Source organism: Hibiscus syriacus, unplaced genomic scaffold, assembly GCF_006381635.1.
Source record: "Hibiscus syriacus cultivar Baekdansim isolate YM2019G1 unplaced genomic scaffold, ASM638163v2 tig00111954_pilon, whole genome shotgun sequence".
NCBI lineage: Eukaryota > Viridiplantae > Streptophyta > Magnoliopsida > Malvales > Malvaceae > Hibiscus > Hibiscus syriacus.
Window position 1 is genome coordinate 463,716 of NW_024063221.1, and position 72,089 is coordinate 535,804.

General features: G+C 33.6%; 2 protein-coding genes and 2 pseudogenes across 3 annotated transcripts; 2 read left to right on the top strand and 2 right to left on the bottom strand.

Moving 5' to 3' along the window:
- The first annotated feature begins 7,359 nt into the window (after positions 1–7,359).
- On the top strand, positions 7,360–10,283 carry LOC120173544 (annotated as a pseudogene).
- Positions 10,284–36,554: 26,271 nt separating this feature from the next.
- Positions 36,555–37,947, top strand: LOC120173473 (probable inactive receptor kinase At2g26730). The gene is made up of 2 exons (XM_039180631.1): positions 36,555–37,020; positions 37,273–37,947. The coding sequence occupies exons 1-2, from the start codon at positions 36,570–36,572 to the stop codon at positions 37,830–37,832; spliced, it is 1,011 nt and encodes a 336-aa protein (XP_039036562.1). The 5' UTR covers positions 36,555–36,569; the 3' UTR covers positions 37,833–37,947.
- A 282-nt stretch (positions 37,948–38,229) lies between these two features.
- Positions 38,230–40,917, bottom strand: LOC120173528. 2 transcript variants are annotated; one of them, XM_039180664.1, is made up of 2 exons: positions 39,183–40,917; positions 38,230–39,102 (listed from the first exon to the last, which is right to left on the bottom strand). In XM_039180664.1, the coding sequence occupies exons 1-2, from the start codon at positions 39,348–39,350 to the stop codon at positions 38,425–38,427; spliced, it is 846 nt and encodes a 281-aa protein (XP_039036595.1). In that variant the 5' UTR covers positions 39,351–40,917; the 3' UTR covers positions 38,230–38,424. Both variants share the same exon structure in this region; 1 of them encodes a protein (XP_039036595.1).
- A 5,054-nt stretch (positions 40,918–45,971) lies between these two features.
- Positions 45,972–59,282, bottom strand: LOC120173501 (annotated as a pseudogene).
- Between the last annotated feature and the right edge of the window lie 12,807 nt (positions 59,283–72,089).

Here is a 72,089-nt window from a genome sequence, read left to right on the forward strand (position 1 = left end):
ACAAAGGGATTAAATCAAAATAATTGTAAATGTGAAGAAAATATGTAAAATAGACTAAATTGCATTCATTTCAAAAGTTGAAAAAAATTGAAACAATTATAATATATATAAACTATATAATAATATAATATATATAAACTATATAGTTTATTAATATAAACTATATATAAACTATATAGTTTATATTTATATTATTATATACTATATATAAACTATATATATTATGTATAAACTATATATAAACTATATAGTGTATATATGAAGTATATATATTATATATATTAACTATATATATAAATTATATATTTTATATATAAATTATATGAATTATATATAAACTATACAACTTATATTTATATATTATTTATAATTATAAATTATTTATACTATGTATAAATTATATAGTTTATATATATAGTATGTATGGTTTAGGGTTAATTTATGTAATTATCCCACTTCTAACTTGTATTTTTGGCTAAAGTTGTTGCAATTGAAAATTATTATGTGATGCTCATAATGATCCTTGTGAAAGTATTTTTGTAATGGCATGACTCATGCTTGAACTATATGAGAAATATTGGTCTGATCACTCAATGATTCTTTCTTTTGCTGTTTTACTTGATCCTCGATATAAATTACAACTTCTGAAGGAGTTGTACAATCTTCTTTATGTTGAGGATGAGGTTTAACGGAGGGTAAGTCTCATTTATAATGAGTTTCTTGAGTTATATGTATTTTATTTAAAAAAAATACACCTTGTGGTTCTTCTACTTCTTCTGTCCAACGTAACACATCCTTAGGCAGAAGTGACTCAAGTTCTAATCGACCTCAAACATTTAGAAAATCAGATCTATTTCAGGTTAGTTATTATAATTTCGAGTTGAATTTTATATTATTTATTTCCTGTTATCATTTACTATTTTTTTCTTTTCTTTTTCAGAATTTTGATACCAATTTAGTTGCTTCAAGGAGTGGACGATCTGATGTTGATTCTTACATCAGTTTGCCCTTTGTCCCTCCTCATACTGGAGAATCTGACCTTGATATTTTAAAGTATTGAAAAAATCAAAGTATTTCATATCCGATACTTTCTCGCATGGCGAGAGGTATATTGGTTATTCCAATTATTTCAGTTGCATCTGAATCGTCCTTTAGTATGGGGGTCGAATTTTGAACAAATTAAGAGCTAAACTCTTACCTAAAAATGTTGAGATTTTTGTAACAACTCGTAATTGGTTGTATGGTTTTGAGTCGGAGGATAAAGATGAATAATACCTTATTGTGGTTAATGAGTTTTCTATGTAAAGGTATGACAAATTGTTTTATTTTTTTATGTTAATGTCATTAATATTTCAAATTGTTTATTAATTATTTTTATTTTTATTTTTAGGGTGTTTAACAGTCAGTGAGATCATTGAAATTAGAGATTTTGTCTTGTTTATTCCCTTCCCAAGTAACTTCTATTTACTAATGATTTATTATATTTATTATGTTTAACAGTAACTAAAACCATTGTTTACTAATGTTTCTGTTTTTTATAGAGTACCTTGCAAGTAACAACAAGTATCATTCTAAATGTTTCTTGTTGCATTTTTTGTGATTCTACTTAATATTGTTTATGTTATTATAAACTATGTTGAATGCTTGATTCTGTAAGAGTTTGGTAAAGTCGAAAATGTTTGGTGCTGTTGACTATCATATTCCTTTTGACTTTACCACTGAATGTATGCTTGTTTAATGCAGAAATATTGGCTATTGATGCCTGTTGGATGTTGCTGCTTGTTGCCTGTTGCTGCCTTGTAATTTATTTTGTTGGTCTGACTTAAATAAGTTGTTGTAACTTGTCATTTTTTCTATATTGTTACTAATGTTAAATTATGGTGGTGGATTTAAAGCTGAAAAGTTTAAAAGTTGCTCGTAATTTAACAATGTTGGCAGCATGTAGATATTTTGATACAAAAGCTCGATGAAGAAGTTTATAGTAGCAAAGTTAGGCTTTTAGCCTTATAAAACTTTTGTTATAAGATCAGAGAGCTCAAAAAAATACTTTGTTTTTGTTCATTTTATTGTGATCTTACTGTATTTAACTCTAATAAATCAAATGTTATTCAAATTTTAGATCCAATGTTATTTTCATTATTAATATCAATTAAATTAATCCTTTATATTATGTTTTATATATGTTATAATTTTTAGATAAATTTTCATTTCATAAATTAAACTATATAATTACTTTTAAAATAATTTTATTAATCATGTTTAATGCCAATAAATTATTCTAACTTGTAATCATTATAATTAATTTAATTAATAATGTTCAATACATAAACTACTTAATAAAATAAAATTAATGATTATATTGAAGATTTATAACATAAGAATCATAATATAATTATCATAATTAATATTTTATTATAACATTTAAAAATTAATCATATCAATTAGTATGATTTATTATAAACTTAAAATCTCATAATTTTATTAAAATCTTATAATTTCATCAATTGTAATACATAACATAGGTAAATGTCAAGTCAGGTAAATACAAGATCAGATCAATAACAAGTCGGATCATTTACAGGTCAGGTTGAAACCAGGTCAGGTTTATAACATGTCATGTTGAAAACATGTCGGATAATGTCAGTTATTTACCAAGTCAATCTCGGGTTCGTTCATATCAGTCGGATGCAGTTCGGGTTCGAGTATCATATTTTCGGTTCAATTTGGGTTCATACAGTTCTTAGGTCGGGTGCAATCCAGGTTCAAATCCATAATTTCCAGGTCCAACTCGGGTTTAGGCCAACACCAGTTCCGACTCGAGTTGGTTTCGAATCGTCACAGTGCAGGTTAAAAACAATTTTGGCTCGAGTCGATTTCAGTCAGTTTTATAGGTCAGATCAGCTTTTTACACCCCTATTCACTTAAATATCATATATATATTAATTTATTATTGTTATACCATTTATTCTAAATTAAATGTCAAAATAGCATCCATTTAATTGTAATTTTTATTTTATTCATATATGATATTATAAAAAGAAAGAGAAAATCATACACGCATGTTATTCATGGTCACCTAAAAAACGGCTAAAAAACGGTGTGACATGTTAAGCAAGTGACCACTTAAAATTTAAACCGGTTATGTTATATCATTTAACCGGAAATATTATCAAGTACAATAATATATTAGGTAGCGCTTATATAATGTAATAGGTAGCACTTATATTGACCAATTTTCTAACTAAACAGATATATTTAAACCGGTAACATTGCAAATTTACCTATTACTATATAATTATCGATTTTGATGTTTTTGGGATTGATACAATTTTAAATGTATCGACACTTTATACGTGCACCTCGTTGTGGTTTCATTTTGGGAAAAAAGTATCGACACATATTTAAAGAGTGTTAATACATAATGTAAACCTATTTGCTAATTAACCAGTATATTTTTACCGGTTACATTATAAATTTACCTGTTACATAATAATTATCGATTTCGATGTTTTTTGGATCGATACTTTTCATTAATGCATCGACACTTATGCGTGCACCAGTTTGAGTTCTTCAGTCAACAGTTTCAATGACACAAAATCCTAACAAAAAAATAAAACTAAAAATGACCTAACTTTATCCTATGTAGATAATAAGAGTATATCATAAGTTTGCTTTGAGAGATGTCTGTTTCTGAGTTTTTGTTCTTTAAGAAACTGATAACATGGTAGGATTCCCAATGTTATTCTTTTGTTATTGCAAAGTTTTTGTTCTTTTCATACTGGGTTTTGCTTAAAATATCTAATTTTTTGTATTAAAAATTAAAAATTCTGAAATAAAAATGACCACACAAGCACACTTTTTTACTACCGATTTTGTCATTTCGAGATCGATTTTGTCATATTTTTACCTGTTATATTGTTATGGATCGATACATTTTCATAAAGTATCGACACTTTATTGGCGTTATTTTTAAATTCTAAAAGTGTCGATACTTATAATAAAGTATCGACACTTTCAACATATCCGGTAGCTCTTTACCAATTTTTTCATTTCGATACCGGTTTTGTCATATTTTTACTTGTTATATTGTTATGGATCGATACACTTTTATAAGTATCAACACTTTATTGGCGCTATAACTTCTTCTCTTTTAAATTCCAAAAGTGTCGATACTTATAATAAAGTATCGACACTTTCAACATATCCGGTAGCTCTTTACCGATTTTGTCCTTTCGAGGCCGGTTTTGTCATATTTTTACATGTTCTATTGTTATGGATCAATACATTTTTATAAAGTATCTACACTTTATTAGCGCTATAACTTCTTCTCTTTTAAATTTCAAAAGTGTCGATACTTATAATAAAGTATCGACACTATCAACATATCTGGTAACGCTTTACCTGTTTTGTCATTTATAGACCGGTTTTGTCATTTTTTTATCTGTTATATTGTTATGGATCAATACATTTTTATAAAGTATCGACACTTTCAATATATCCGGTAGCGCTTTACCTGTTTTGTCATTTATAGACCGGTTTTGTCATTTTTTTACCTGTTATATTGTTATGGATCGATACATTTTTATAAAGTATCGACACTTTCAATATATCCGGTAGCGCTTTACCTGTTTTGTCATTTTTTTTACCTGATATATTGTTATGAATTAATATATTTTTATAAAGTATCGCTACAAACCGACAAGCTAAGTTTGCCGGTTGCCAAATTTTTTAATATTTCTTCATGATTTCCACCTATTACATTATTATTACTCGATATTTCCGATAACGCTAAACCGAATTTATCAAATATCTTTTAATATATCCGGTAATGCCATATATTAATCATATATTAGTCTACCTTTACTGAGACAATCCCGAAAGGAAATATTGTTCATGCTATTGTATATACCTTACCAGAGTATAATTAAATTAATATTATAAAATACCATCAGACTAATAACTAAAATATATTTTTAAATTAAAATAATTTTAAATAAACTTGTTTATGATAATAAAATTGAATAAATTTAGCATTTTTATAGTGACTATGACGTGTTGATCATTGCTTTCTGTTTCATGTTTGCTCAACTACTCTTTTATCTGGTCAAATTTCGCTACATTATTTATTTATAGAAGCAAATAAATAAAATAAATAAAAAATCAAATTTAGATACGATTTCTATACCTAACTTCAATATATAGTTGGGTTATTTTTCATTTAAGTTATTGGGGAAAAAATAAAAGAAATTTTAATTTGTCCTTTTTTCTCCATAAAAATAGATCATGTTTCCCAACTATATATAAATATATTATTATTTGATTAAATAAAAAATGAAAGTATCAACCAAATGAAATATTTTTTTATAGAAGACACTAATTTTATTAAAAACATATCTTAGATTATAATGAAGATTTATAATCATAATTGTAAATTAAGTACGTAATTAGAATATTTTCTTAAAATTATTCACATGAAACTAGTAATTTAAGATCTCACAAAGATCATACAAGAAAAGATTAAAAAATCTAACCAAAACTCGAGTAACGATATATACAAATATATTTGATTGCATCAACAAATGAACAAAAAACGAGGATCAAACTATTGAAATACTATTGAAAAAATCGCAAATCAGAGTTGAGCGACGTGAAAACCTATCAAGGATGCAAATCAAGTATCCAAATGCAATTCGATGGTCCAAAGTAGGGAAGATTAACATGATAACAGATAAACGTCATCTTGATAAATCGTGACGATGTCAAATCAACCCTTAAAAAATAAATAAAAAATAACTAAACTACCAGAAACATATCATAAGGTATAGAAAAAATATGTCATAAATTCATATTTATTAAAAATTAGAATAATAGAAAAATAAAGATATAACATAAAAATAAAAAGATAATAGAAAACGCCGACGATCGACAACTAACATCAAAATTAATATATTTACCGATTAACAAAGATAAAAAGAAGTATGAATGAGATTAAACTAGAAAAATAACAAGGGTTTTTAAACGGATTTTAAACTTACCAACTGAAATATTAAATGGTTAAATAAAAAAGTTAAAAGATATCAAGATATAGGTGTTTATGCATTATTTTTCCAATAGCTACATTATTATATCAGATAGCCTTCATTGTCGTTTCACGTTTGAGGTGACATCTAAATGTTTCTCAATTTAGATTTAGATTAAAATTTTAAATTTCATTAATTATAGATTAATTTAATGAGATCAAACAATAGAATTTGTAAATAAAATCAGATTTAAATCATATATTATGAATAAAATAAAAAAAAATTTAAAAAATTATTCTCAATATAAATTTTAATACTATTTGATTTAATTTAATTGATGAAAAATAGATTTCAATATTTATAACTCCAAAATTTTAGTGTGTGTGTATATATATATATATATATATATATATATATATATATATATATATATATATATATATAGAACATTATGATCAAATTGAGATGAGGAAAAAGATTTGGTATTCCATGCTTCACTTGCTTGCTTATTTTGAATTATTTATAATTTGGTGCATCATTTTTTCTAATATTTTTGTATCCAACGTGAAATTAGTTAATTTTATAATAAAATATAGTTTTATATTAATGGGTGGTTAATATAAATTAATAATGATTCACGATTGTTAAATTAGTATCACATCAAATTTGTTGCTGATAATTTAATTATAAAGAGGTTATTGGGAATATTCAAATTTTTTGGTAACTAGTCAACTTATATAAATAAATTTATAGAAACAGGCATACAAGTAGACTCGTAAATTTACTTTCATACAAAAAGTCATAAATTCAGAAGCATATTAGCAAATTATAACTAGTGTCGTAAGAATATATTATTTTAATATAAATATCTGATTTAATATTAAAAAAATATTATTTTTGTTAGAGATATTAAAATCAAATAATTATATTTATAAGATGCATTATCAATTATTATTAAATATTATAATGAAATTATTAAAATTATAATATAGAAATATTAAAATATTTTTGTCTTAGGATTTCAAATGGAAATTATTACTTTATAAAAGAAATACGTAAATGAACATTTGAACCAACTTATTTGTCAAATTTTCAACCATTTTTGTCAGCAATAAATTTAAATAATAAAGGAAAAATAAATTTTATAAAGGACAAAAGAGTAAATAAGTAAAATACTGTTTATAAAATCGGGAAAATGAAAAAGAAAGAGAGGCGAGAGGAGCAGACAGATGTACACTATAAAAGGACTCGCTGAACGCTACTTCTCTACAAACGCACTAAACCGCTGGCAGCCCCTTAATACTCTCTTCTCTCCTAAAACTTAAAAATAATAAAGAATTCGTGGTAGAGCGCAAGCCGTAGAAGTACCGAGAAGTATTTGCAGATCCTATAGTTTTCTCGAGAAAATTTTCCTTCATTGATTCGCCATTTTGTTTTTCGCTCGAAGGTATGGATATGGAAGCTTTGGTTTTTTTTTTCTTGTTATATTTTCTTCTCATTTTGTATTTGATCTACCTATTTCTAATGGAAATGGTAGCGGTCGTGAGAGATCTAAGATTTTCTCGTTTCCATTTCTGTGTTATGTGTTGTTAATTTTAATTTTCTCATGAAACGGAGTTGGGAAATGTAAAAGATCGTCCATTGAATGTTCAGCTGTGCATAGGAAAGCTGAAATGTGTTCATTATTTGTTTGCTATTTTCCTATCTCATTCTTTTCTATTTTTGAAACTTTTATAGCTTAGATCTGCTTCGTTTCCCCCTCATTCCGCTTCCTTTTGACGTCATATCTTCGTCGCTAATTAGGAGGAGTTCTGTCATATTTATAGTGACTTTCTATGTTAAATTACCGAGTTTTTCTTAAAGAAGATCGAGACATTATAGTTTCTTTCGAGCCTCTGTTACATCCTTCCTTTCTAACAGCTTTCCGGAAATAAAGAATTCTTTTGATTATTTTTTAAAAAATTTCTCTGTTTTCGGTTCAATTATGGAGAAATATAGATTGTATGCTGCATGCTATTTTTTTGTTTTGTTGAAATATTAGATATGTAACATTCATATCCAAAATCTGAGGATTTTGTTATTATCTGAGTTTGTTAACGCGTTTGTTGGAAATATTCTGATTCAATATCATTTATTGAAACAGTTGGAGCATACATCAGCTGCGTTTCTAAAAAGCTCGATTCCAAAAGAGGGAATTATAGTGGATAATAGTTAGTTTTAATTTTCAATATCATGGTTGCTACTGCTGCTACATCCTCGTTTTTTCCCATAACTTCTTCCCCGGACTCCTCTGACTCGAAAAACAAGAAGCTTGGAAATGGATCTACTAACCTTGGAGGTATCAACTCGAAACAATCTGCTTCTTCTGGAAGTTTGCAAGTCAAGGCAAATGCTCAAGCCCCTCCTAAGATAAATGGTACCTCAGTTGCGACTTCTCCGGTTGAAAGTTTCAAGAATGAAGACGGTACAAGCTCCCCTCCTGCTCGTACATTTATCAATCAGTTACCTGATTGGAGCATGCTTCTTGCTGCTATCACAACCATGTTCCTGGCTGCTGAGAAACAGTGGATGATGCTTGATTGGAAGCCGAAGCGGCCTGACATGCTCATTGATCCTTTCGGTATTGGGAGGATTGTTCAGGATGGCCTTGTTTTCCGACAAAACTTTGCAATTAGGTCTTATGAGATAGGCGCCGATCGTACAGCATCCATAGAGACTCTAATGAATCATTTGCAGGTTTACCAACAGTTAAATCGATAGAGTGTTTGAACAACTTATTTGAGGAACTAGAATTTGTAATTACTTGCTTTTCCTGTGATTATGTTGTATAAGATTTTTTTAAAAATTAATATACCTGCAGGAAACTGCAATTAATCATTGTAAAACTGCTGGGCTGCTTGGAGAAGGTTTTGGTGCAACCCCTGAGATGTGTAAGAAGAGCTTAATATGGGTGGTCACTCGGATGCAGGTTGTGTTCGATCGGTATCCTACTTGGTAAGACATACTTTCCTGCCCATGGTTTGCGCTTATAGCAACAATTCATGACATGATCACTTATACTGTTCTCATGAGGTTATGGTTATATACGGGTGTCATCATGATGCTTTATTTTTCACTTGGACTTATTTATGTGCGACTTGCAGGGGTGATGTTGTTCAAGTTGACACTTGGGTCAGTGCATCGGGAAAGAATGGCATGCGAAGGGATTGGCTTGTCAGTGATAGTAAAACTGGTGAAATTTTAACAAGAGCCACAAGGTAGAGCATTCAATTGCATTCTTCCGTGATAGTCTACGCCACTTGTTCATATCACATTATCGACTTGTGATTCAGGACGGACTTACCTGGGGTTCCCTTTGATTGATTATGGTTTTGGTGATATGCAGGTGTGGGTGATGATGAATAAGGTGACTCGAAGGCTATCTAAAATTCCAGAAGAGGTCCGAGGAGAAATCGAACCCTTTTTTATGAACTCTGATCCTGTTGTGGCTGAAGATAGCCGGAAATTAGTGAAACTGGATGAGAGCAAGGCTGAATATATGCGTAAAGGTTTAACTGTAAGTCCTTGATACCCTTCTGTTGGCACTCATAAATGTCTATCACTTGTTGCATGCTTACACCGTTTATTTTTTATTTGCAGCCTAGATGGAGTGACTTGGATGTCAACCAGCATGTCAATAATGTGAAGTACATTGGCTGGATCCTCGAGGTAGACTCAATGTAGTGTACATTACACTGATTTTTTCTTTTCGATACCATGTGTTTCAACTGCAATGTAATATTACCGGTTGCAGAGTGCTCCATTGGCGGTGTTGGAGAGTCACGAGCTTTCTTCCATGACACTGGAGTACAGGAGGGAGTGTGGGAGGGACAGCGTGCTGCAGTCACTAACAGCTGTGTCGGATTCTGGTGTGGGGGACTTGGCGAAAGTGGGTGAAATAGAGTGCCAGCACTTTCTCCGGCTCGAGGAAGGGTCGGAGATTGTGAGAGGGAGGACTCAGTGGAGGCCCAAGTATGCCAAAAGTTTTGGCGGTGTGGGTCAAATTCCGGCAGAAAGCGCGTAGAAAAATCACAAAAATTCTCAATCTGCGGCTGGAGGAGGGGCGCACTAATCCGATTGCTGTGTGTCACAATGATTAATGTAGAATGTAATCTTGTGTTCTATGAATATATCTATATCTATATGTTTCTTCTTTCTATATAATATATATATTCATTTGATTCATCCTGAGAAATAATAATAAAAGAAGGGTTGTTATCTTCATGTGTTGTCGGCCAACTGTACACTGACCGGCCGGCTTGCTCCTGTGGACATGGTCTTCGAGGTTTAAAAAAATTGACAGCCACGTGGAATGGAATAACTTTTGTATTGGATACTATGGCATAATTTGTGGCCATCTGCATAATTTAGGGATTTCATTGTTCAATGGATATCCCACTTTTCATCTCGATTCTCCAACATCAATGCTACCAACACAACCAAAGCTCCGTCGGCTATGAACGTCCATCTCCGAATGATAATTACTTGGGCGAAAACTTATAAAGCCTAGACTAACCAAATAAGAATAATAATTACTTATTTTTGATTATAAAGAACGTGATGATGAAGAGGGTTTATAAAATATTTTATCTCAAATTAAATAGGTTAAATTGATCAAATCAGGATGTTGTAAAAGATTATTAGTTAAGTCGTTTAATTGAGTCTCCAAACTAAACTGACTTATTCGACATCGAGATGATTAAATTGGTTGGTTTGATTTCGTTGTTTTCTTGTTATAGCCAAGATTACTCTCCCCTGATGAGTAGGTTGAGATTGAAAACATCGTTAATTGATGTTGTTAAAAAGGTGATGTGGGATTCATTTAGTCCATGAATTTATTATTATTTTGAGTAATACATATTTATTATTGAATACACGTTATTGATTAGATTTTTAAATTTCCATGATTATGTAACTGGATACCGAATAACATTGAAATAAATTTCACCATCATGAAAGTAACAAAGTTATGTCAATTTCTGAATTTTAGCATAATTGAAGGATTATGGTAGAAATATTCAATATTAAACTTTAGTATAGAAGAGGGGCTAAAACTGTAATTATGCCTTGCTTTAATACCTTTGCATTTTACCAACGTAAAAGAATAAAGCAAAAAGAAAAGAACGATTCCCGCCCTCCGTCTTTATTTTAACGAATCTCACCCAAAATTCGTTTTCGGTTCTGTCCTAATCGTTTGGGTAGTTCTGCGGTGCGGCGCCTAAAAAACGGTTAATATACGATGTGATCGGTTAAACAAGTGATCGGTTAAAATTTAGACCGGTTATATTATATTATTTAATTAAAAATATTATAAAGTACAATAACATACTAGGTAGCGCTTATATAATGTAATATGTAGCACTTATATTTACCTATTTTATAAGTAAACCGGTATATTTATACTGATAGCATTGCAAATTTACCTATTACATTATAATATGTTGAAAGTGTCCATACTTTTTATAAAAAGGATCGATACTTTTTTTAAAGTTATGTAATTTATGTTTCAATTTTTTTTAATAATGTTTCATGTTTTCCACTTACAATATTAATTTAATAATTTCATTTGTACAAAAAATTATTTGATTGTTTTGATATTTTATAAAATAATATTTAGAATTTAAATTTAACAATATTAACTAAAGATAATAATAAATATGTAATATATATGTTTATTGTTTTTAATTTAATAATAATATATATCGTAACGTAAAAAATAAATTATTAGACGCCTATAATTACTAAATTAATATCTTAAAACTCACTCAAAAGATAACCTTAAATTAATGTTTTCCACAGTGAAAAAAGTATGAACACTTTTATAAAAAGGATAGATACTTTACAATATAAGCACTACCTATTACATTATATAAACGTTACCTATTACATTATATAAGCGCTATCTATTACATCATATTTTTACCTATTATATTGAAAGTGTCTATACTTTTTATAAAAAGGATCGATACTTCTTTTAAAGTTATGTAATTTATGTTTCAATTTTTTTAATAGTGTTTCATGTTTTCCACCTACATTATTAATTTAATAATTTCATTTGCACAAAAAATTATTTGATTGTTTTGATATTTTATAAAATAATATTTAGAATTTTTAATTTAATAATAATATATATCGTAACGTAAAAAATAAATCATTAGACGCCTATAATTACTAAATTAATATCTTAAAACTCACTCAAAAGATAACCTTAAATTAATGTTTTCTACAGTGAAAAAAAGTATAGACACTTTTATAAAAAGGATAGATACTTTACAATATAACCACTACCTATTACATTATATAAACGATACCTATTCCATTATATAAACGCTACCTATTACATCATATTTTTACCTATTATATTGAAAGTGTTCATACTTTTTATAAAAAGGACCGATACTTCTTTTAAAGTTATATAATTTATGTTTCAATTTTTTTTAATAGTGTTTCATGTTTTCCACCTACAATATTAATTTAATAATTTTAGTTGCACAAAAAATTATTTGATTGTTTTGTTATTTTATAAAATAATATTTAGAATTTTTAATTTAATAATAATATATATCGTAACGTGAAAAATAAATCATTAGACGCCTATAATTACTAAATTAATATCTTAAAACTCAATCAAAAGATAACCTTAAATTAATGTTTTCCACAGTGAAAAAAGTATAGACACTTTTGTTGAGTTAATCGAATGACGAAATTGGCCAAGAGGGGGGGTGAATTGGCAATAAAAAATTTTGTGGAAGCTTTTGCAGAAAATTGAAAATAATTGCACAGCGATTTACAATGGTTCGACTTTCTCAAACAAAGTCTACGTCCACTACCTTAGCTATCCACACTAAGGATTTTCCAACAAATTCACTAATTTGTTCTTTCTTTTGAGGCCAAAGAGATAACCTTACAATTCCCTCAAGAGTATACCCCAACTCTTAAGAACACTCTTTTCTCAAAGAGAATATTACAAATTTGCAAACTTACAAGAAAACCTCACAAGGTAAAATGTTTGCACAATTCTAGAACAAAGAAAAGAACACTCAAAGATGAATACAATTGAGCACAAAAAGTGTTCTTGAAAGCAAAATGAATATTGAATGAAAATAGGCTTGAAATGCTCAAACTTGAGGTTTGATGCTTTCTCTTTGATTCTCTCTTGATTCTAGTTGCTTGATGTTTCTTGTTTTTGATCAATGGCTTCTAAGCTTTCTTAAATACACCTTGGATCACTTCTGAACGTTGGGGATGATTAGAGAAGATATTATAGCCGTTTTAGTGTGAAAACATTTAGTAAAACAACTTGGAGCGTGGGGGGAATCGGTACCCCCTATGGGGAATCGGTTCCCTAAGTGTAAAATTCAAATATTTCGACCGTTATACAAGGGGGGAATCGGTACCCCCTGGGGGGGGAATCGGTTCCCTCCGAGCATACTGGAATTCTCGGAGACAAACCATTCAGGGGGGAATCGGTACCCCCTTGGGGGGGAATCGGTTCCTCTGAGCAATCTGGAATTTTTGGCTTTGAAATGGTTCGAAATACTTTGTAAAATTATTTTGAAATTGTTTTATGATTAAAACTTAATTTTACACTTAAGTAAGGATTAAAAATGATTTTTTGAAATATTTGGAGTAATGTTTTGATATTCGAATAGTTATATCGAATATACTTAGAAAATCATTTGGAAAATCTTAAAATCCATGTAACTTAATTTGTTATATCGAAATATCAAAATGTTTCAACAATCTCCCCCTTTTTGATATAACAAAACATTTTAGTAATTTTAAGATTTTTGAAATCAAGTTTTGAAATTACTCCCCCTTACTTTAACACTTCTTCAATTTATCATGTAAAACATTTAACACCTATTTTTCTCCCCCTTTTTGTTAAATCAAAAAGACATTGTAAAACAAGGTTTTGAAATCATTTAGCCAATTGATTTATTAATTATAAGCTTAAGCTGCTAAGATCACAAGAAAAAGAGAGGTCAACCATTAGTTTCATCAATATTCATAAATAATGTGATATGACAAAATTGGTCATATTGCTAATAATGATGTAAATGATGCAATAACGAATAAAACACACCAAAACATATAAGTTCACACTATCCATAAATCCAAAATCCAACAATCCACAAAATCAAACAATTCAAAATGTTGAAACAGTATTCATTTTGTTCAAAGTTTTAAAGCTAAACATAAAATCAAGCATCCGGATCGGTAGGAGGAAAACGGGCTCGCATAGCAGCCATTTCATGAGTTAGTTCATTGATACGAGCGTTGGTTGATTCATTGTTTGCACGCATCTCCCGAAGAATCTCTAATGGTTGAGCTCCCATTGTGGATAAATGAGACTCTATAGAGGAAAAGCGCGAGTCCATGGTAGCGTATCGGAAATCGAATGTCTCCATAAATGATTGAAAATATGGAGGCATTTGATGTGTTTGTTGTGCTTGCTCCTCGGGCTGCTCTTCGGGCTGATCAGGCTCATCTTCGGCTTCATCGATATCTTGCATTAATTGCTCAAGCTCGGGATCTTCGTCAGCTTCGGGTGGAGCTTGTGAAGAACTAGCTCCCGGAGTAGAAGATCGAACCCATTCACCGGTTTCTTTGTTCTTTACCCATCCCGCTCTCGTTAAGGAAAGAAGATTTATTTGTTTCTTAAGAGGAAAAACGGCATCTAGACCGACTCTAAGCCCAGCTTTGGAAAACAGATTACTCAAAAAGCAACCGTAAACTAGAGATGAACAAAGTTTCTTGTTAGGAACAAGATTTACGGTTTCAACAATTTCAGCAAAAATAATCTGAGGTAGGTTAATTTTAATACGGTTTTCGAAACAATGTAACCACCAAAGATCCAAAGCTCTAAGAGTAGAATAACGACCTCCGGATGGTCGAAACCACCAAGAAATCATTAGATGAAGAAAACGCTCATGTAGGTCTAAGACACTCGCACTATCTCTTCTTTTAACGAGAACCTAAAATTTGTTTTTCATTCGAAATACCATCATTATCTAATCCAAATGTATTGGCTATATATGCCGGGTCAATATAAGAATTGTCCTAGGAGGTAGGAACGAATTCCTATGGTTTCGGTTTCATCTTGATTTTTAATACAAACGGCATTAGAGTAGAATATACGAACAAGTTGATGGTAAACGATGGGTTCAAGATCAAATAGTTTATCAAATTTCCATTCTTGTAAAATGGGAAGATATTTAAAATCGATAGCTATCATGGCTTGACGAGAAGGAATACGTTCTTCCCGGATTTTGTAAGAATCGAAATATTGATAATACCAAAATCGGTGATTTCTAGACCCAGGATGATTAAAACACGAATTTTGAATAGTCAAGTTAGGATCAGTGGGATTGGGATTAGAAATTGGAATAGAAGGAGGATTTGGAGGTGGATTTGGTTGACGACTAGAACGACTAGATGAAGACCTAGGACGTTTAGGATTTGACATGGTGAAGGAAATCGGAATAGATAGAATAGCCTGCAATTTTAAAACAAATGTATGCAATTCAATTAATCCCAAAACTCAATTGAGTCCTCAATATTTCAAGGTTCTCTAAATCAATCCTAATGGGCAAAGTTTTTGAGAAACTTTTGAAAAATATGGTTTTGAGAAACAATATGTATAGTTTTCATATAACAACATAATTTAATCAAAACACAATAATTTGAAAAATAACAATTTTTTTTATTTCGAAAATTTAAAAAAAATTTGAAAAATTCTTGTGTTTTTGATGAAATTAGTTGTAACATCTAGTTTCTAATCACTAAATAATCAATGCCCGATCACTATTTCAACCTAGAACTAATTGAAACTAATCCTATGTTCAAAAATAATGAAATAGAGAGTTAAAAAATTACCTTGAAAGATGAAGATTGAGGGGATTTAGATGTTGTTTGCACGATTTTAATGATTCCAACAGGTTTAGAAGCAAATTCCGATTAATATCGTTGATTTGAAGCAAAAATGGAGATTTGAGAGATTTAGAGATGTTAAACGGCGGAAGAGAAAAGAAAATGAGGGTTTTGGGGTTTTGGGGTATTCTGTTCGATTTTAACAGAACCCAGGGGGGGTATCGATTCCCTGTTGGGGGAATCAGTTCCCTTCAAAGGGGGAATCGGTTCCCTCAGGGGGGGATCGATTCCCTCTGCACCAAAATGCTAAAATCCGATTTTTTTAAGCACAAAATGCTAAATTAATCTTTTCTAGTGGTATTGGCAACTCATATATCAAAAATTAATTATGTTCAAACAATTAAATTAATCTTTAATCGATTTTTGAACATAAAATTAATTTTCACTAAGAATCACAAACTCCCCCTAACTAATAGCAAGAATGCAATCAAAAATTATTATTATAAGCATTTTTCAAGATTTATTAAAAGTGCTAAAATTATTTTAAACACTAAGTGAAGATAGGTTGGTCAAACCTAATTCTCTCCTAAGTGTCCAAAATCTTTCCTTGTCTAAGGGTTTTGTAAAGATATCCGCTAATTGGTGCAAAGTATCAACAAATTCTAGAACTACATCTTCCTTAGTGACATGGTCTCTAATGAAGTGATGTTTATTTCAATGTGTTTAGTTCTAGAGTGTTGGATGGGATTTTTAGTGAGACAAATAGCACTAGTATTGTCACACTTGATAGGAATGGTACCTACTTCAATTCCAATCAAAAAGTTGTTGTTTCATCCATAAAACTTGTGCACAGCAACTACCAGCTGAAATGTATTCGGCTTCAGTGGTAGATAATGCAACACAATTTTGTTTCTTTGAAAACCAAGAAATCAACATATTTCCAAGGAATTGGCAAGTACCGGAGGTGCTTTTCCTATCTAATTTGCATCCTCCATAATCGCATCAGAAAAGCATGCAAGCTAAAGCTAGAGTCTCTAGGATACCAAAGTCCTAAACTAGGAGTGTCCTTTAGGTATCTAAAGATTCTCTTAACAGCTAGTAAATGTGATTCCTTAGGACATGATTGAAATCTAGCACATAAGCAAACACTAAACATAATGTCCGGTCTACTTGCAGTTAGATAAAGCAAAGAGCCAATCATTGACCTATATAATTTAACATCTACACATTTACCTCCTTCATCTAAGTCAAGCTTTGTTGAAGAGCTCATTGGAGTGTTATGAGGTTTCCCATTTTCCAGTCCAAACTTCTTGAGCATATCTTTGACGTACTTAGCTTGATTAATGAAGATGCCATTTTTTTGCTTGATTTGGAGTCCCAAGAAAAATGAGAGCTCCCATCATGCTCATCTCAAACTCACTTTGCATTAGCTTAGAAAATTCTTGACAAAGAATATCATTAGTAGAACCAAATATATATCATCAACATAAATTTGAACTACTAATAAATCTTTACCTTTCTCTTTAAAAACAATGTAGTGTCAACCTTCCTTTTAAAAAACCTTTTTCAATTAAAAATTTGACAATCTTTCATACCAAGCTCTAGGAGCTTGTTTTAAACCATAAAGAGCTTTTGTCAATTTTAAAACATGATTCGGAAAAATGAATCTTCAAAACCTGGAGGTTGTTCCACGTACACTTCTTCTTTTATAAAACCATTTAAAATGCACTTTTAACATCCATTTGATATAATTTAAATTCATTGAAACATGCAAATGCTAATAACATTCTAATTGCTTCCATCCTAGCTACGGGAGCGTATGTTTCATCATAGTCTATGCCTTCTTCTTGAGTATAGAGCAACAAGTCTAGCCTTGTTCCTCACTATATTACCACTTTCATCAAGTTTATTTCTAAAAACCATCTAGTACCTACAGTAGATTTATTAATAGGCCTTTCAAAATGTCCATACTTTTTCTCTCAAATTGATTTAATTCTTCTTGCATAGCCATAATCCAATGTTCATCTTTTAATGCTTTTGATGTTCTTAGGCTCTATGCATGAAATAAATGCAAATAATTACAGATATTCTAAGAGAAGATCGAGTAGTTACCCCTTTTGATGGATCACCTAATTTCACCATCTTTGATAGTTGTACTCTCTTGGAAAAGATACTTCCCTTTCTTCAATGGTTGGATTCTCGAGGGGATCATGAGTTTCCTCATCTTTTGTTCTTCCTTTGATGATGATTCTCCAACGTCATGTCTAACGTCATTTGCTGTACAATACCTACATCATCATTAACAGAAGAATCCTTCCCCGGAAGGGGATTATCATCGAAAACAACATGTATAGACTCTTCTACAACTAAAGTTCTTTTATTAAATACACGATAAGCTTTAGAATTTAAGGAATAACCCAGAAAAATTCCTTCATCACTTTAGCATCAAATTTACCAAGATTTCTTTACCGTTGTTTAAAACAAACATTTACATCCAAAAGGATGAAAATAGCTAATGTTAGGCTTTTTGTTTTTGAGAATTTCATATGGAGTTTTCTTTAAAATTTGCCTAATCATTACTCGATTTACAACATAACAAGCGGTATTTGTGGCTTCCGCCCAAAAATATTTTGGCAAATTATTTTCACAAAGCATGGTTCTAGCCATTTCTTCTAAAGTTAGATTTCCTTTCGACAACTCCATTTTGTTGAGGGGTTCTAGGTGCTGAAAAATTGGGCTAATACCATTAGAATTACAAAACTCAATAAATCCAAGATTTTCAAATTCAGTTCCATGATCACTTCTAACACTAGTGATAGAGTAACCTTTTCATTTGGATTATTTTTGAAAATGTGATGAAATTTTCTAATGCTTCATCTTTAGTACTTAAGAATAGAACCCAAGTGTATCTAGAATAGTCATCTACCAAGACAATGCTATTGTTTTCCTCCCAAGCTAGTAGTTCTAGTTGGCCCAAAAAGATCTAAATGGATCAATTGTAATACTTACTAGTTGATACATCATTAATAGATTTAAAAGAAACTCGTTTTTGTTTTCCTTTAGCACAAGCATAACAGATTTTATCATTATCAAATTTAAGCTTAGGCAACCCTCTTACTAAGTCCTTGAATTAACCGTTGCAAACACTCATACTAGCATGACCTAGTCCTATGCCATAACCAACTATCATGCTCATCCTTAGCAAATAGGCATAAATTAGTCATATCAATAGAATCTAAATGCACCATGTAAATGTTTCCTATTCTATGACCAATAAGCATAATTTGATTAGATGCAATGTCAATAACTTTACAACCATTATTCAAATAAGACATTGAATCCTTTATCGCATAATTGACTAATACTCAAAGATTATGCTTTAATCATTCACATATAAAACTTAATTTGTATGGAAGAGGTATACCTATTGTACCAATACCTTCAATGTGACCTTTTGAATTGTCTCCAAAAGTCACTTATCTCCTTTTGGCGTTAAGCAAATGAACCGGCTTTTGTCTCCGGTCATAGTCTTGAGCATCCACTATCAAGGTACCATGAGTTTGAATTTGTTTCCGTGCCTTGTAGCAATGCTCCTTTCCCTACAAACATAGATTATTTTTGATTTTTGGTACCCAAATTCTTTTGGGTCCATCATTAGTTTCCAAAATCCTAGTCCCCTTAGGTATCCATTTGTGTAGGATTTTTTTATTTTAGTAGTAATGAGTTCTTTAGGAACCCACATACTTCTAATGATTTTTCCATTAGAGGTTCTTTGGGGACCTCTATGATTGTAGTTTCTAAAACTTTTTTCTAACAAAGTTGGATTTTTAATTTCCACCTTTTCAAAATGTTTTGTTCCAACTTTATCAAAAGAAGTTTTAAGATCATCAATTTTCTTTTGATGATCATCATTGATCTTTGAAAGTAAATTTTGCAAATCTAATTTTTCTTTTCAAACTCTTCTAGTTTGATTGCAAATATTTGATTTTACTTTCAAGATCGTTGTTGGTTTTGGATATGAGTTTGTTTTCACTTTTCAATTTTGAAACATTTTTATATTTTAAAAACAATTTCTCATAATCCGAAGCCAACCCATTGTATTCCTCAAATAACTCATCATAAGATAAATCATCAAAATCGGATGAGTTAGAGGTTACCTTAGAATCTTCCCCGAATGCCATCAAGCACAAGTTTGTACTTCTTGTTCCTCTTCATCGGAACCTTCTTCATCGCTCCATGTAGCCACATGAGCCTTGCTTATTCTTTGATTGACCCTTTTCTTCAATTGTGGGCATCAATCATATTTACATGCCCGGCTTTTGCATTCATAGCAAATGATTGGGTCTTCTCTTTGGTTCATTTTTGAGGCCTTCGTTTCGTTTGAATTTTCTTCCTTGGTAAGGTCTCATCATTTTTCTGAACCGTTTGGCAAACAATGCCATTTCCTCGTCATCATCATCATTATTAGAATCACTCTCATCTTTTGTGGATTTGAGAGGAACTCTAATATTTTTCTTATTCTCCTTTTCCTTTGGTGTCTCTTCAACTTTATCAAGGTCCACCTCATCTTCGAGCATCATCTCATGAGTGAGGAGTGAACCGATAAGTTCTTCAAGAGTTAAGGACGATAGGTCCTTAGACTCGATGATTGCCGTCTTCTTTGATTGCCATGATTTTGGGAGGGAGTAGACTAACTTCCTCACAAGCTTTTCATATGAGATGATCTCTCCATATGATTTGAGACCATTGACAATCGTTGAAAATCTATCTGTCATAGCTTTGATGTCTTCATTTGGTTTCATCCTGAAATTTTCATAGCTATGCGTTAGAATACTAATTTTTGATTTCTTTACTTCATCTGTACCTTCATGTGTGACTTGAAGTTTGTCCCATATTTCTTTGGCGGTTGTACACGATGAAACTCTTCCGTATTCATCTGGTCCAAGAGCACAAAAAATAATATGGATGGCTTTGGAGTTGAGCTGGAACATTCTTGTCTCTCCTTCACTCCACAACCTTGGATGAGTGAGAGGTTTGATGTATCCTTCTTCTACAGCATTCCATGCTCCCATGTCACTTGCTTGAATGAAGTACATCATTCTATTCTTCCAATAGGCATAGTTAGCTCCATTGAAGAAAGGAGGCTTGTTGACGGGCATCGAATCGAGACTGGAGTCGAAGTTTGAAGCGGAGGCCATTGATGACTTTAATAATCGATATAACTCTTCCCGATCGACTCAAGAGGCGATAAAACCTTCAAATGAGTTAGGCTCTGATACCAATTGTTGAGTTAATCGAATGACGAGATTGGCCAAGAGGGGGGTGAATTGGCAATAAAAAATTTTGTGGAAGCTTTTGCAGAAAATTGAAAATAATTGCACAGCGATTTACAATGGTTCGACTTTCTCAAACAAAGTCTACGTCCACTACTTAGCTATCCACACTAAGGATTTTCCAACAAATTCACTAATTTGTTCTTTCTTTGAGGCCAAAGAGATAACCTTACAATTCCCTCAAGAGTATACCCCAACTCTTAAGAACACTCTTTTCTCAAAGAGAAGATTACAAATTTGCAAACTTACAAGAAAACCTCACAAGGTAAATGTTTGCACAATTCTAGAACAAAGAAAAGAACACTCAAAGATGAATACAATTGAGCACAAAAGTGTTCTTGAAAGCAAAATGAATATTGAATGAAAATAGGCTTGAAATGCTCAAACTTGAGGTTGATGCTTCTCTTTGATTCTCTCTTGATTCTAGTTGCTTGATGTTTCTTGTTTTTGATCAATGGCTTCTAAGCTTGCTTAAATACACCTTGGATCACTTCTGAACGTTGGGGATGATTAGAGAAGATATTATAGCCGTTTTAGTGTGAAAACATTAGTAAAACAGCTTGGAGCGTGGGGGGAATCGGTACCCCCTATGGGGAATCGGTTCCCTAAGTGTAAAATTCAAATATTTCGACCGTTATACAAGGGGGAATCGGTACCCCCTGGGGGGAATCGGTTCCCTCCGAGCATACTGGAATTCTCGGAGACAAACCATTCAGGGGGGAATCGGTACCCCCTTGGGGGAATCGGTTCCCTCTGAGCAATCTGGAATTTTTGGCTTTGAAATGGTTCGAAATACTTTGTAAAATTATTTTGAAATTGTTTTATGATTAAAACTTAATTTTATACTTAAGTAAGGATTAAAAATGATTTTTGAAATATTTGGAGTAATGTTTTGATATTCGAATAGTTATATCGAATATACTTAGAAAATCATTTGGAAAATCTTAAAATCCATTTAACTTAATTTTTTATATCGAAATATCAAAAAGCACTATATTACATTATAAACGCTACCTATTACATTATATAAGCGCTACCTATTAATCATATTTTTACCTATTATATTGAAAGGTCCATTTTTATAAAATGATCGATACTTTTTAAAATTATGTAATTTATGTTTCATTTTTTAATAGTGTTTCATGTTTCCACTTACATATTATTAATAATTTCATTGCACAAAAATTATTTGATTGTTTTGATATTTTATAAATAATATTTAGAATTTTTATTTAATAATAATATATCGTAACGTAAAAAATAAATCATTAGACGCCTATAATTACTAATTATATCTTAAAACTCACTCAAAGATAACCTTAAATTAATGTTTTCTACAGTGAAAAAAATAGACACTTTTATAAAAAGGATAGATACTTTACAATATAACCCTACCTATTACATTATATAAACGATACATATTACATTATATAAGCGCTACCTATTACATCATATTTTTACCTATTATATTGAAAAGTGTCTATACTTTTTATAAAAAGGATCGATACTTCTTTTAAAGTTATGTAATTTATGTTTCAATTTTTTAATAGTTTTTCATGTTTTCCACCTACAATATTAATTTAATAATTTCATTTGCACAAAAATTATTTGATTGTTTTGATATTTTATAAAATAATATTTAGATTTTAATTTTAATAATATATATCGTAACGTGAAAATAAATCATTGATGACTAATTACTAAATTAATATCTTAAAACTCACTCAAAAGATAACCTTAAATTAATGTTTTCCACAGTGAAAAAAGTATAGACACTTTTATAAAAAGGATAGATACTTTACAATATAAACACTACTATTACATTATAAACGCTACCTATTACATTATATAAGCGCTACCTATTACATAATATTTTTACCATTATATTGAAAGTGTCCATACTTTTTATAAAAATGATCGATACTTCTTTTAAGTTATGTAATTTATGTTTCAATTTTTTTAATAGTGTTCATGTTTTCCACCTACAATATTAATTTAATAATTCATTTGCACAAAAAATTATTTGATTGTTGATATTTTATAAAATATATTTAGAATTTTTAATTTAACAATATTAACCAAATATATATAAATATATAATATATATGTTATTGTTTTTTAATTTAATAATAATATATCGTAACGTGAAAAATAAATCATTAGACGCCTATAATTACTAAATTAATATCTTAAAACTCACTCAAAAGATAACCTTAAATTAATGTTTCCACAGTAAAAAAGTATGAACACTTATAAAAAGGATATACTTTCAATATAAGCACTACCTATTACATTATATAACGCTACCTATTACATTATATAAGCGCTACCTATTACATCATATTTTTACCTATTATATTGAAAGTGTCCATACTTTTTATAAAAAGGATCGATACTTCTTTTAAAGTTATGTAATTTATGTTTCAATTTTTTTTAATAGTGTTTCATGTTTTCCACCTACAATATTAATTTAATAATTTTATTTGCACAAAAAATTATTTGATTGTTTTGATATTTTTTAAAATAATATTTAGAATTTTTAATTTAACAATATTAACCAAAGATAATAATAAATATGTAATATATATGTTTATTGTTTTTTAATTTAATAATAATATATATCGTAACATGAAAAATAAATCTTTAGACGCCTATAATTACTAAATTAATATCTTAAACTCACTCAAAAGATAACCTTAAATTAATGTTTTCCACAGTGAAAAAAGTATGGACACTTTTATAAAAAAGATAGACACTTTACAATATAAGCACTACCTATTACATTATATAAACGCTACCTATTACATTATATAAACGCTACCTATTATATCATATTTTTACCAATTATATTGAAAGTGTACATACTTTTTACAAAAAGGATCGATACTTCTTTTAAAGTTATGTAATTTATGTTTCAATTTTTTTTAATAGTGTTTCATGTTTTCCACCTACAATATTAATTTAATAATTTCATTTACACAAAAAATTATTTGATTGTTTTGATATTTTATAAAATAATATTTAGAATTTAAATTTAACAATATTAACCAAAGATAATAATAATATGTAATATATGTTTATTGTTTTTAATTTAATAATAATATATACCGTAACGTAAAAAATAAATCATTAGACGCCTATAATTACTAAATTAATATCTTAAAACTCACTCAAAAGATGTATATACCTAAATATGTAGTTATTGTACATACCTAAATATGTAATTATTGTACATACCTAAATTTAATGATAATATATACTTGTAGTTATTGTACATACCTAAATATGTACTGCGAATTTAATGTTGTATCCACCCTTTAACTACCACTACCAATGCCACATCCTATTGAAAGTAGCACGACTGAAACATGTTCAAAATGAACCTTTGCTTACATCTCCATCAACTCCTGGAGCACTGAACTTGCACAACAAAATTTTTGCCATGGATAATACTGATGTAGACAATGTTAAGCCAACCGAGGAATGCCATGAAGTACATAATGTTGATGAATCTGACAGATTGGTTGGTCAGCTCTTCTGTTCAAGTGATCAAGCTTGGTACTTTTACAAGGGATTCGTACGGGAACATGGGTTTAGTGCACGTAAGGGAACACACGGCTTGACGTGGAAGGAATGTGAAGACACAAGAATTTTGTTGTTCCAAAGAAGGGTTTCGAGTATCAAAGTCAATATTGTTGATCGTCAACGTGCTCATACGCCAGTCACAAGAACAGGATGTAAGGCTAGAGTCGTAGTTACAGCAACAAATACAAACGATCAGTGGGTTATAAGTAAGTCTGATCAGAAACATAATCATGCATTGTGCACACCTGCTATGACACCATTTATGCGTTCTAATAGAGCTGTAAGTAAGGCTGATATCGATGAGGCAACAACATTGAAAGAGGTCGGTGTTGGCACGTCACAAGTAATGAACTATTTAACGCAGCAGGCAGGGGGCTATCATAATGTTGGATTTACACATAAAGACCTCTACAATGCACTTCAAAGAGGTAAAGCAAAGGAAATCGTCGATGGGGATGTGAATGCGCTTATTGCCTACTTTGATTATAAGAAACATGATGATCCCGGGTTTTTTATGACATACTCGCTAGACGAATCGGGGGCATTGTATAATCTTATTTGGTCGGATTCTACATCGAGATCGGATTACACATGCTTCGGTGATGTAATTGCGTTCGACACAACGTACAAAGATAATTTGTATGGTCGACCAATTATGCCTATTGTTGGTGTCAATCATCACCATAACACAATTGTGTTTGCCACTTCCATAATCGCTGACGAGACGTCTCAATCTTTCGAGTAGGTGCTACAGAATTTTTTAGAAGCCATGATGAATAAATCACCTATTTCCGTTGTAACCGATGGGGATAGGGCAATGCAGAGGGCTATCAAATCTGTTATCCCTTATGCTAAGCACATATTATGTTCTTGGCATCTTTCTCGCAATGCACAAGCTAACATTGGTGACCCAAAGTTTACAGCAGCATTCTCAAAATGCATGGCTTCCTGGTGGACAACCAAGGAATTTGATATTCAATGGCGTTCGGTTGTTTCAGAATTCAACGTCCAAAAGCATCCATGGGTGATTGAGAAGGGAAATACACGACACTTATGGGCACAAGCATATCTAACCGGTCATTTCTTTGCCAATATTCGCTCAACACAAAGGTGCGAGTCTATGAATGCTTCACTAGCTATTGCACTGAAACACAAGAAGACATATTTAGATGTTGTTCGTGAAATTGAAGATGGAATTAGTAGAATGCGTATGAACGAGTTGAAAGTGGATTACTTAAGTTCCCATACGAAGCCCTTCCAGATCACAAAACTGGTCGACCTTGAAAGCCATGCCGCTAAGATTTTTACCCGCGAATCTTTTCGTGTGTTCCAAGATGAACTTATACGGGAGACATTGTACCAGATTGAGGCAGAGATTAAGTCCTTATCAGATGAATGTCAACATTATATTTTGTCAAAGTACGCAGAAAAAAATAGGAAATTTGAAATTAGTTTTGATTCTCGTACGAAAACTCTAATTTGCTCCTGCAAAAAATTCGAGACCGTTGGACTTCCGTGTCACCATCAACTTCACATTTTGAAGCAATTGGACTACACATATTTTCCCGAGACTTTGATTCAAAGTAGGTGGACTAATGATGCGAAGGCTTCTGCACCCAGCTATGTTGATTTGAATGTGTCTCCAGAAGTGATGCAAATGGCAAGGTTCGCTGCTCTACGTTTAACGTCAAGTAGGTTATGCTACATTGCATCAAAGACAGACGAGTCTTTCAAAACCGCAAGAGATGAGATTAAAAAACTAATAGAAGAATTAGAAAACTCGTTTGGTTTAAATGATTCAGTCAACCAGAGCATTGTAGTAAACAATGTTCGTGACCCTCAACTAAAACAACGCAAGCGAAAAGAAGTGCCGAAGAACAAGGTCGAGAAGAAAATTAGGCGATGTGGGTACTGCAACGGTGAGGGACATAACAAACTAACATGTCCTCAAGTCAAGCTCAGTTTGAGTACAAGCACACAGCCTACATCAACTGATTTTTTCGAAGACGGAATGGAATGACAACGATCTCCATATATCGTAAGTATCAACATGACTCCTATTGTATGTACATATAAATATTTTGAATGAAGGAAGAAAAACGTGTTACTTAAAATTATCTATTACATTATAATTCTGGGTTCCGATGTTTTTTCAATCGACACTTTTTTAAATGGTATCAACACATTTTTCTTCTATTCTGGACATAAAGTACAGACATAATATTAAAAAGTGTGAAAACTTTGTTGTGGATATCATCGAAAACAATGCTATAGTCATGTGTTTCGATACATTTGCAAGCAGATGTAAAATACATTAGTATTGATATTTCAACAATCCTCAAATGTATATGTACACATAGAAGCAAATATGGAATAATTAATAAAAATATACACACAATATAATCACACCAAAATATAAATACACAAGAATGTTCAAATAATGTACCAACAAACAAAATTAATCCGATGAAAAAGGGTTATTTCTAACGAAGTCCGGAACATTAGAGGCCTTCAACAAATTTTCCAAATACTCTCGTATGTTTCCGCTTTTTTTTTGAGGACATACATAAATAATTTCAATTATCAAACTAATGAGGTGCAATTTTACTAACAATAAACTAAATTCGCATAAGCATGAATAAATTTGTGTCATACCTAGAGCATTGTCGTTCGAATGGGAAGCAGCGTCAAAGGTATGTGGACATATGTAATTGTATTTCTATATAAACACATAAGTTGTTAAAATAATCAATGTCTGAACACCTGTTCAACTGGAAAAACATATTGCATAAATGCAACTTACCGGATTATAAATCATTTTTTCCGCTGAATCATCGACCAAAAGTGTATTTAGCTCGATAAAATCTGGACACGCGTTCCAAACATCATTGAGATCTTTACAGTAGGTAACATAATCGTATGTTTTGCATTTTTTTTGATCCTGTTCACAAACAGTCGAACATAAATATGTAGGAATCATAGACAACGAAAAGTCAGCAAACTGTAATGACATTCATCTTACCCACACGAATAGAAAATGCTCGGAAAATACTGGTAGTTTCTTAAGTACACGGTCGACGTTATGCCTGAGATTGTAATCAAGTTTGAATGTTAACATTCAAATGTATATTAACGATTTTGACTACAGTGATTCAATTGCTTCAAACATGTTCTACCTCATCTTTGAAGACCAAAGGGCAACAACAAAATTGTCGACACAAAAGTGCATAAATTCAAATAATCCTTTTCTGAGGACAACATATACAACATGGAGAAAATGAGATTAAAGTTCTACGCTTATATGTTAAAATAATGGATACAAAAGAATAGAATTAAAACCTGCAGGCAGTCTTGGGATGTAGGCAAGGACACCATTGAGATCAAAAATTAAAAGTTTTCTTGAAGGCGGCGTTGCAGACACGATATACTTGTTTGGATCATCATCATCATCATCATCGTCATCATCTTCATCGTCAGCTTCATCGTCGTCATCATCGTCAGCTTCATCGTCGTCATCATCATCATCTTCATCGTCAGCTTCATCTTCATTGACCGCTTGGTTGTCCACATCTGTTAAAAGAAAATAAAATACAGTTCAGAACGTGTGAATGTTAAGAAACATAGATAATGAATTACCTAACTCGTTTGATGTCGTTGACGTAATTTGTTACGCAACATGGAGACTTCATGTTACAATGATGAAATATCGGATCACATTCCACTCACAAGGGAATCAATATGCTCCCGAAAATTGACCATGTATTCCATCACGGTCTTAATTGTGACATCCTCTGCAACTGGAGCTTCTTCCATCATTGCGTCTCCACTTGGTTGCTCTTCTTCATGGCCAACGGGGTCCATTTCCTCCCTCTCTTGATCTAATCCGACCTCCTTGACACGCTTCTAACCGAGTTTTTCAACAAAATCATATCCCGCTTTTTTAATAAATACCATGTCAATCTTGCGGGTTAATCGAACAGGGGCGTCATGCGAAAAATCAACTTCCTTCTTCTTCAACAGATGGGTGGTGACACATCCATATGGTAGTGTAGCTGAAATTGTTGCTCCCTTTGTGACCATATATACAATTGTATTAAATATGAGTTTTGCAATGTTTGGAGCCGTTTTGGATTTATACTTTGCTATCCACCAATAATCACTGTCTCGAAGCGTTGAATGTTTTCCCCCACTAGGCCGGATATACCATGTGAGCATTTTGTGAAACACTCTCGACTCTACATCGAGGTGAATTGGGCTATTTCTAGCAACCCGTTTAATTGTAGACTAATCTACACCATTTTCATCTGAATCCCCTGTATTCGCTACACCTAAACCCTCCGCAATAGTTTCTGGAGATATATATATATCCTTCCCCATGACATGTGTATTAATTCCTATTATATTAGTCTTATTAGGCTCGTGCTGTAAGGAAGCATTGTTGTAGAAGACTCTAACTAGGTTGGGATAATATCTTGGTTCTACACCAAGGAATTCAAGCCAACCCCAAGATGTAAATGTTGATTTCAAACTAAATGCATATTTATCATCAAACAAGAAACCCAGGTCAATGACACGTTCGGGACGAATCTTCCTTACTTTAAAACTCGTCTGCCATCTTTGTTTCTCCATATCGGATCTAAAGTTCAGAGTTTCGAAGGACCTGATTTTCTCAGAAGAATCGTTTGTTACAGAAGGAGGTTGTGGTTGAGAAGAACTCGGTTGAGAAGAGCTTTGAGAAAGACCGCGCTTCTGACGCTGACGTTTTGGAGCCATTTTGGTTGGATGCTATTACAATGGAACACAAACACATTCAGGAAAAAAACTCCAATATAGAAATCAATCAAACCCATAAAATATTGATAAATTTACCTGAATATCTGATCGTCACTTATGATAATGCTAGAAGAAAGAGGAAGAGTTATCTTATGACTGCTTGCCTTTATGTTTAGGGTTTCTCGTTTTAGAGTACTATATATAGTGAACGATGGAAAAACACTTGATATTTAAATTAGTATCGACACAAACTAAAAAAGTGTCGACACATTATTTAGACATATTCTCTCATAAAACCGGTATACTTGTACCGGTTAGATTGAAAAATTACATATTACATTATACTTTTGGTTTTCGATGTTTTTGGGATCGGCACTTTTTATATATGGATCGACACTTTATGGTTGCACCCTGTTTTCCATTCATTCTAGACCAAAACTATCGACACAAACTAAAAAAGTGTCGACACATTATTTAGACATATTCTCTCATAAAATCGATATACTTGTACCGGTTAGATTGAAAAATTACATATTACATTATACTTTTGGTTTTCGATGTTTTTGGGATCGACACTTTTTATATATGGATCGACACTTTATGGTTGCACCCTGTTTTCCATTCATTTTGGACCAAAAATATCGACACAAACTAAAAAAGTGTCGACACATTATTTAGACATATTCTCTCATAAAACCGGTATACTTGTACCGGTTAGATTGAAAATTACATATTACATTATACTTTTGGTTTTCGATGTTTTGGGATCGACACTTTTTATATATGGATTGACACTTTATGGTTGCACCCTGTTTTCCATTCATTCTGGACCAAAAATATCGACACAAACTAAAAAAGTGTCGACACATTATTTAGACATATTCTCTCATAAAACCGGTATACTTGTACCGGTTAGATTGAAAAATTACATATTACATTATACTTTTGGTTTTCGATGTTTTTGGGATCGACACTTTTTATATATGGATCGACACTTTATGGTTGCACCCTGTTTTCCATTCATTCTGGACCAAAAATATCGACACAAACTAAAAAAGTGTAGACACATTATTTAGACATATTCTCTCATAAACCGGTATACTTGTACTGGTTAGATTGAAAAATTACATATTACATTATACTTTTGGTTTTCGATGTTTTTGGGATCGACACTTTTTATTATATGGTTCGACACTTTATGGTTGCACCCTTAATGTGTATCAACATGACCCTTAATATGTATAAGAAACATGTACAACAACATACTGCTAACTTTTCTCATTTCATTCATAATTATATTCACATACAAAATTATAAATCGTATACAAAATTATAAATCTTATACAAATTAACCCTACATTTACATCATTGCATCCTTTTGTTATTCTTATGTATCATGGCAGCTTTTGTTATCTCCTGTCTTCGTTCATTTTGATTGTGGCTTACGAGATCGTTTAATATTCGCGATCGATCCCAGTCTCCAACAACATATATTCAAATTGTCAGAACGTTAAGTATTGTCAACTACAGCATTCAATCTACGACTTTTAACAATTTTACCACAAACGAATTTTTCTTTCCACTTACAAATCACCAGTTGCCCTTGTAGAACCGATCGATTCCATCCACATCATCACATACATGCGCATCATGTCTGTTACAAATTTGAAAACCACACATGTCAATTATGATGAATACTGCATAAATTAAGCTTTCTATTTGTGATAACATCTCATACCCATTCAATTGCTTATTCTTCTTATGCTCCACAAATTTGAAATTTTTCAAGGGATACTTTCCTAGAGATCCACAGGATTCAACCCAATGCGTTTCTTATTATAAGAATCTAATATTTTAATCTGCATTAAAATAGAAGAAGTTATGATCCAAAAAAATTATGCATTATAATTTACATAATGTCCTTTCATACATACATACATACCAATCTCTTAGCATCATTCACTCTCTGTTTAGCTGCTTCAGTTGTAAACATACTATCATATATTGTTGCAACACGATCTACCATATCCAACACCAACAGATACCAATGTGAATTATGGTAGTTTATTGTGATCATGATCTGCAACAAATTTCACACCCAATTTGACAAAATTCAACATTCTATATCCGAAAACATCATTTGCAATGGGTATGGTGTTTTACCTTCTCACAGTCGGTGAATTTCACATAGTTATTCAGTATGGGACCCCAGAAGGTAGCAATACCCTCAACACTTTCTTTGTTGTTGGCATCCAACGCCTGCTGCTGCAATTACCCAACAAACATTATTAATTTACCGTCTATAACACTACTTATCTCCATTTATTAATTTAACTCACCGCTAAGTGGTATGGAAGGTAGCCAATCCTCCGGAGTGACTTCTGAGAATCGTAGCATACTGTCCAAGCGAGCAAATCAATAACCTAACAAAATTAATTACACATCAGAACATATTCAATAAGTTTTAACATTTTCTACTTTCTACTTACCACACCGCCAACCCATTCCGTATGCTTCAACGTTGCAACGTCGTATACACTAGCGAATTGATTTCCCATTGAGATTACATAATATCTGTATGAATCATTATGATTAATATGTTGTCATGAAATATTTAAATATAACTCACAAAGAAATATATTTCACTTACTCCGATTCTAACTCACTATTCCATAAATAATCACAAATTGCAGCTTCGATGTCATCAATTCCGCTTGGAATATCCGCTTTTTCAACCTACAATTTTGCATACAAATTTTTGTCACAACAACATAATAAAAATCAAATTAAGTTTTCTTTTATTCAACTTACCTTCTGCTTCTTCTTCTGGGGTGCAGGACATTCCGAATCCAAATCTGCTATAACACTCTCCAGTGTATAAATGACATCGACTTCCTTCCTCCTCATTTCTTCCATCTCTTCTTCTTCCTCCTCCCTCTTTTCTTCTTCATATTTTTTCAGTTCATCGTATTTTTTTTCTACATAGCTCTTCATCTCTTTTATTTCACCCTTCAATTGATCTCCTTCATCCAAGTATTTATCAACCACCCCCTTCACCCCCGTAAGTTCACTCCTCAATTCCACAACCTCCTTCACCACTCCTCAAATTTTTCACCCGTCACCATCTTAATATCACCCCTTAACACCCCAACTTCTTTCACCACTTCCCTTACTACCCCTTATGCCTCTCAAGTGTATCTTCGACTCTCTCAAGTTTCTCTTCGACTCTATCAAGTTTCTCTTCGACTCTTGATTGTCTTTGCATGATTTCAAATTGGATTTTTTTTGATATCAGCCAATTCAGACATCAAAATGTCGAAGTTACTCTGTTTTCCCTCACCGTCGTCCCACTCACCGTCATCCCCCAATACAACCATCCCTCCTTTCTTCTCCTCTGCCTCCACTGCCTCCTCTACATCCTTGCCAATAACCTTCAAAATTAAATTACAATATTAAGACATTGATTATATTCTTAATATTATTTAATTACATTTATTACCCTTTCTTGCTTCTTCGCTCTATCCAACTTCAACTTCACCATCACTCTAACCACCTTTTCCTTCCCCCATGCACGGATGCGTGCCACTCCGGTTCTTTCATAAGCTGGCACTGCCTCACAGCCCGACCAAAAATCAAACAGTGCAACCTGCATTTATAATAAAATTTATATTTTTATATAAAAACTTACAAAAAGTTCTTCAACTCATTTACCTCTAAGATTGCTATGCACCCTTTGAGGTATCTCTGGCTGCCCTTTTTAAAGGTGATTATTGATTCAATCAATCTCGAATGGATATATTCAGCCCAATTGAATTCACCCTTCAAGCCTTCATCACAAATGAGCTTCATATGTTCTTTGTTCGTTGACGTATTACCCGTTGGACAAAGAAAGATACCGACAAGGTATAATAGAACTCTGGCCTTCAACTCATCCCCATCGTAAGATCCACTTTTTATTTCCTCTTCAATTTCAGCATATGTCACCTTATGCTTCAAACCATATTTGGAGGCAAGTGCTTTCCAGTCCTTACTCTTACAGACTTCTACAACACTTTTGCCTTCATTTTCTACCCCCAATACAGCTGCAGCACATGGGATCCCGAGAGGAAATGAAAACTCACCATATTTAGCAATACATTGTCTGACATCAAATTGCGCCATCAAGGATCGACACAATTCCCTCCGAATAGGTCGATCCCTTACTCCTACCAACGATCCAAAACCTATTTCTCCCAGCATATTCAACTGACCCTTCTCCTTAAGGTGTTTAATTAATAAATTCACCCTTTTAATGCTGCATCTTGTCGACACTTCCTACATTTTTTAACAATATATAATGTTATAGTTCTTATATATTTTGTATCAAAGTATTTACAAGTTTAATGAATACCTTATTTTCATGTGCTTTCCTCCGTTCTTTGTATTCTTTACTATCATTCCTTGACTGTGTGATGTAAGGTTCCTTTTCAGCATCACTCATTGAATTCCATTTGGACCTCACATCTTTTGTCACCTAATATAAAACATAAACGTTTCTTAATCAATACATTAACACTAAATACTACTCAATGTCAATTTCATTTTACATACCGAACCGCTCTGTGTGCCATCTTTCTTCATCCTTTTGCATTCGGCCATACTGTCAACATTTAAAATTTGTAATCAATTTAAAGTTTATCGATACTTTAATCCAATTACCATTTCAACAATAATAACAAAAAGACATTGATACTTACTAGAAGTACATATATCCACCCTTTGGTTGCTTTCGAGTCTCGGCCTCAATTTCAAAGTCATCTGCTCCACCAACAATTTTCCAACCCATTGACTCCATTTTTCCTTCATATATCAGTTTACGCAAATCAAATTATTTTGTTACATACACTTTATTCAATATACAAATATAGATAATTACTCTTGTGGTAAAACGGTTTTCTTCAAAAGAATTTGAATGGCCACACCAAAATGTGTCGGCACATTTATACAACCTATAATATCATTTTCTACCTATAATATTTAATAAAAGTATCGATATTTATATTTTTCCTTGAATATCACTTTCTACCTGCAATCGGTCCCAAATGCTTCTTTACTCCAAAACCCCAAACAACACATAAAAACCCTATCGCGATTACTGTAATAATAAAAAACTAGGGTTTCGACAACATACTTTTCGATTCGACTGCAGCAACAAACAAACAAACTTCGCTTTAGAAACGCCTTCTGAAATACCACAACAATTACGCTTCGATTTCAAAAACTCGTCCGTTCTATCTATTTTCAGAGGATATTTAGCTTATATTTTCATCGGATATGTTATTTATATTTAATCGATACAAATACAAAAGTGTCGATACTTTTATGTCAGGTGTCAATACTTTCGAAAGGATAATTACCTATTTCTTTGAAAGTATCGATAATTTATTACACGTACTTACGAAAGTATCGACAATTTCAATATATCCGGTATCATTTTACCGGTTTTATCATTTTGATACCGGTTTTATCATATTTTTACCTGTTATATCGTTGTGGATCGATATATTTTTTTAAAGTATCGACACATTATAGGCGCTAAAACTGCTTCTCTTTTAAATTCACAAAGTGTCGATCCTTATATAAAGTATCGACACGTTCAATATATCCGGTAACGTTTTACCGGTTTTATCATTTTGTTATCGGTTTTATCATATTTTTACCTGGTATATCATACTGGATCGATACATTTTTTAAAAGTATCGACACTTTATAGGATTTAAAACTGCTTCTCTTTTAAATTCACGAAGTGTCGATCCTTATATTAAAGTACCGACACTTTAAATGTATCTGGTAGCGCTTTACCGGTTTTATCATTTCTATACCGATTTTGTCATAGTTTTACCTGTTATATCGTTTTGGATCGACGCGAACTGGTAGTACAATTTTTTAATATTTATTCATGACTTAGACCTATTTTTATAAGTATGGACACTTTTATAAAAATGATATATACTTTTTTTAAAGTTATGTAATTTATGTTTTAATTTTTTTAATAGTGTTTCATGTTTTCCACCTACAATATTAATTTAATAATTTCATTTACACAAAAAATTATTTGATTGTTTTAATATTTTATAAAATATTATTTAGAATTTAAATTTAACAATATTAACCAAATATAATAATAAATATGTTTTCCACAGTGAAATAAGTATGGACACTTTTATAAAAATGATATATATTTTTTTAAGTTATGTAATTTATGTTTCAATTTTTTTTAATAGTGTTTCATGTTTTCCACCTACAATATTAATTTAATAATTTCATTTACACAAAAAATTATTTGATTGTTTTGATATTTTATAAAATATTATTTAGAATTTAAATTTAACAATATTAACCAAATATAATAATAAATATATTTTCACAGTGAAATAAGTATGGACACTTTTATAAAAAGGATAGATACTTTACAATATAACAGGTAAAAATATGACAAAACCAGATTCATTATGACAAAACCGGTAAAATTTACTTGATATGTTAAAAGTATGGACACTTTTATAAAAAAGATAGGTACTTACCGATAACCAAAGTTTACTGGTTAATAAATTTTTTAATAGTTTTTTATATTTTCTACCTAAAACATTATTAGTTGTCAACATAATAGGTACCGCTAAATTGAATTTATTAAATAAATTTTAATGTATCCGGTAATACCGTATATTAATTGTATATTAACCCGTGACAATCCCTAATCGTTTCCAGGAAGCTGCCGACAAAATTTCAGCAAAATAGTGGTGTTATGTTTTTTAACCTTAAATCCAAAAAAATGGTGCTGAATTATGTGTGTGTTACTTTAGTTTCAGTTGTACTGAGTTGTGGAGTAAACCCAGAAGGCGTTCAAGACAAGCAAGCTCCCCGTAAAAAGTGGAGGGGGCTCTCCACCGGCCATATTATAGCCATTATGGTGGGGTGTGTAATGGTGGGGCTATTGTTGGTGCTTTGCCTCCGCAAACAGAAACGTAGGCCGGAAAAGCAGCAGAAACGTAGGCGGGGACCGCGTCTTCACATAGCCAGAAAGAGGCAAGAAGAAAGTAATAAGCTAGTGTTTTTCGAAAGTGGAGTTTATGGTTTCCAATTGGAGGAGTTGTTGAATGCTTCAGTTGAAGTGTTGGGGAAAGGCAGCGTTGGGACATCGTACAAGGCGATGTTGGAGGAAGAGATGACGGTGGTCGTAAAAGTGTTGAAAGACGTGGCGGTTAGTAAAAGAGAGATGGAAATACAGACGGAAATTTTGGGTAGAGTTATTAAGCATGAAAGGTTGGTTCCGTTGAGGGCGTATTATTACTCAAGGGATGATAAATTGCTGGTTTACGATTTCATGGCCGGTGGTAGCTTGTCTGCTCGTCTTCACGGTTAGTTTCTCTGTTTACTTGCACTCATAATATTCAAAATCAAGTAGATACCATACAATACAAGCATTCCATGTTAAGTTTAAAATGAAAGTAAGAAGGGACCTACCCTTACAAATTCTGCCATGCCACACGGTTCCAGCCTCTAATGAAGCTCCTTCCAAAGCATTTTCGAATTAAATATTCTAATATCATGGGCAGCAACAACACAATATTCTGTCAACAACTTATTATTTTGTGATTTTAGTATTGCAGGTAGCAGACGTACTACTCCGTTGGAGTGGAACAATCGGTTGAAAATAGCGGTAAGCACGGGTAGGGGGCTATCATATCTCCATGTTTCCAACTTTGTCCACGGCAACATCAAGTCCTCCAATATCCTTTTTGGACCGGACCAAGAAGCCTGTATCTCGGACTACGGTCTCATCCCGCTCTTTGCCAACCCCGCTCTGCCTAGTCGTCTTAGAGGCTACCTAGCACCTGAAGTGCTTGAATTCCGCAGAGTTACCTTCAAGTCCGATGTTTATAGCTTTGGAGTGTTGTTACTAGGGTTATTAACAGGTAAATCACCTAACCACGCACCACTAGGGGCAGACGGGATTAATCTTCCTCGTTGGGTTCAGGCCACAGTTCGTGAGGAATGGACCGCCGAGGTTTTCGACGCCGAGTTGTTGAGATATGACAACATTGAGGAGGAAATGGTGCAGCTGTTACAAATTGCCATGTGCTGTGTATCGACGCTACCTAATCAAAGCGTGATTCGAATGATTGAAGATGTGACTAGACAAGGAACATATGATGGTCATAACGCCTAGGTCTACCACACCTTAAGCATAATGCCCAGAAACAAAGCAAAAATACTTGACTGTGCGAGCAAGGATTGTCTCCAACTTTGTGTGTGTGTGTGTTTTGAAGAATTATTTTTTCTCTCGTTTTCTTGGGTTTATTTTCATATGATGATATATAACATTGGGATTGCTTTTACATAGGTTACATGATTTGTTTTTCACATGCTACTCGTTTCACAGTTATTCATGACGTTATTTTATTAGTGTGGCAATATACATCATTTTACAATAACTTATTTTTTAAAAAGGAATCATTACAATGCTTGCAATTGCTTTATGAAAAAATTTAGTGACTCAGTAATCACTTCTACAAAATCACATCAAATTTAAGTTAAAAAAGAGAAAAGGTTAATATGGCCTATCATACCTAAGCAATTGGGGCTACTCCCGAATATAATTCCTTACAACCTTGAACAAGGTTAATCATATTATCCAATTGAACCGAAACAATGACAGCAAAAACACTTGTGTTTTGCAGGTACTGATTGATTCTAAGATGAATTTAGAGGACAAGACCACACATTACATAATATTACAATGCTTGTAAACTATTCGGAGACTAACTATGCTTCTGGTGTTTCCAGTTTTGCTGGATATAGACTCGAATTGCACACATAATCATGGTTGACGGACCAAGAACCATGGTGAACGTTAGACGTTTCGAGTTTGAACTCGAGTCAACATCAAAATTTTCCACTTTGGCTTGTGTAATAGGATCCATTACATAGTCAAAGAAGATCATAACCAGCCTTACTGATGTCAATCCGAGGTAATAGGCTTCCATCAAGGATTTACCAGGCATTGCCATCAATCCATTGCTAATAATCTGAGGAAGCAGAAAGTAGTCTTGAACAAAGTAAACAAAACCCGTCATTATACCCATCTGAGTTTGCCACATCTGCCCATTTCTTGGTCCATGCCTGTCCTTTTCGGGATTTAGCTGTTGTACTTGTACATCAGGATTGTAACCAGCAACAAACCAAATCAGAAATCCGAAAGCGTATATAGCCATGGTAATCAGCATAACCCTTTTTTCTCTTGAACCACATCTTTGCGTAGAGGACCTTTGAGAGAGGGTCTTGCTTCTAGAGTCCCTTTCCGTATGGAAAAGTCTTGCCAAATGGAAAAGAGCCTTCACGAAACTTTGAAGAAGTTTCAAAGTTCTGTATGCAGGATGATTGCGAGGAACCATGTTGTAAGCTTGAGTTCCATCGTTTTCAGTACGATTTTGGTTCCACTGATCAGTAGAAGGCTATATCAAAGGAACTGAAAAGAAAGCATGGTAGCAGAAATGTAAGGAACAATATCTGCATTTACCTTCATATATGAGAACTGGTTCCGTATGAGAGCAATCGACACTGTGAGCAGTAGAATGCCTACGACCGGCTCCAAGAATGCTTTACCAGCAATTACTTCAAAATAATCTGGATAATTAGTCAAACGAGAATGAATGGTAATCAAGCTAAAGTAGAGGGGGTCGGTCATCTTCTTTCCTTTGGTTGCTGATGGTGATCTTGGCAAATGGTTTTTGCCACCATTGTAAGTTTCTGGACGGGTCCTGAATTTTAACTGATATAAGACAATCTTGGCCTCGTTCTAAGCCAATACTCGCAACCAAAGCCTTCCTACATGCAATCAAATGCATCTCACCTAAAGTCGGATCATGTAGACTTCCAGGGACAATTCTGAGACATTTTTGTAAGGTGTTTGCTTGTATTCTTTCTCAGTTTTGAATGCGAGATGCATTGACACATTCAAGAACCTGCAGCTTGTGAGATCATCTTTTGTAATGGCAGGTTTCTTTCTGAGACTTCCCTTCAACAAATTGGGTTCAGACCATCCAGATAATGGACCTAAAGTAAGCAACTCAAGCTGAATGAGGACTCGAGATTTTGGCCTAGCAATTGGCTGATCATCTGGGACTACATAGCCATCTAAAGCAAGATTATTGGTCAAGTGGCTCAACTGAGCAAGCGGTTTTTCTACGTCTTTCAGAGCCGGATAGTGGAAGAGCCACTGCTTGAGAATGTTTAGAATTTGATACGGTAGAGTTCTACTCTCAAACGCATTGACCAAATTGATCTTGGAATAATTGTACGGTATATATATATTCCGTGATATCTCTGCGGAAATGCCTTCCATTGCACCAAAATATAAGGGATTGTCCAAAGCTATATCCTTTTTCACGTTGGATATGGTTCCAAATAGGGAGCTTCTCTGCTTAATGGAAAATGAACGTGGAAAGTACATTGCAATCACATAGTGACATCCTTCGAACCCTGGTTCGACCGTCCCTTGACATCCAACCATGAAAAGCTGTCCAGAAGAAGAATTCCATATACCCTCAGTGGCTAAAGTCGACCCCGAAAGACCGGTTCTTAATCTTTCCAAATGTTGAAAGCTTCCTTTGGTAAATGCTCTCGGCACTGAAGAAACCTTTGCAATTCCGGGTCTATTAGTATCTTGCTCGCATTTGACATGTTGGAAAATGAGCTTTACGTCGTCAAAACTCGAACCATCAGCAGCCTGCATCTCCTTCCGGAGCACGAAAGGGCCTAATTTGTCATGGATCTGATTCTTATAGCTTCTGTTGAACATGTAATTTGGAGCAGTACTTGAAAATTACCCGGGGGAATGGTAAAGTACTTGAAAGAATTCTCTAGCAGTAAACATCTGAACACCATCTTCCATCAATTCATCTTGGAAAGGGGGTGGATCAAAAGTTGTATACCGGATCAATTCTGAACTAAATTCGTATATCGAGTTGCCACTCAAATGAGAAGAGATATTAACTTTACTGAAGTACCTTGTCTCTCCTTGTTTATTTAGATTCATCATTTCTCCCTGGATTGCTCTTTGGGTCAAATTGAAGACTTTAGGATAGCGTAGAACAAGCAAAACATTGATCTTCTAGTAAGAAACCAAAACGGCGGCGTTTAACGTATATTGGAACGTGGCTGGTTTGAAGCTCCGAAATCTCATCGCAGTCACATGCTTTGGTAGAAGATAAAGTTGAAGATGAAGTTCCTGTTAAACACAAAAGTCAGAGGGGGAGGGGGCGCATGCCTTTTTTTTCTTTTTCTTAACAAAGGATTGGTGGTGTTTTTCAACAAAGGTATCGAATTTGGTGTACTAATATTTTAATTAAAATATTTTTGGGTTAATTATACTTTAGTTACTGAATATTTTAGGGTATTTAAAAGATTAATCATTAAGCTTCAATTATAAATACTCTAGTTTATTTAGCTTTTAAATCATCTCAAAATCCCAAAATTCATTTCTTTCTCCCAATACTAAAGAGTTTAGAGAGTTCTCTTGTAAGTAGTGAGTGTTTTGTAAACACGTGTAATTTTTCTCTCTTTAGTAAAATATCTGCAGCATTCCGAAGACGTAGACAAAATTGGCTGAACTCCGTTATCAATTTCGGGTATTATTTTTCTGCTTTTATTTTGCATTCTCACTAATCTGGTTATAGAGAAATTACTCGTACTCAGTTTATTTCCTAACAACTGGTAATCAGAGCTTTTAGTTGTGAATTTTGTCAATTTTTTTAGGTTACTATTCATGACTATTCACGTGAATAATAAATTTCGTGAATAGTAAAAAATTTGTCGGCGATATGAATTTGTCGACGGAGGTATTCTAATACACGATGGTTCGCAAGAATTGTCAGAAACGATCCAAACGAAGCCAGATTCGAGTGGGACCGATGTCTGCAGACGAAGGGAAGGTAAAAATTGAAAAGTTCGATGGTGCAAACTTTGACTTTTGGAAGATGCATATTGAAGATTTTCTGTACCAGAAAAATCTATATAAACCTCTCTCAGGAAAGCAACCAGAGGGCATGATGAATGAAGACTGGGCTTTTCTCGACAGACAAGCCCTCGGAGTTATCCGACTGACGATATCCCGAAATGTTGCTTTCAACATAGCAAAGGAAAAGACATCGGCAGGTCTTATGACGGCTCTCTCTAGTATGTATAAGAAGCCATAAGCTTCAAACAAAGTTCATTTGATGAGGAACTTATTCAATTTGCAGATCGCGGAAGGGGCATCAGTGGCTCAACACCTAAATGAACTCAACACAATCACAACCCAGTTGAGTTCTGTGGAAATTGAATTCGATGATGAAGTTCGAGCTTTAATTCTCTTATCATCTTTACCAAACAGTTGGAATGCTACAGTTACAGCAGTTAGCAGCTCGTCGAAAAACAGTAAATTGAAATTCGACGATGTTCGGGATCTGGTACTGAGAGAAGAAATTCGACGGAGAGAATCGGGTGAAGCATCAACCTCCTCAGCCTTGCATACGGAGTCCAGAGGGAGAACTTCAGAAAGAAATTCAAATCGTGGCAAATCCAAATCCAGAAAGGAGAAATCAAGAACGGGAAGGAAAGATTTTACATGTTATAATTGTGGCAAGAAGGGTCACTTTGAAAGAGATTGTCGAGCACTTAAGAAAGATACCGGTGCACAGGAATCTGCCAACATGATAGAGGAGACATGTGATGCCATGATTCTAAGCGTCAATAGTCCGATTGAATCATGGATCTTGGATTCAGGGGCATCTTTCCACTCCACCCTATGCCAAGAAATCATGGAGAACTATGTCAGTGGTGATTTTGGGAAGGTTCATCTGGCTGATGATGAAACCTTGAAGATTGTCGGAAAAGGAGACATCTGATTAAAGTTGCCAAACCAGACCACCTGGAAACTGAAAGAAGTGAGACATATTCCTGGCCTCAAGAGAAGTTTGATTTCTGTATGACAGCTTGATGGAGAAGGTTATAGTACAACCTTTTCAGGTTGTGAATGGAAGATTACCAAAGGAGCACTCATCATTGCTTGTGGTAAGAAGACTAGTACTCTCTATGTAACCTTAAACTTAGAGAATATCATTGCAGTAGCAGACGCTGATGGGAAATCAAACCTATGGCACCAAAGGCTTGGCCATATGAGCAAGAAAGGGATGAAGACACTTTTGTCTAAAGGAAAGCTGTCGGATCTAAAGAATGTAGATGTCGGACTATGTGAAGATTGCATCTTTGACAAACAAAATAAAGTAAGTTTTGCAAAGATTGGCAAGACACCCAAGGCTGAAAAATTAGAGTTGATTCATACTGATGTATAGGGACCATCTCTAGTTCCATCTCTTGCAAGCTCACTAAATTATGTCACATTCATCGATGATTCTACAAGAAAGGTGTGGGTTTATTTTCTGAAGAAGAAATCAGAAGTCTTTGATACCTTCAGAAAATGGAAGGCCATGGTGAAAATAAGACTGGTTTGAAAATCAAGCGATTGAGGTCTGACAATGGAGAGAGTACAAAAATAATAGATTCAGAGATTTATATGCAAACAATGGGATCAATATGGAGACAACAGTTCCCATGACACCGCAGTAGAATGGCGTAGCAGAGCGCATGAACAAAACTCTGAATGAACGTGCCAGAAGCATGAGGATACATGCCGGATTGCCCAAATTGCTATGGGCTGAAGCTATCAACACTGCAGCTTACCTGATCAACCGTGGGCCCTCAGTTCCTTTGGATGACGGAATACCAGAGGAAGTTTGGAGCATAAAAGAAATAAACCTTTCACACTTAAGAGTATTTGGTTGTATTTCTTATGTACACATAAATTCTTATGAAAGAAGTAAACTTGATGTCAATTCCAACAAATATGTGTTTGTTGGTTATGGTGGTGATGAGTTTGGTTACCGGTTTTGGGACTACGAAAATCGGAAGATCATCAGAAGTAGAGATGTCATTTTCAATGAGAATGTGATGTACAAAGACAGGTCAACCATAGAATCAAATAGCTCTAATACCGAAGCTGAAATAAAGGAATTTGCTGAGTTCGAGGAGATTTCTGGAAATGATGTTCAGATCAATCCTGAAGCAGTTCAAGAAGAACCAAGCACACCAGAACTAAGACGCTCCTCCAGAATTCCTAAACCAACCCAGCGTTATTCGCCTTCTTTGCACTACTTGTTGCTGACTGGCAATAGTGAATCAGAGTGCTATAATGAATCAATGAAGGTGGATGATTCAGTCAAGTAGGAGTCTTCAATGAAAGATGAGATGAACTCGCTTATGTCAAATCAGACTGGGAATTAGCTGAATTACCACCAGGCAAGAAAGCACTCCATAACAAGTGGATTTACAGGGTCAAAGAAGAGCACGATGAGAACAAACACTACAAAGCAAGATTGGTTGTCAAAGGCTTTCATTGACTATAATGAAATTTTTTCTCCAGTCGTAAAACTGTCTACAGTCAGACTGATGTTGAAAATTGTAGCTGCAGAGAATTTACATCTTGAGCAGTTAGATGTAAAGACAGCTTTCCTTCATGGTGATTTGGAGGAAGAAATCTATATGAGGCAACCAGAAGGCTTCATAGAGGCAAGTAAGAAAAACCTGGTATGCAGGTTGAAGAAGAGCTTGTATGGTTTAAAACAAGCTCTTAGACAGTGGTACAAGAAGTTCGATAGCTTCATGGGTAGCAGTGATTTTATCAGATGCCAAGCAGATCATTGTTGCTACATCAAGAAGTTCGACAACAACTTCATTATTTTATTGTTGTATGTTGATGACATTCTTGTTGCAGGTTCAGATATGCAAGAGATTATAAACTTGAAGGAAAAAATGTCAAAGCAGTTTGCAATGAAAGATCTAGGCTCTGCAAAGCAGATTCTTGGGATGAGGATCAAGAGAGACACAAAATCGGGGACTTTGATGTTATCACATGCTGAGTACATCAACAAAGTACTCTCCAGGTTCAACATGCAAGATGCTAAACCAGTAAGTACACCTTTAGGTGTTCATTTTAGACTCTCCAAAGAACAGTCACTAAAGACGGAGGAAGAACGTGCACACATGGTGAATGTGCCGTATACCTTAGCAATTGGAAGTCTGATGTATGCCTTGGTTTGTACTAGACCAGATATTGCTCATGCAGTGGGAGTTGTTAGCAGATACATGAATAATCCAAGCAAGGTGCACTGGAAGCAGTCAAATGGATCCTCAGATATCTGCGGGGTACCACAAACAAAACACTTTGTTTCAAATGTGGAGATACGATACTGACATGCTATGTAGATGTTGACTTAGCCGGAAATGTCGAGATCAGAAGAAGCACTACAGGGTATGTCTATACTCTAGGAGGAACTGCAGTGAGTTAGGTTTCTCAACTACAAAAGATAGTTGCTCTCTCCACAACTGAAGCAGAATATGTCGCTGTTACGGAAGCCAGCAAGGAGATGGTTTGGCTCCAAAGTTTCTTGGAAGAGTTAGGCAAGAAACACGAAAACAATGTCTTATATTGCGACAGTCAAAGTGTTATCCATCTAGCAAAGAATCCGTCTTTTCATTCCATAATGAAGCACATACAATTGCGATATCATTTTATCTGGTCTCTTCAGGAAGATGAGATTTTGAAACTTGAAAAGATTAGTGGAGCTCAAAATCCGGCAGACATGTTGACAAAGACGATGACTACGGACAAACTGAAGCTGTGTTCAGCTTCAGTTGGCATGCTAGAATAACCAGACTAGAAATGCTGCTGCATTGATCGAGGTGTGAAGAAAGATTAAAATCAGTCTTCAAGTGGGAGATTGTTAAACGCAAAAGTCAGAAGGGGGGGCGCATGCCTTTTTTCAACAAAGGCTTGATGCTTTTCAACAAATGGGGCACCGAATTCGGTACCTCAATTTTTTAATTAAAATATTTTTGGGTTAATTACATTTTAGCCACTGCATATTTTAGGATATTTACAAGATTAGTCTTTAAGCTTCAACTATAAATACCATAGCTCATTTAGCTTCTAAATCATCCCAAAATCCCAAATATCATTTTTTTCTCCCAATACTAAAGAGTTTAGAGAGTTCTCTTGTGAGTAGTGAGTGTTTTGTAAACACCTGTAAATTTTCTCTCTTTAGTAAAAGATCTGCAGCAGTCCGAAGATGTAGGCAAAATTGGTTGAACTCCGTTATCAATTTTGGGTATCATTTTTCCGCTTTTATTTCGCATTCTCACTAATCTGGTTATAGGAAATTACTCGTACTCGGTTTATTTCCTAACAACTCCTACCAAACACATCAAGCGTTCACCTCCATTCTCGTGTCTCCATATAAACCCCTTCGAAAACAATGTTCATGACGGATGATTCGAGATTCATCCTAGATTCTAAGCTGACATTGTAAGCGAATGAACTATCCTTGGATATGCCTAGGGATAGAAATCCTCCAAGACTTACAGTGTTGTTAAGTTGCTTGATAGAATTGACATCCTTTACTTCAAAGGATGCCAACTTGAGCAAGGAATTTGCATCGGCGGTGCCATCCTCATGGAATTGTATCAATGGTGCATCATCGGTTTCCTGCTCCCAATCTCCGAGATAAAAGGAGAGTTCATTTTTGAGCCTACTTCCCCTGTTTTCATCTGGTTTTAGTTCAGAAGCTGAGGCTAGAAAAGAGATGCAATGCTTTTGAATATCAGTGGACCGGTTGTATGTAAAGACCAATGAAGAATCAGGGTACATTTCATAAGGTTCTATAAAGGCAGTTATTAGCACAGCCAACTGTTCCAATATATAGAGAACAAGAAGAAAGAGTTGGACCTTCATTGCTGGATGGTTGATAAGACTGGGAGCTCGCCGGGATACTTTGTAAAAACGGAATCTGAGTTCAACTGATGGAATAAATTTTGTAAAGCATCAAGTGCTGACGAGATACCAGCGAATGCAGCTCAAAGGAAGGTTCAAAGGGACAGAAGAATCTCTTGTATGATTGCAAGATCGAATATACCAAGTCAACATCTCTCTTCCTGATATCAAAACATTTAGAAGATTGAAATACACCAAGTCGCTGATCAAACAAGACTCCAAAAGTGGCAAGTTTTTGTTCCCCCCCCCCCCCTTGATATCAGAAGATAGACTGTGCAAGCCTCTCTACATGTGACTTAATATTTCAAAACAATGCTTTGGAGAAACATATTTAAACCATCCACCTGAAAGTTATTAGCAATGGCAGTGGCGTCCCTCGTTTTCGTGATGTTGGTAACAGCTGCTTACATTGCCATGTTCTTGGTAACAGACAAAGCCCCAAGTCAACATCTCCTTCCCCAACTTGAATATAACAAAACCCAAAGTGGCATTAGAAATGTCTGGTAGTTAGTAGTCCCATATTTTAATATTGTATTGCGTATATTAGGAGAGGTTAGAATTATGAGTAGTTTAGGTATTGAATCAAAAAATAGTACATGATAAAATTTTGTTTTTCCTTATCTTGCTTAACTCGACATGATTGATCTCGGTTTAGACTTTACTGTTAACGGATATTCGAGGTTGGTCCCCAAAACTTATGGTGTCTTTAAAATGTGCACCAGATGGTCACCATCTCTAATCACCTCCATATCCTCAATTTCACCTCTTCCTTTGTTCAACACTTTACCACCAAATATCTCAAATTTCTTAGCACCAATCTCAAGCAATTCCTCAAAGCTCCCTGGAAGCAAAACAAACTTCCCAATGGTCTCTCCCTTTTCACGGCAGCTAATACCACTCTAGCTGAGTTAACTGCACTACCTTCACACCCTTTGGTTGATGAACTGACAATTCTAAATCTTTCTCCACATTTTGTTCAGCCAACATATTCCGAACAGAGAGTTGCGGAAACTACTAGCCGTATGCCTCGGACGGGATTGGCCTCTAGACGATCCATCTGTACTGTCAGCGGCTGCTGTGGTACCGATGATTGGCTCACTTGTAAACCTCCCAAGAAAGCGTGTCTCCTGCATCTCTGGAATCGACTTGATAGGTGGTGTTTTCTTCTTTTTACTTGTTGATTCGAATATTGTCTGTATTTCTTCGTGCCCTTGCTGCTCAGCTAGGTCCCTTGGTGTCCAACCTTGGAAATTGGGTTTATCGATATCGGCACCTTGTTCCAACAGGAACTTCACTATTTCAATGTTGCCTTCGCATACTGCAACGTGAAGAGCTGTGCAACCATTGGACCTAGGAAGTGCTACATATCCTCCGTAACGAATGATTTCTTTGAGTAAGTTCAAGTTGTTCTGCTCGGCTGCGGAGCAGGCAAACTGACCGACATCTGCACCATCGATGTTTGCCGAATTTTTCTTTAGCAGATTGGCTAATTGGTCATGGCCACCTACTATTGCCTCCCATAGAGGTACACTTCCTTCTGAGTCTGCAGAACATAGTAATGAGCCAAAAAACCTCTAAAAATTGGCTCCAGCTAAACAAAGTTAAGATCAACTTCTTTAAGCAAAATTGGTAGGATTAATACCTTTACATTTAGGATTGGCACTGTAATCTAGTAAGAGAAGAACACAGTTTTCGCTTCCTTTGGACGCAGCTATATGCTGATTTTATCGAAAACAATCACAAAAAAGTACTTAAAAGATTAGCACCATAGTCCTTTGAACTTTGGGGTCATAACAAAACCATAAGGTGAAGAATTTCACAAACCATTGTTGTCAGACTTATTAGCGTTGTGACCCTTCTTCAATAGCTGATGCAACAAGTCATCTCCCCCGACTGCGGCAGAGCAAATATTGAGAGGCAGATCCATTTGTCCGTGAGTAAGCATGTTCAGCGTCTCCGTTAAAACCCCTTCCAAAATTGGATCATCCATGTCTTTCAAATGCTGCTCCAAAAAGAATTCCATGATTAAAAGGATTGGATTACATTGGGCAAAGGATCATATTGTGAAGCACAACATGATTACCTGGAGGAGATTGTTCATGATTATGGTCCCATCTCCGACATTGGCCTGAACAATGTTAAGGAACGTAGTACGGTTTAGTCGCAGTATTTGGCACAATCATTTCGTACGAACCGTGAAGAGCTGCAGCCTATAACAAAGTACTCCAATCTCACCACAAAGATCACCTGCTTTAGCCTCTCCAACAACCTGAAAAACTGATGGTGTTAACTCGGTTAGAGCCGATTCATGGTTACTTTATTTGATAAAACTAGTGTTTGATTGATGCAACTTACATGATCAACTCCATTTTTTGGACCAACAGTTCCTGAGGCAAAGCAATCAATGATCATTTTTAAGAGAAAGTTTAAACTGAAACCAGATACCAAAATTTCGGACAATAAGAGAAAGAGTGTTCTATATTCTTACCACAGCGCCAGTGACAAGGATGTAAAAATCTGTAGGTGCTTCATTCTGTAGGATGACATCTTCTCTTGGAGGAAAATACTCGGCTTTCATTTCTGAGACCTTCAACATTTATTTACAAAGATATGTATAAAAAGTTCCACATAAGTTTAAGTACAAAAGCTTAGCAAGCTTGTAGTGGATTACCAGCTGAAACAACAAGAGAGTAGAAAAGATAATGTGAAATGCTCGATCGGATGGCTTTAGGAAGGAAATTGAGCGTCGCCTGATGCTGCAGCCCCTCGGAATCAGTCCGGTACTTCAGACATAAATGTGCAAGCATCAGCCCTTCATTGTAATGAAATAGTATCTGCGCGGACGTGTCAAAGACACGTATTACCACGATCATGACCACGAGCCGAGCTAAGTCGAGATGGACGGCAACGGCGGCGGCGTGCGAGAGTCCTCCTTGTTCTCTTTCACTCAACAAGGAAGTGGAAAATTCGAACCTTAAATACTAATTCCCAATAGTGTTTCCAATACTATGTAGGATTGAACATTACCAACAATATACAGTCAAACCGAGGTTGAAGAGCATGTAGAAAGTGTCGAATATCATCTCCTGAGTATTCACGGGATGCAGATCCCCATAGCCAACAGTTATGAGTGTAGTGATAGACCAGTATATGGATATAATTACAATTACATGAAAGTCCCTAATAATGCTACCATGAGGCCATCACACACAAATTAAGTTCTGTCATATACCTTTTTGACATTTTATACGTAGCCAGAGACGCCTGTTTTGAAAGTTAGATTGGAAGGCTTACCCCACTTTCCTTTCCACTAATAAAGAAAAGATATATGTTAATTTTTAAACAATATGGTATATTACTTTAAAAAAAATAGGATAAATTAGAAAAAATAGTCATTAAAAATATTTATAAGTTTCTCTCGAGGTCATCTAATTATGAAATGTTATATTATAATTATACTATTGACTCATAATATTTTAATCAGATTTTTATCAATCGTCATAAGTTTTTTGATGAAATGATAATGTAACATGTTAACTTAAAAATTAATCCCCAATATGACTAGATTACAATGGAAGAGTTACCAAAATGTAATAAGTCAATGATATAAATGATCATAATATTATATTCAATAGTTGAAAGGCATAAAGAGAAACTTATAATGATTATTTATGTGGTTTATATAAAAGTAAAATGTCACGTGCGAATGACATTGTTGATGTTTTACGGGACTAATGCGAAGGACATTGGGTTACCTTTTCTTGAAATAAATTGACTTTCATTTTCACGTGTAAAAGGTGGCTTGAAAACATCAATATGTAGGAAAGAAAGAGAAGATTAGTTTGTCGGTAAAGGAGGAATAGATGCTTATATAATTTTGGTAATGTACTTTGTTTATTCAAATACGAATTAAGTGTGATTAAGACAATAATTATTACTTTTAAAAGTTATAAATTTAAGAGTAGATTATACGTTTAGTAAATAAACTATCGGTTTTAATTTGTCTTAGTATCTAATTTTTTAATTTTTTAAATTCATACTTAAAATTTAGTTTTTATTTCATTTTAGTATTCCATTTAAAATTTAACGTTAAGTTTTAAAAACAATTGAAAGTTTAGGTTCTAAAACGGACTAAAACTAATAGTTTATGTATTAAATGTGTTAAGTTTTTAACGGCGGATACTAAAATGAAACAAAAACTAAACATTAGGTATGATTTGAAAAAATGAAATTTAAGATATTAAAACGGATCAAAATTAATAATTTAGATACTAAATGCATAATTTAACCTAAAATTAAACATGTGATCTACAAAAATATTTAACCATCTATCGTTAAGTTATTAAGATGTAATCACTAAAATTAATTGAAAATAATAATAAAAAAAATTAAATTCATTATTAAAAAGTGAGTGGAAGTCCTCGAGTTAGAAAAATATATCGGCTTCCTCGTCCATACAGAGTCGTGGGAAAAAATATTTTCCCATGTAAGGCATCCACTATATTATTTCTTGAACTAAGACTTCTTATTGGTCTGAAGACGCAGTTCACTCGTGGGATCTTCTCAATTTGTCTGAAGACGTTATGCAGTTGTGGAGTCTTCTTTATTTGCCTGAAGACGACATGCAGTCGTGGAGTCTTCATATTTAACTTGAAGACGCATGGAGCACCTGACATCTTTAGATTGATACTGTTTAATTCACCTTAGATGAGAAATAATCCCTGAGGTGGATTATATTGGGAATTAAAAACTCTCACATACATTATCTAGTTATTTTGCCAAAATATATCAACTGATCATCCTGCCTAAAAAAAGATTGGAATAAATAAAGCGGACACTCTATAGTAAGGGTTGCTGGAATAGTGGAGAATACACACCCAAACATCAATAAAGCACAAGATTATAAATGAAAAAGGGGCACATGAGGTTCCATTTTAATCCTAATTCGCCATGGATTAGGCACTTGGACTGCTTTTAATATTCTTATAGCTGTTGGATTCTCTTCTTAGTAATACAAAATATAAATTAGGGGCATTCAAATGCATTTTTTATATTAATTATTAGTTGATCAATAAGATAAAATATTAAGTTATGATCATCAATCTAGATTAAAAAATTAATTAATTAAATATGAATAATTAAATCACGTTTTAAACCAACAAAGAAGGCCTGGCAAAGAGTTTTAGCTAACTTTTGAGATAAATAATAATAGAGTACGTGTATACCTAAGAATCGAGATGTCTCACTGCTCCACTGTCAACTAACGGTGTAGAATATCTCAACTTGAAGGCTTTATTAAGTTATGGTGTGGGTACAACATTATTTATTTTCTTTCCCGATTTAATATGCGAAACACAGCACTCCAATTATAGAAAGCTTATTTGGATGTGTAATAAGCATCACCCAGTCTTTTATATTCACAGAAATTACAGGGAAATGCATGTGGGGGCATAAGGCTTTTGGTTGGACCAACGTCCTCAAAGTGCATGATTTTTGTATTGAATTATCACAAAACTTTGTTGACCGGGGGAGTCATGGACCTGAGAATTTGACAAGCTTGGACAATGCAGTAGACCATCTTGAAAACCAACTTCAGTCAACCTAGGCTTGCCCGTTGCCACGCGGCCTTTGACTATCGTATTAATGCCAGATTTCAATATGCATGGGCTGCAATTTGCCATGTGTTATTTATTGAACTTCAACTCTCAGTCACTTGCTGAAAAGACTTATTAATAATAAGTTATGTCTTATACCTATTAACTTTTCAATTAATTCCTTCATCAAATGGTCTTAACTCCTCGTCAAAAGGTTATAACCTTTTGATTAATTTCATCTCCTCTATAAATAGACTAGTTAAGGCAAAAATATTAGGAACACAAGTTACATCATGCAAGGTTAAAATGTTGGAATAGGAAAACACTTAAAAATTCCTTCCAAATTCGTTCTTTCCGGTGATAGAGAAAGGCAAGATTGTGTTCGACTGATCACTACGATTGTGCTTACTGTTGTGGTCGTTTGTTGTTATATCCTGGGAGACCTACGTCCAACGTTACTCAAAGCACTGAGGAAATGACGAATCAATCTTACAGAAATTGTTCATACAAGCCTCAACAAAACTTTCTCTTCTATTTATCTGAATCCGATCATCCTTGATTTCATGTCCACATATGAGTAACCAATCTCGTTCCTCTATTTTAATTCTTTATTTATTTTGATTTGTTCAATTATATAATAAATATTTCTTTATTTTTATTACTTTATGTCTCAGATTAACCATTTTGTCTAACAATCTTAAGACAAATTATTTATTCTTTTAATTCAAAACATACTTACGTTTTAATGTAAGTCAAACATACCATAGATAACGAACGAACCAGTGGGGAAGTGTGGTCTGTGATGATTTTTTTTTTCAATCTACAATTCAAAATTGATGGAGACTGTTTAATTTTAATTTTTTCTTGGTCAAATCTTCAAGTGGTTCATTGGTGCATGTCATGGAAGGATGGAATTGGTGTCAGGTACCCTCGAATATTATTTATTTACTCTTTTGGAAAATTTTAATTTGTATAGTATAATAAATTGCATATTACTTAATTCGTGTCTTTCCTATACGATACCTTTGATCTCATTATTTTTTAAACTAGGAACTACGAATTACCTACCTTTGAAATCAACAATGAATAAAATTTTCAATTTGCAAAATTAGAAAATGGAAAAGTGAAACATTGATGCTATAGAATAAGGCATCAAAATTAATTTTATACACATAATTGTGTCAGGTTTTGTATTTTTGTTTAGGGTTTTAATTTTATTAAAACCTAGCGTTTAATAGTTTCAATAAAATGGTTTTGATTGTGAATTTCTGTTTTCGGGTTTTAGTTTTACTAAATTCCCGCCGTTTAACATAAATTACTCGTTGTGATTGATTTGGTACCGAAACAAAATTGTAATATGTTATGAATAGAAGATTTGTTTTAAGATTTTAATTCTGTCATCCAAAAGAATTGTTCAATTTATTTTTATAACAAAAATCGTTTGAAAGTAACAACATTGTTGTTTAACAAAATCGGATGATAAAATAAATTGAATTAATGTTCAATTTATTGTTGGAATTATTACCAATCTAGTTTCGTGGTTTAAATGAAACATTAGGTAATTCGATCAATTCAATTAAATCATGATATGGAATGATTTTTCTATACTTCGAATAAAATTCAATGATATCGATGAATGTGGTTCATAATGAGAAACATGTTAAATTCTATGGATATAATTTCAAAACATGGAAACGATGGATGTTACATTTGACCATGTTGAATATGATCATATATGTGCATGATGATCTTCCTATTATTAGAGAGGATGTGGTAAATGTTATTATTGTAGTTAATGTTGTTAAAGCTTCAAATCATTCTATGCTGGAATCACATCTTGAAAGGATTATCGGATACATTATATGAAGTGTATATTATCCATAAAACGACTAAAGAATTATGGATGGTATTGTGCCATGAATTAAGAGAATTATATTAAATGAAATAATTAACGTTGTGCTAAGATGTTATAGGTTGTCATGGGACATGCGGGGGAGTTATTTTATTAGTTAATTACCTTTTAAATATGGTATCCCACAAGAAAAAGAACAAGACTCCATAAAACGTTCCAACAACTACTTGAAAGTATGGGGGTGTATTGCAAAGGTAACTACTACAAATAATTTTGAAGCATATTCCTGAATGGCTAAAGCCTGTGTCAAAATAAACATATATTGTGATAACCAAACAAAAATTAGTAGAGCACATAATATAATGTATAATAGTTATGTGCCATTGGCACAATACCATTAGACAACCGATCTCAAATTAAGAGTTATATTAATTGATTTTGTAAGATCAAAAGATAACAATGCGGATCCGCTAACCAAAGGGTTAAATGAGATCAAGTTGATAAAACATCGAAAGGAATGTGACTAAAGCCCATGAATATTTAAGGCGCTATGTGAAGGAAAACCCAACTTAGTTTACTAGAGATCCCAAGATCTAAGTTCAATGGGACAACTTACTTGCATAGACCTTGTGTGGTCACTGTAGGGGTTCTTATCATAAGTCTATTCCTATGATGAAAACAATGACTAAAATGTGGAAAATGTTAAGCAATGCTTTTAATAACCACTATGTGTTTCGGTGACAGAACAACATAAGTCATCTATGTGAGAGTGAAGTGGAGATGCTTCAAGGAGGCTATTGGGGCATAATTCTCTAAGCTCTTGTAGAACCAGAATATGTTCACGACTATATAGACATAACCATAAGAACCAAACTCTTATCAGGCAGATACTTATGTGAGGTATGTCATCACTTACACAAACGACATGACAATTTAAAGACATCACGTCTATTGGAAAAGAAATGAGGTAAACATACTTTCATAAGGGAAGGTTCAAAGGGGGACGCCTACTTATCCTATACAAATATTGAACGTAGAATCTATCACCATATCGAGTCCGTTTGAAATAATCAATGTCATTCATGTGGGGTACTGGAAAATTATGAATTAATTGAATAAAATTGATGCTCTTTATGATAAATGGTGTCACTTGGTTTAAAGTTCCATCCATTTAATTATACATATTAGCTTTTCAACTAATCCCTTCATCAAATGATTTTAACTCATCGTCAAAAGGTCATAACCTTTTGATTAATTTCCTCTCCTCTATAAATAGACTAGTTAAGGAACAAATCTTAGAGACACAATGTAATCCCCTCAGACCGATGTGGGTAACCCGATCCGATTTGGAGTGTCACATTAGGGCCACCGGAGCGACCCACCATAAAAATATCGAAAAATTTAAAACTTTTATAAAAAATGTAACTTATAAAATGATTTATCAGTATGTGCAAATAAAATAGATTTTTAGACTCGTATATAAAACAAATTACAATTACATGCCCCCTAATCACATGTACAATACTCTGCAAGCAACGCCGAAAGATCTTCCTTACTGATGTCGATAGATGCACTGGTACGATTCTTTTAACCTGAAAAGGTGAGTAACAGAGTGTGCTTTGGAAAGCTCAGTAATACAGAACTACCAGATGATGCTGAAGAACATGCATATACAGATAAACATATATTTTCTTATTGGTTTCGAACATCCATAGATTTTTAGGCTGAGCTGAGATCCCATTGATATCTCAGGTAGTAACAGATAATATTCAGTTCAAATGGAAATATTTCGGATGTCTAGGTTCAGGATATTAGAATAGGTTATCTAGTGTGTTCCCATAAAACCAGTAAAAAGATACATATCTTTTTAAAACATATATATATACACCCCCATCCTTTCACAATCTATTTGTGTAGGTTCCCCGTAACCATACACCCCGCACAACCAGTGAGGCCCTGAGCACACAGCCGAGAAGCCTACAAATATACTTCCTCCAACAATAAACCCCCATATAAAACATTTTTCCGTCAATAAATGAGATATCAGAAATCAAAACAGAATTCAGATCAGATATCATAATAGAATCCAGATCAGAAATCAGAACAGAATTCAGGTCATGTATCAGAACAAAATTCAAGTCGAAATCAGATAAAATATTTATGTGATTAGGGAACACAATAGTGTTTACAGATATTATTCAGAGGTACTGGATAATCTTAGTAGGCGAAGAAACACGGATCTTCAGCATACCGATAGAATACCGGAAGGTAGAATCACTATTGGAAGAGTTCATTAACTGATTGAATCATCAATTATTCAGAATGTGAATTGAGCTGATAAGGAAGAAATGAAGGTTCAAGACATTTACAATCTATGTCGATTGATCGAATTATCGAACAACTCTTAGATGAATAGTTCTCAGAACTAATACTTATCGACTGGTCAATTCGTTATCCTTCCAGGGTATTTACACTTTAATACCAAATATTCTTGTCCATAGTTCATCTTCTGCGTCATCACTGAAGAGATCTTAAGGAGACGAACATATATTCTAATGTCTTTATTTCATTTCCATGTTTCCACTATACCAGGAAATGCCGACGTAATTGATTTATGGTTCATAATCCATAGGGATGATACATCATGTAAGTTCAACTGAGTTTCCAGGCTTATCCCAATCACTAACTTAATCCTCAGTCCTTGAGATTACTTAGTTCATTTAGTATTCAAGTCCATTCCAGCTTCTTCGGGATTTTCCAAAGTAAGACAGACACTTCTGAATTTCAGATACATATTGTACTTTTGTTCAATTCAATTTGATCTTCGTGGTTGATTTCTCTAACGAATATTCATTTCTTAGTACCAGATGTGATCTAGAGTTGAGCTGAGTACTTCCGAAATTATCACCAATCCAAACTTGAGGAGATGAACACACATTCAAGTGATATCTATATCATTCAGGTACTGACATGTCATTAAGGTTGATCGGCTCACTTAAGTTGTGTTCCATAACTTTTAAGGGTATTACAACACCCATATTTACTTGGATTCCTTAATTAATCCAAAACATCTACTTAGTCTAGTCATAAGGGTATTTTGGTAATTTTGGTGTTTAGTTCTATTCCATTCATTTCAGAGCTCGAGGATAACCAATCATTCCTGAGCTTGGTGATATTATTGAGTCATTTCCATTCTAGGAATATTCTTGTCATTTTATAGATCCAGTGTATTACAATCATTTCTGTCCGTCTGATCTTATTATCGAATTCAAACTTATCATTTATTTCAGTCATTTCGACAATTTACAAAAGAACACCCCCGATAAATTGTTCTTCAGGTATTTACTCATAATTCGGATATTTTCGGGTCAAGTGCTTTCTTAGATTTTACAAACGGAATATCATGAATTTTTCTGTACAAAGACAGGATCTTAACAATTAAATCCGTAATTTATCGAGTTAAATACAAATCCTCAAAGTACTTTCTCATTCCGGGTCAACTCGGACTATTTTCAAGGGTATTTTCGTAATTTCTTAACCAAATAGTTTCAGCATTAATTCTTTACGAAAATAAATATAATTTAGAGATCCTATGGTTAATTTCCCGAACATTCTCTGATCTTAAAATGATTCCGTAACAGACTTCTAGTATCTTGCATAAACCCTCTTGGGGTTAAAAATCGATTATCCAAATTTCCTAAGCAAAACTAGTATTTCTATGCACATCAGTAGTTTCATCAAATCAATATGTCTTTACAACTTCTTATCCAACTTCCATGGTCAATTCTTGTCTTTTTACAACATAAGGGTATTTTCATAATTTTACCTAATCAAAGTACTCTCATAATTTATCATCCAAGTACCTTCAATGAGATAAATTATAGTTTATCTATTCAGGATTGATTCCTTTATCACTTAATCACGACTTGTAATTCAATAGAATCTTAACTAATTTATCACTTATACTGTATTTGGTTCAAATCCATCCATAATCAAACAGGCATAATAGACCAATAATATACATTCATGCATTTATCCATTATCAACATGTTTCATAAAGCATAAAGAGGTAGTACTGTATTACCTAGATTTCTGTGCAATACTGATTGACGATTAAATTCCATTCGAACGCCCTCGATCCTTAATTCAACTTCCAATATTTTCCTCACGATCCAGGCCATCAAAATTACTAACTTGTATCAAAATAATTTCCCTCGCCATAAAGATAGCTTATTAGAATTTAAATAATAATTTGGAAACCCAATTTGTATAATAGAATACTTGTGGGTCTACTTTAATAATTAATCACTAAAATTAGAGACTGAACCGAAATAATTTACACTATTGGGCCATAACAAAAACTAATGGAAACTAGGAGACAAGGCCAAGTTCTTACCAAACCCGGATGACCTCATGACGCGATTTTCCACTTTATTTTCCTAGACACCACCCACGTGATTTTCCTAGAATCATAACCCCATTTTCCCCACATTTCAATCTCATTTATTAAGGCAAAAAGTAAATCCTCATTGAGCACTCCAAGAGATTCATGAACGTGTTCATGCAAAACCCTTTTAGCCAAACTTGCATCAGTTCTTTGCTATGTTTTTTTTACTATCTTGTTCCTGGTTCGAGCTTTGAACTCATCTAGAAATGGATGTAAATCAAGTGAAAGCAAGCTCCCACCTGGTCCACGACAACTGCCAATCGTCGGCAATCTCTTGGATCTCGGGCATAACCCCCACAGGTCATTGGCTAAGCTTGATCAAATTCATGGCCCCGTTATGAGTCTCCAACTCGGCAGCTTATTCACTGTCGTCGTCTCATTGGAAACAACAACAAAAGAAGAACTACAAAAACAAGACCTCATGTTCTGTAATCAAACCGTTCCCGATGCTCTCCGAGCCTACCAATTTATGGATTTTGGCTGTTGTTTATACCCGTTTCGTCACTTTGGAGAACTCTTCGCAAAGTCTGTGTTATCCATCTTTTCTCTAATCTTAAACTCGATCCCAACCAGTACCTGTGTCGGGAGAAGATTCATGAACTGATCGATACTGTTCACAGAAGTTGCCTTAAAGATGAAGCCATTAACGTAGGCCAAGCTACTTTTGATGCTTCAATTAACTTGTTGTCCAACACCATTGTTTTAAAGAAGGTACAAGACAGACGAACCTTGCACTGGCTATGTCTAACATTACACTTATCAGCTGCTAATCCCAACCTCAAAAGGAAAGTAACATCATCTGTGTACTTCTCAAGTTTATCATAAACACTAGTGGCAGCACGATACAAATCAAAGGCCATTTGTTACTTTCCATCATCTTCGAATAACACATGCATCAATATAGAGTTGAGCAACATCATCGGGCAAAGCATTCTCCAAAGCACGGGTAGCCTTGGCAAGTGAAAGTAGACGCAGGTTGTAGTTGCTTGTGTTCCTTCTCCACCAGAAAGAAAATTGAATCGGCGTTATTAAATCCCCAAAACCGCTCACTTTGTTTTATTATCTCATGTCTCTATCTTCAGTTTTTTTCTTTCCAGTTGGTATGAGTTAAAAATAATACCAAGGCTTTGGTGGATACAAAAGCTGGCCGAAAGTGGAAGCTCAAAGCAATGGATTCCAGCCATGGCTGCATTATCCTTACTTTAATGCAACCACCACCATTATTCTACTGAAATCATAAAATAAAGAACAACTCTCCCACTTATGGTCTCCATTTTTCATATTATAACATTAATAATAATAAAAAATTAACATCAATCAATAATGGATAGAATTCACCTGAATTCTAGAGTCTCTAAACCCAAAGAAAGGTAAAATTATACTTATAGTCCTCAACCTTCTCAAAATTCCTTGATAACCAAAATTTTAATTAGACACTTCTATAAATATTATATGAAATTTTAACTCATAGATTGGGGTGTTACACACAAGTTACATCATGGAAGGTTAAAATGTTGGAATAAGAAAACACTTAGAAAACACAAGTTACATCATGGAAGGTTAAAATGTTGGAATAGGAAAACACTTAGATTATATAACAAATATTTATTATTATTATTATTATTATTATTATTATTTTATGTCTCAGATTAACCATTTTGTCTAACAGGGCTAATATGAGGGGATTTAGGATAAATCCATAAATCTTGTTGGAAGCATTGGTCCATGTTTGAGTTGGATTGAGCTTGGTTTGAGCCCAATTTGAGATAAAAACGATATTTTTGAATTGAGACTAGAGTTTGGGGACTAAGGAAGTAATTATGCCATTTAGTTTTAGAAAAGAAGAAAACCATTAGAATGGTGATGCAACCGTGTAACTTGTTCCACTCCCTCATTTCCTAAAGCTTGTCTTCTTTTTATTCTCAAAGACTTTCATTCTCCTTTGTAACATCCTCAAATGTGTTAGCTTTATCCTCTTGCATCAGTAGCCCGAATTAACGAATGTAAGATCGTCAATCAACATTCTTAGAGCTTCCTCTTGCGCCCACAAAATCAAATGTGTTAGCTTTATCCTCTTGCATCAGTAGCTCGAATTAACGAATGTAAGATCGTCAATCAACATTCTTAGAGCATCAGTGGCCATAAGTGAGGGTTTAATGTGGGTTTAAAGACTCATAGTGAATCAGGGATTTAAGCCTTGGGAAGTATTCTTAATCTCATTCTAAATTCCAAAATAAGTTAATAACTCATTTACTTGTCTTATGATTAGTGAAAGATATTGGCGAAAGTTCAAAGAGCAAGAAAAAGATCATGCTTGGTTGACTTGAGGATGTTTCCAGCAACTTAGAACTAAAGTAACACATTCTAACTCTCATATACCACTTGTGAGCCATTAGATGTGTTTGTTGGCTCGTATTTGTTCATTAAGCATTTAAGTGCATTCATGGTTGATTATAACATTTAATGTTGTACAACATGACAAATAACTTGTTATGACCCCTATAAGCTGACATAATCCTTAAATAATGTTTAAGAGCCTTAGAAAGGTAAAATGAGTAAAATAGCTAGATACTCATTTTCTTCCGGGTGTCACTTTGATTTTCCTTTTTATTTACACTTTTGTTACGATATTTTATATATATAGTATTTATATTATACATAGGGTACTTATATATTATTTTACAATTATACAACAGATATCGTATAATATATTATATTCAATATATAGTTCTATACATATATTATATTATATATGGTATATTATTTATATGTTATATAATATATTTATATATCATAGTATATTTGTCGCAACCGTCTTTCAGTTGAGCCCCAGAATTGGGCTTCGACTTAGAAAAATGTGGATTGGAGTCGCCACCGATCATTTATTTAAAAATAAATGGGTTGATCGGATACCCTATTTCTTACATGATCTGCGTCTTACCAGAAATATGTCGGGCTCGGGAGTCGGTTACGGTCAATGAAGGATTAGCACCCTTGAAACCGCCCTTTCGGTACTACGTAATTTCCAGTTGTCTTAATTAAGAAAAATAACTAGTTAAATTAAAAGGTAAAGTTTCGACCCTAATTACTTACCCTTGATTGATTTGAAAATATCCTTTAAAAAAATCGAGAAATGTGTTAGATAAACAAGGTAAAGAAAACAAATAAGATACATGGGAAAAATAAAATAAATAAGTAAGATAAGAAAAAAAATAGTAAAGTAATAATTATATATAGTAATATTTGAAAAAAAGGAAAAAATATATAAATATATATATATATATATATATATATATATATATATATATCAAAGTATTAATAAAATAAATAAGCTATATATATACACCAAATACTTAAAATTAGAAAAGCTACCCTCCCAATTCACCGAAAGTGGGGGGCTTTAGTAAGAAATAAGACAAAAAAATGGGCCCTCTAGGTTAGTAGTATATAATATAATGTTTAATAATAATAATGATAAAGACACAAGGTTTTTTTAAAAAAATAATAATAATAATAATGAATAAAAAAAAAAATAATAAAAAATAATATAAATATATAAAGTTATAAGATATATTACATAAATAAAGAAATAATTAATAAAAAATTAAGAATATATATATTTAATAATAGGTATATAAATAAACTATTAAAAGTATAAAAAATATATACGACTAGATAAAGATAATTACAATATATATAGTAATATTAGACTTATAAGTAAAATATTAAAGAAATATATATATATATATATAATAATAATATAGTAAAAAAATAAATGAAAATAATTTAATATATATATATATATACATATAATAATAATGAATAATAAAAATAAATGAATAAAATATCATATAATAAATAAAGGGACTAATATAGATTTTTAAAAAGCTCTTCCCCTCCTTTAACCGAAAATCAAACCGGTTTTTAAAAATAAGCCTCGGGGTAGATCTAGGTTCGAAACTTCGAAACCCCACCCATTTTGGTCATCGGCGCAACCCACGTTTTGGGTTATTCGAACCAAATCTCAAGAAAAATAACGTTCACATGCAAAAGAAAGAAAAAAAAATGCTACCTTTTATTTCATTTTCGAATCCTTTACAATAGTTTTGCCTTTGTATCTTCCCGTGCTTTCCTCTATGTTTTGTGTGTAAATCGTGTGTTACAATGGTGAGTTACAATAACTATTTATAGTGCTTGTGGATCCTATCTTTAGGAATTTAAATCTTAGTAGAACTCTATCCTATTTTTAGGAGTTTGAATCCTAGCAAAATTTTATCCTATTTTTAGGAGTTTGAATCCTAGTAGGACGAAAATGTGTGTTGACAGCTGCCCCTCTTTGCCCATAGTCGTATAACGGGGATAGGGCAAAGATTAAAAGACACACTTTTTGTTCAGTGGAGTTGAAAATTAACTCTGATGTTTCAATAACTCCCTGTCGAATTGAGTTACTGATGACTCCTCCATCGTGAAGTCGAGTTCATCTTGAAATGATATGAAATTGAAGCCGTAGTTTGGAATTTGAATCAGCACGTGGCTTCCCGTTACCCTTCGGTCTTCTTCTCGGTTTAAAGACCTTGGATCGGAATCGAACTTAGAAATCTTCATTGACATATAGCTTTTTCTTGACTTAAGTTATGTTGTTTGAAAATGGTTGCTTGTCACTAAGGCACGGCTAACCCAGGTCATCTTCTCGACTTGAAAACCTCGATTGCAACCGGAAAGTAGTACGATTGATGTGTCATCGAGCTGAATGGAGTCGAACTCGACAATTTTGATGGCAGATAATCCTTCTTTGAGTTGGATATCCTTCGTCGTGAAGTTGAAATCCAAGTAAGTAGCATTGTTCCGAGTCCAATATCCTCCGTCGTGAAGTTGAAATTGGCTCTGGAACGGGAAATTGTTTGTTGACAACCAGCTGTCCCTTCGTTGTGAAGTTGAACTTGTGTTGTCTCGAGTCCAATATCCATCGCTGTGAAGTTGAAATTGACTCTGAATGAAATTTTGTTGACAAGCAGCGGTCCCTTCGTCGTGGAGTTGAACTTGCGTTGTCTGGAGTCCAATATCCTTCGTTGTGAAGTTGAAATTGGCTCTGAGATTGGGAAGTTGTTGTTGACAAGCAGCGGTCCCTTCGTCGTGAAGTTGAACTTGCATTGTCTGGAGTCCAATATCCTTCGTTGTGAAGTTGAAATTGGCTCTGAGATTGGGAAGTTGTTGTTGACAAGCAGCGGTCCCTTCGTCGTGAAGTTGAACTTGCGTTGTCTGAAGTCCAATATCCTTCGTTGTGAAGTTGAAATTGGCTCTAAAATTGAGAAGTTGTTGTTGACAAGCAGCGGTCCCTCGTCGTGAAGTTGAACTTGCGTTGTCTGGAGTCCAATATCCTTCGTTGTGAAGTTGAAATTGGCTCTGAAATTGAGAAATTGTTGACAACCAGCCGTCCCTTCGTTGTGAAGTTGAACTTGTGTTGTCTCGAGTGTCACGATATCCTCCGTCGTGGAGTTGAAATCGCGGATGTTTGGCTTCGAGCTAGACATCCTTCGTCGTGAAGTTGAAATCTATTCTCGAGCAAATTGTGTCGTTTCAAGAGAAACTGTCTCAAGGGAGACAAAATTTGTTTGAAGGAAAATATATTCAAAGATTTCGTTAAATTGTTTTCAAAGTTTATGTTTGGAGAGAAACTGTCTCAAGGGAGACAAAATTCGTTTCAAGGGAAACTATCTCAAGCGAGATAAAATTCATTTCAAGGGAAATGTTTTCAATGTTTATGTTTCAAGAGAAACTGTCTCAAAGGAGACAAAATTTTCTGTTTCGAGGGAAACTATCTCAAGAGAGAGAAAAAAATCATTTCAAGGGAAATGTTTTCAATGTTTATGTTTTAAGAGAAACTGTCTCAAGGGAGACAAAATTTTCTGTTTCGAAGGGAAACTATCTCAGGAGAGAAAAAATTAATTTCAAGGGAAATGTTTTCAAGAGAAACTGTCTCAAGGGAGATAAAATTTTCTGTTTCGAGAGAAACTATCTAAAGCAAGATAAAATCTTCTTAAAAAAAACAGCCTTGAGTGAAATGAAATGCCTTCTTTCGAGTGAAAACGGTCTCAAGCGAGACAAATCTTGTTTTAAGAAAAACAATCTTGAGTGAAATAAATCTTCTTTCGAGAAAAATAGTCTCAAGTGAGACAAAGTATGTTTTAAGAAAAACAAATTTGAGTGAGATAGTCATCTGCATTAAATGAGACTGTCTTAAGTGAGACAAAGTTTATATTGGAAATGTTGAATCTGGAGATGAATGTCGATCTTTAAATCTGTCGAGTTGGCTTTTAATCTCATCTTCTCCTGAAAGATCTGTAAAATGTATATGGATGTAACTATCCTGATGATGTATGCTTGATGTATGCCCAAATGAAATTTATTTGCTGTTGAATTTGCCCTCAAGGGAGGAAAAATCAAGGTTTTTATTGCTCATGATGATGAATTCAAAGATGCAAATTTCATGCATCATGTATGTACGTGTTGATGTATATGTTGAGATGTGAGGGGAATGGCTGCGTGTGCAGTCTTCATTCTGACTTAATTCATCTTCATTTCCACCAGGGTGTACTCTTGCAGACCTCAAGACAATTTTTCCTTCCCTTATCAAATTTTGCCCCAAAGATGGTTTCCTTTGCCTCTGTTTCGATCTTGAGCTTCAGAGCAATATTTGTTGAATTCCAAGATATGCTTCCAGAGAACTTATCTTGTTTGAAAATGCTTTTCTTCTTTCGAATTTTCAAAATTTTGAAAAATATCAAAAAGAACTTTTGAAAAAGTTACCTCTTTCTAGGTTTCATAATTGAAGCAAATCATAAAACATGAGTTCATTGGATATCAAAAGAATCAAACACTCTTTTAATCTTTGATAGCTACAAATCTTTGACAAATATCAAGATCGAAAAGTTGGTCTAGAGGTAGGTTTGTTTCATCGATTTGGTTATCGTGAAGATCATGGCATGCCCCACTTTCTTGATTTGGTATTTTGATCAGAGGCGAACAAAATGACACAACTAGCATAATCAATGACTAGACCTTTCAGAACACTTCTGTTTCAGTTCTCTGAAATCTTCCATTTGTTCAAGTTTCGTAAGCTCTTCTAACAAAGGTAGTGCAAAAATATCGGTCTAAAAAATGAAATCTTCCATAAAGTCGGGGCGTTCAACCAATTGCTTTAGAGGGACAGCTTATAATCACTTTTATCAGGTTTAACTGAAGGGTTCATCTCATCACAAAGTCTTTGACCTGACAAAAGCAGTGGAGAAAACATCGAATTTCCAAGTGTCCGAGCAATGTCATGATTTGAATGTAATCTATTCATAAAGCCAGGCTTTCGAGTTTCGTCTATAACCAATTGGCTTAGTGGAATAGCTCAGCTTTAGAGGGACAAATCACTGAAGGGTTCGTCTCATCACAAAGTCTTTGGCCTGACAAAAGCAGTGGAGCAAACACCGAATTGCCAAGTGTCCGAGCAGTGTCACAGTTTGAACATAATCTATTCATAAAGCCAGGGCTTTCGAGTTTCCTCTATAACCAATTGCCTTAGTGGAATAGCTCAGCTTTAGAGGGACAAATCACTGAAGGGTTCATCTCATCACAAAGTCTTTGGCCTGACAAAAGCAGTGGAGCAAACAACGAATTGCCAAGTGTCCGAGCAGTGTCATAGTTTGAACATAATCTATTCATAAAGCCAGGGCTTTTGAGTTTCCTCTATAACCAATTGCCTTAGTGGAATAGCTCAGCTTTACGGATTTAATTTCTTAAGATTGTCAAGAAGAACCTGTTATAGTCTAGGTGTTTTTGAAAGTCAAGGGATCTCATCTTTAGAGTTCAATTTCCAAACAACTGACCTAAACTAGATTTGCTTACTCGACTATTCCATATGTGAAGATCATTATCATCCCTGAACATCATAAACAAGGGTATAAACCAATTAGTTTTGCAATCTCATGTGCTAGTTGCCCTATTCTGTTCGCTCTTAATACGTGTCTGAATACCAAACCTTGGATGGACTCTTCATGAGAAGAGAAAACTTAGCTCGGTAAGAGAAAAATATGTAGTATGATGTATCTTTTAAATTAGGACCAATGGGTCTTTGTTTTGCAGGGTTCAATCTTGTCATTTGTCAAAGATTTACAACCTCAATTATTAAACAATTTTTAATTGAAGTGATATTCAAGGAATTCAAGATTAAAATTTGCTCATCTCCTAAGAACGAAGCATTTTATTTAAAAGGTTTTAACGTCAAGTGACTTAAAAATGTTCACGCATAAGAAGTACGAAAGAAAAACAAGTTCAAACAAGATGATATACTTGATAATGCAACAAAATTCCTAATGGATGCCCCATATGACTCTCGATCAGAATGCCCCATTACATATTGAAAGTGAATACCCCTGAATCGATCAAATCTTGGACCTTACGTTCCAATGCCCCACAATTCTCAGTGGTGTGTCCTGAGCTCCCAATATGATAGCTGCATACGGCGTTAATATCATGACCTTCAGGATATGGGGCCTGTCTAGGTTTGGATTGAACTAGAGTCACAAGATTTTTCTCAACTAGCGTTGGGAGTAACTCCTCATATGTCATTAGGATTGGACTGATGCAAATCTTTTCTTTCCTTGGTCCTCTCTAAGTTTGTTTAGAAGTACTAGACGGTACAACTGCAACAGTTTTTGGACTTGAGACCGTAACACCTTTGTTGGCGTTGTAGGTACTGACATTGTTGATATCTCTCTCAATTTTTCCTTGTTTTATAGCTAGCTCGATCATCTCACCAGCCATAACTAGATCTGAGAAAGTTCCCGATGTAATTGCCACCAGGTGCCCGAAGTAAGGTGCCTTCAGGGTCTGTAAAAACAACTTTTTAGTTTCATTTTCATCCAAGGGTGGATGAACTTGGACAGACAAATCCCTCCAACGCTGTGCGTATTGTCGGAAACTTTCATTGTGCTTTTTCTCCAGGATTTGTAGCATAACTCGGTCTGGTCTCATATCGTTGATATGTTTGTATTGTTCTAAGAAAGACTTGGCTAAGTCTTTCCATGTCTTGATATGAGTTCGGCTGAGCTGGTTGTACCACCGGATAGCTGAACCGGACATGTTCTCCTGGAAGCAGTGGATCAGGAGTTTGTCATTCCCTACATATCCTGTCATCTTCCGATAGAACATAGTGATATGGGCTGAAGGGCAGCTGTTCCCGTCGAACTTCTCAAACTCAGGAACTTTAAACTTTGGTGGAAGCACCAAATCTGGAACCAGGCTCAGCTCCATTGCATCCACTCCATAATAATCATGGTCCCCTTGGACCATCTTCATTTGATCTTCTAACATCTTGATCTTCTTTTCCATCTTCTTTTCCTTATCCTCCTCGTCAAAATCCGGGACATGATAGTCTTCCGGATGAGTGTTGGTCGCGGAAGCTTGTATATTTGCACCAGATATAGCTTTCCCCCTGATAGCATATGAGTCCTCTTGTAATCCGGGTAAGATTTCAGGTGAGACAACCCCTTGTGGGGTAGGTGGTATAGTTACCACTTCCGGTGAACCTGCCCCAAGTGTACTGGTCTGTTGTAGGCCAACTAACTTGGCAACGATCTGATCAACCAAAGATTCTTGGTTCTTCATGATTGTATTCAGAGTACTCAGACTAATCTGGTTTATCTTATCTTCAAGTTCTTCATGTTGTAGGCCCGGGTGTTATGCAGATGAGGTGTGTCCAACGCTTGAGGCGGTGTATCCAGTATTTATTCCTTCATTGAGACATTCTTCCGTTAGTTGATGTGAATGCAAAGAAAATAACGAAATGCAGAATATGTCTAAATGCATGATACATGAAATATCCGAGGCATTGATCCAAAAAATGTGCCTGTTATTATGAATAATCCTCATTGGGGACAAAAGTGTTTTATCTATTAAGAGACAAAAATATTCTGACAGCTTTTGACATGTCGACTAGTCTTCTGTATTCGTATGTCACTGGTTGAATAACATGTCGAACCACTCCGGCTTCTCTAGATGGGTCGTGCCAATGTTGAGTTACTTTTTGCACTGGCCAAAGAAGTCTTGAATGATTGCATCTCTAGCATCTATCTTTTGTTGAGCCTGTCCCCAATGAATGCGTCATTGAAGCCCTCGATTGATAGAAATATGTAAAGTCATTAGTTTGTTCCTTGAATTCGTCAGCAATGATCTCCAATTCCAGCTATCGTTTTGTAATTGTTATCTCTGAAGGGACTCCTAAGATTAGTAATCTTCATCTTGCCCCTGCAACCTCTGTCAGTCAGTTTTTCCAAGATAGTCTTTCATTGTACTTGATGCAACCTGATTCATTCTGAGTCCTTTATAACGCAGCAAAGTAATATATTCCTCAATTGTGGGCACCACGCCTTCAGGATTGAATATGACACATAGTCGCCTTGTAGACTGTCCTCTGCATTTTTATCTCTTGTATTACAACCCTTTATCCATTAATTCAGATTATTTATGTTTAACAAACACATTTTTGGTGGATCAACACCTCTTTTAAATGATGCAGGTGATGAAAACAAATAAAGAGAACAAAAACAAAAAGAGTTAGTGAGATATCAAAATAATAATAAAAATGAAAAATCCTACCCCACATGATATCTACCGCTCATGCTTATTATTCCTACCCGGACATGATCTCTATCCCGTAAGTTGATTTTGAACAAGTCCTAACCGCAAAAATTTCTAGTTCACATGCTTTGAACAGAAAGTAAAGCAGGAAATAATTCCGGCATCCTAGGGTTTGGAATGAGGTCTTGGGGTATGCCCTAACTCCTTGTAGTATCCGGGTTTAGGTTCTAAAAAAAAGATACCCGAGTTCTCCTTGCCGGTGCCCCCTTGGGCTTACCAGACCCTTAGTCCTAAACCCATCACAGGCTTGTGTGGACTAAGTTAAACTCGAGAGGACACATTCCCTTATGCCCATACGGAGAATAAATTCACACGAAGGCATAAGGTATATGAATCCCGAAGGTTACTTGCTAGGCCCATACGATGAATAAATTCACACGAAGGCGTCGCTTTCACCCCCACTTAAAACGGGTTCGGAGCTCGGGTATAGAGCCTTTAGATGAAAAAAAGAAAACTTTGAAGGCTGAAATCATGAAAAACGATTAGTCCACTATTTACTCGAAAATAATCAAAAGTAAGTAAAAAGGATCGAAATATTACCTTAAAATTTAAACTTACCCTTTTCGTTAAAAAGACAATTGGAAATTACCTTAGCCTGACTCACTTACCGTCCCTAGCGGAGTCGCCAAGCTGTCGCAACCGTCTTTCAGTTGGGCCCCGGAATTGGGGTTCGACTTAGAAAAATGTGGATTGGAGTCGCCACCGATCATTTATTTAAAAATAAATAGGTTGATCGGATACCTTATTTCTTACCTGATCTGCGTCTTACCAGAAATATGTCGGGCTCGAGAGTCGGTTACGGTCAAGGAAGGATTAGCACCCTTGAACCGCCCTTTCGGTACTACGTAATTTCTAGTTGTCTTAATTAAGAAAAATAACAAGTTAAATTAAAAGGTAAAGTTTTGATCCTAATTACTTACCCTTGATTGATTTGAAAATATCCTTTAAAAAAATCGAGAAATGTGTTAGATAAACAATGTAAAGAAAACAAATAAGATACAAGGGAAAAATAAAATAAATAAAATAAATAAAATAAATAAAATAAATAAAATAAATAAGTAAGATAAGAAAAAAATAGTAAAGTAATAATTATATATAGTAATATTTGAAAAAAGGAAAAAATATAAATATATATATATATATCAAAGTATTAATAAAATAAATAAGCTATATATACACCAAATACTTAAAATAGAAAAGCTACCCTCCCAATTCACCGAAAGTGGGGGGCTTTAGTAAGAAATAAGACAAAAAAATGAGCCCTCTAGGATAGTAGTATATAATATAATGTTTAATAATAATAATGATAAAGACACAAGGTTTTAAAAAAAAAAATAATAAAAATAATATAAATATATAAAGTTATAAGATATATTACATAAATAAAAAAATCAAATAAAAATAATTAAGAATATATATTTAATAATAGGTATATAAAAAACTATTAAAAGTATAAAAAATATATACGACTAGATAAATATAATTACAATATATATAGTATATTAGACTTATAATAAAATATTAAGAAATATATATATATAATAATAAAATATAGTAAAAAAATAAATGAAAATAATTTAATATATATATATATATATACATATAATAATAATAACATGAATAATAAAAATAAATAAAAATAATTTAATATATATATATACATATAATAATAATAACATGAATAATAAAAATAAATGAATAAATATCCATATAATAAATAAAAGGACTAATATAGATTTTTAAAAAGCTCTTCCTCTCCTTTAACCGAAAATCAAACCGGTTTTAAAATAAGCCTCGGGATAGATCTAGGTTCGAAACTTCGAAACCCCACCATTTTGGTCATCGACGCAACCCACGTTTTGGGTTATTCGAACCAAATCTCAAGAAAAATAACTTGCACATGCAAAAGAAAGAAAAAAGAAAATGCTATCTTTTATTTCCTTTTCGAATCCTTTACAATAGTTTTGCCTTTGTATTTTCCCGTGCTTTCCTCTATGTTTTATGTGTAAATCGTGTGTTACAATGGTGAATTACAATGGCTATTTATAATGCTTGTGGATCATATCTTTAGGAATTTAAATCTTAGTAAAACTCTATCTTATTTTTAAGAGTTTGAATCTTAACAAAATTTTATCTTATTTTTAAGAGTTTGAATTCTAGTAGGACGAAAATGTGTATTGACAATATTATATTTAAAAATATATTATATTTTAAAAAGTAATAATAGTAATGAATATTAGTATATATTATATATGATATATTTTGAAAATAATTATTATATAGGATGATATTATATACATAGATATGTATTGTAGTATTGCTAAAAATATATGTATAGTATATATTATACTATTATTTCCTTTTTATTTAATAACCTAAAATGCCTAAACCGGCCTAACAATTGTAATTGGCCCATATGTAATTTCAAATCAGATTAGGGTTTGTTGAAGGAACCCTACCGTCAAAGCATGCAGCTGTTGGATCTAATTTTTCAATCTAACGGCTCAGATTAAGTCGAATAATATTTAAGGTTTTTTTAACCCTAACAGAAGAAGCTTGCGCCGCCAAGGTTTTGTAAACCCTAGCAGGATTCCTCATCAGCAGCATTCTAGAAGTATTCAGAGAAGCCCCAGATGGTCCAGCTGGCCCCTTCCCTCAGAATCCACGATAGCAATAACAAACACTAGTCCCTAGCATTAGAACGGGGTCCATGCGTCTCCAACAGTCACGCCATTTTCACCAGAAAATTCCAAATATCTAGGGGACCACATGCAAGTAAAAAAGATGAGAAAATAATAAAATTAGATTCTAGGATTTTCATTTGTAAAGGGGTATTTTAAAATTTTTATTAGTGTGTTTACTTTATGGAATATAAAAATACTAACGGAAATAAAATTATCAGTAAAATAAAATTACTTAAAATATTATATTTTGTGTTTAATTTATTTAACAAAAATGAAAGATTATAATATTTGATTAAA

What these genes read in the sequence shown, in the direction of transcription:
- LOC120173473 (XM_039180631.1), top strand. Translation starts at nt 36,570, where the DNA reads ATGGTGGGGTGTGTAATGGTGGGGCTATTGTTGGTGCTTTGCCTCCGC. An exon ending in CTTGTCTGCTCGTCTTCACG is followed by an intron (nt 37,021 to 37,272) that starts GTTAGTTTCTCT and finishes TTAGTATTGCAG; the next exon opens with GTAGCAGACGTACTACTCCG.
- LOC120173528 (XM_039180664.1), bottom strand. Translation starts at nt 39,350, where the DNA reads ATGACCGACCCCCTCTACTTTAGCTTGATTACCATTCATTCTCGTTTG. An exon ending in ACCAGTTCTCATATATGAAG is followed by an intron (nt 39,103 to 39,182) that starts GTAAATGCAGAT and finishes TCTACTGATCAG; the next exon opens with TGGAACCAAAATCGTACTGA.